At 39.0% G+C, this 72,089-nt stretch overlaps 2 protein-coding genes across 3 annotated transcripts in view; one reads left to right on the forward strand and one right to left on the reverse strand.

Moving 5' to 3' along the window:
* Nucleotides 1–25,284: 25,284 nt before the first annotated feature.
* On the reverse strand, nt 25,285–37,154 carry DBR1 (debranching RNA lariats 1). Its single transcript, XM_077756650.1, has 8 exons — nt 36,867–37,154; nt 36,128–36,252; nt 34,342–34,422; nt 31,892–31,977; nt 30,163–30,387; nt 27,497–27,577; nt 27,101–27,246; nt 25,285–26,169 (listed from the first exon to the last, which is right to left on the reverse strand). The coding sequence occupies exons 1-8, from the start codon at nt 37,061–37,063 to the stop codon at nt 25,476–25,478; spliced, it is 1,635 nt and encodes a 544-aa protein (XP_077612776.1). The 5' UTR covers nt 37,064–37,154; the 3' UTR covers nt 25,285–25,475.
* Nucleotides 37,155–46,156: 9,002 nt separating this feature from the next.
* Nucleotides 46,157–72,089, forward strand: part of ARMC8 (armadillo repeat containing 8) — a 106,260-nt gene continuing 80,327 nt past the window's right edge. Inside the window, exon 1 of one of the 2 annotated variants that reach the window (XM_077756667.1) lies at nt 46,157–46,442. In XM_077756667.1, coding sequence (XP_077612793.1) covers nt 46,398–46,442 — 45 coding nt within the window. In that variant the 5' untranslated portion in view covers nt 46,157–46,397. The remainder of the gene's footprint in view (nt 46,443–72,089) is intronic. The other variant, XM_077756668.1, reaches the window with a different exon arrangement.

The raw sequence follows: 72,089 nt of genomic DNA on the forward strand, positions 1-72,089 counted from the left end.
AAGATAAAGAAAAAAAAACTTTGTTAATAATTTCTTATCAAGAGCAGGCCAACAATCCAAGAAAACTTAGTCTTTTTAACAGAAAGACCAAATTCCAAACTTGTACTTGTAGTATGTATGTGTTTATGTATTTATTTATGCTAGTGTACTTTAAAAAAATCTTTTTAATGTTTATTTATTTTTTGAGATACAGAGCATGAGCCAAGGAGGAGCAGACAGAGAGGGAGACCCAGAATCCGAAGCAGGCTCCAGGCTCTGAGCTGTCAGCACAGAGCCCAATGTGGGGCTCAAACTCATGAACTGTGAGCTCATGACCTGAGCTGAAGTCAGACACTTAACGGACTGAGCCAGGCGCCCCAATGCTAGTGTACTTTTAAAATTCATTCATTCCAATCTTAGTCAGTCCTGACCACGTACAAAATTATTTTCCGAAGATTCTCCTCAAACCTTTTATAATTTTCTTTTTTTTCATTTTGATTTGTCCTAAGTTTTCCTTCTCTAAACAACCAGACTCATTTCAGAGAAAAATTACTTTTCTTCCTCTACAAAAATGTATCCTCATTTCTAATGCCTTTCTTAAAAGTCTCCCATTTCCCTACGTTCAGAGTTGCTTTCATATCATTGTCAAGTCTCCATCACATTTATCAGAATTTTAATTCTTAAAACCCTTAGCCCCCAGTGAAAACTAAGTCTCTTAGTCCTCTTTTATAAAACAAATCTAATCACAAAATGGCATTAATTAGTCATTTTCCATTTTCTAATTAGAACGCAGTCAGTTTTATCCAAAGATACCCAAAACAGCAGCAATAAGTAAACCGAATGAAGCCCAGAGTACCTCTCTGAACACTGGTCTCTCTCAAACGTTGGGTGCTTCACTGATTGAATCAAACGGCTTTCTAACTTCTGGTTGTTTAGTCTTCTAACTGGCTTTCTCTAACTGTGTGCCCAATTAATTGAAACATGTCAAAGGATCCCATTTGGGCCTTCTGAGACTCAGGTTATCCTTAGTTAAAATTTCCCATACTTTAAGTAAGCACCTGCCAGTAGAGGTTCCATGCATGTTGTACATACAGCCTGCTGGAGTTTCATCAGACACTTCTGCTAGGCTTGCAGTCACCTGAAAGCACCCTTTGGCCCGAAGGAGAAAGTGTCCCTTCTCTTGGGAGCTGAGTGAATCAGTCTCTCATATTTCTAGCCAGAAAATTTACTCAAACCTTATATTAATAACATCAGTTAGTATAATGTCAAATTAAAACACCAACCTCTCTACTCTGACCCCTCTAGGTTACTCCTGCCTAGAGAACATTAGTTCAATATCTCAAATAAACGGCGCAGATAAAATTCAGGCCCATCAACTTCAGGTGTGGAGGTCCGGACTTCATAACTCACCCAATACACCTGCGAGGTGCTGAGAATTTGGAGAGGTCTGTGCTGGTACAGGGCCAAGTTCCAGGAGACCTCCAGGCAACCACGAGAGTTGCTCTGATATCCTGCTGACTATGCCAAAAAATATTGACGCAAATTGAACAAACCTTTTAGAAATTCTAGAAGAAGAGAAAGAGTTTTATGTGAGCCCAAATTAGGACAGCTGCCCAGGACACACAATCTTCACAAAGATAGGGCTCTGGCGCAGGCACAGTTGGGATAGGATCATTAAAAAGCTACAAATCATTAGACTCTACTATATGCAGGACTGTATGACTTTAATCTTATGGGAACCAGGGAGGGGTTTTTTTCTTCTTCTTATCTTTATGTTTGGAATGCTCCTTTTTGATTATTTTTTAAACAAATCAGACGTACAATGTGTGCTCAGGGCAGAAATGAAGCCCATATGCTGAGGTTTTGCCAAGTCATTTTGACCTTGGTAAATGTCAAATATGAAATATATAAGTATTTATATAAAAGTATTTATATAAAAGTATAGCTTCTCTGGGAGCCTTGGGAGCAGGGCCTACAAACATCAAAAGTTGAAAATTTCCTTTATCACCTTCCATCCAGGAACTTGCAATTAGCCAATACCTGAGGTCTTAGCAATGACAACAAGTTTTTCCTGCTAGGCTCTCTGATAAATCACCACCTCCCCATCCAATTCAACAACTAGGGGAAGTAAATCATTGGTGAAAGACCAACACCAAACACAAGAAGTTCTGGAAGCTCACCCCTTTACTAAGTTCCCCCAAATACAGAGAGTTGGGGAACATAAGGAGTTTTTGCAGTCTACCAGGTGCCCCACACACTAATCCTGCCTGTTTGTGGATCTATCAGGAGGGTTATAAGGCAACCATTTCACCTGGAAGAAATATACAGTGTAACCCTGGAACCAGCCAATCCTGCGCCTGGGCAGGCCGCTTCAACTGAAATCATGGGCAGAGACTTTGGAAGCTTTCTTCACCAGACAAGCCTATAAGCTGATTCTAACTTGGCAAACACAAGGTTTGATTAAAAGAAAAGGAAAGCCATCACCACAAATAAGCAATGGACAAACCCCAGGAGTCTAAGGACCTGGAGATCTGGAATAGGAATTGATTCCCCAGTTTCAGTTAAGTCAGTTCGGGAAGAATGTTTTTGCCCTGCAGTTCCCTTATGGTGTGTGAACTTCCTGGCAGTCTCGAGATCAGCTTTATCACCCTCCACTGATGTGGCAGTCCCCGCATCCCCCAAGATCCTGTCCCTCTCCTGCAGTCTGTTAACCAATGCCCCTGACATGGGCACTTAGCAATCCTCTTTGGAGCCATCCTTTGCTGAGGGAGTCACTATCTTTAGTCCAGAACCTTCTCTCACCCATGAACAGGTATCCTCAGTTCCCCCTGGATGCTCTGGTGTGAACAGGGAGGTCCTCTCCAGAGCAGGCTTTGGATCCTGGCTCAAGTCTTACATCTAGGAAGGTAAAGCTGTCCCACTCATCTATGACTTCTGGTTTCCTATGTGTCTGAGGCTCCCCAGGACAGCTCTTTAGGTCTCCATGCACACCTCTTCCTTTGGAACTGAATTTATTCTCCAGACCTTAGGGATTCTAGGTTCAGGGTGGCTTGGCCTGTTTCCAGAGTTCCCTAGCATTGGATAGATTGGTTTTCTTACAGAGGGGAGGGGAGAGCAGAGCTCCTGCTCCCCACTCTGGAGTAAGCAGAGGGCTGCATTTTGGGGAAGTGATACATTTCTAGCGTCTGCATCTCAGGTAGTCAAATACCCGAGTGCCTTCTGACTGCTTGCACAGTGACCAAAATCACTGAACAACTGGTTGAGGCAGAGAGTAGCAAAGTAGCTGGTGGTCTTTGTCACAAGAATGAAACTGAGACTTGGTAATGCACTGAAACCCTAAGCACAAAAAGTAGGACCTGTCTGAGCAAGAACCAAGTAGAGAGTATGATAGACAGAGCACTGAGCTTGGAGTCAAGCCTCTACCTGCCCCAGGCTTAGGACACCACGAAGTCTCAACTCTGCCTGGAGCCTCATCTCCCTTGTGCAGGTGTGGAAAATAAAGGACCCCAGGCTCGTGGTGAAGATGAAAGAGCTCTCTGTAAGGCAAAGAAGCAGCTTGCACTTTCCACCATGGTAAAAAAGAGAAAAATAGGGGCGCCTGGGTGGCTTAGTCGGTTAAGGGTCCGACTTTTGCTTAGGTCATGATCTCGCGGTTCGTGGGTTTGAGCCCCGCATCGGGCTCTGTGCTGACCGCCAGCTCAGAGCCTGGAGCCCGTTTCAGTCTGTGACTCCCTCTCTCTCTGACCCTCCCCTGCTCACACTGTTTCTCTCTCTCTCCTAGAAATAAATAAAACATAAAAAAAAAAAAGGAGAGAGAGAGAAAAATAGAACACTATTACTATAAATGGTATTTGGACTCCCTGATGATAAACATTACATAGTTAGTCTCAGATGAATGAAATCTATTTCTCAGGAAACCTTTAAGAAGGAAATCATCAGCCTTGTGTGAGAGAGGAGAAGGCACGTGCAGTCTGTCACTGGGACCTAGGACCTTTTAGAGCCACAGCCTGAGGACCTTTCTAAGTCTTTCTGAGGAGGCCTCCTGTCACCTGGGCCACTCTATCAGAAACTTCGTAGGGCCCCCAGATCCTTCCCTTCAATCTTCTCTCTTCCTTTTTGAGCAAACATGCCTTCCCTTCCTCCTGTTCCCCTTTCTGCCCCGTCTGGACTGTGCCATGCTACCCTTCTGTGCCTGTGGTCAGATACACCACCTGCAGCTCCCAGATAGACTCCACAGATCCCTAGAGGCTCCAAGGATGGACTTCAGGAAGCCCTGAAGCCTGGAGCCATAGCTCATGTCAGTGGCTCTACCCTGGATGCTACTTATCCATAGCTTCACCTACATGTCACCTAAGGCCTGTCTCTGTTCTTTGACCCTCTGTGACATAACCTCTGTTCAAAATCCCTCCAAATACCTTCATCACACAATCTCAGGCCTTCTCCAGCCAGCCAAGCAACCCCTGGGACCCTAGTGTAGATATCTGAGTAGACACGTACAAAGGGCCACTTATCTTTGAGGCGTGGATGGATCTGAACACACTGGCGACAGCCACATGTGCATCCAGATAGCGTCTACTTTCCCAGGAGTTTCTGCCACTTGTGAGAGATTTTTTTCAGTTTCTCCATTGCAATGGAAGCCAGACTTGGTCAGTCCCATGGACTATGAAGCCTGGTATTTGCTGCTAAGTAATAAGACCTTAGGAAATATGGACTGGTGTAGACCCAAATAAATGAGCAGGGTGGGGGGAAAAAACAACAACTCTGAATCCAATGTTCTTTGTATTTTACAATGTTGTAATTTGGATGTTTGGAACCAGCACATGCACACAAAAAAAGTAGTACAAAGAAAAAACCCCACAGAACTGTAGCAGAACTTTCCCCAGCTCTCTAATCTTATGGATAACTTCTGATAACTTCAACTGTAAATAGTTCAATGTTTGGGCCTACACTCCCTCTGCCATAAAGGACTCACTGTATTGAGAAGGAAAAGTTAAAGGTATTTTTAACAATCAATGTTTGTTGAATTGAATTACACATAAAAAGCACACTTCTCGATTCTGTAGCTTCTTTGAACTCTGATTTACTCTAAGAAGGAAATATTCAAGCCAACAATACTTGTCCTATTTACTTTGGAACTTCCGGCACCACAGTTCCGGTTTTTAACTTATTTGTCAAGCAAGGGAAACTGATAAATGTGTTAAAGCATTCAGCTCTCAAGAGGACAAAACCAATACACACGGTCCTATCTTATCGACACTGCTAATTCCTTTCACCACTGTGGTGAGGCTGGAACAAAGACTGGAGTGTTGGGCTTACATGAATAGTGAGGAGATCACTGGACAGAGGCAGTTCACGGCAAAGTGAGAAATAATCCAAAGCCCACCTCCTGGGAACCCACGAGAGAACAATTGAAGCACATTAAGGAGTGACGTTATCAACATTAAATCTTGAAAAAAAATTCATTAAAAATAAGTGAGTTTGTGCCAGAGTAAGTCCCTTTCATTCCATCACGATATTTCAAACCATTCTGCATTTTTAAAATTGTTTTAATGTCTTTTTATTTATTTCTGAGAGAGAGAGAGAGAGAGACACCGGGAACAGGGGAGGGTCAGAGAGAGGGAGACACAGAATCTGAAACAGGCTCCAGGCTCTGAGCTGTCAGCACAGAGATCGACATGGGGCTTGAACCCACAAGCAGTGAGATCATGACCTGAGCTGAAGTCCGACGCTTAACCGACTGAGCCACCCAGGTGCCCCCAAGCCATTCTGCATTTTTAAGAAAACTGTACTAGCTTTGTGTTTCTGGAGATTATGCTTTTTTTTCTCTAAGGTTTTTTTCTCAGTTAAGCATGCTTCTGTTTACAAAACCTTACACAGTCATCAAGAATGTGTTTCTGGGCTTGTTCAGGAAATTACTGTATTTGCACATGTAATTTCCCCCTTTCTAAAACATATTTGCAAGTAAAAGAAAGGCTAGGGATAAAGGCAGGAAATGAGAGAAAATAATTGTTCTCAGTGAAACTGTGTGCCCCAGACACCAGAATTTCACGCTAAAGAACAGAGTCCGCAAGGCGCCTGCAGAGATCAGTGGACCAATCTGAGAGTGGAGGACTGAAAGCATTTTGCTATTACACTCTGTAAGTCAGTATTTTGTTTCTTCTTCCTATAATGAATAGGGAACAGTTTGGAGCCTCCTATGCCCAGTGTCCACATGGCATGGGAACTCTATGAAGACTGAGTGGCCATGAGAATCAGCGTTTCCCAATATGGCTGAAAGAAACTGTTCTGGATGAAATGTTTGTGCCCCCCACCCACCATCTCTAAAATTCACATGTTACAGACTTAATCCTCCTGTGATGATATTTGGAGGTGGGGCCGTTCAGAGGGGATTAGGTTTAAATGAGGTTAAGAAGTTGGCATCCTCTAAGAAGAGGAAGATGAGAGATCTCTCTCTCTCTCTCTCTCTCTCTCCATGAGCACACACCCAGGAAAAGCCACATGAGGACGTGGCAAAAGGGCAAGATATACGTAAACCAGGAAGAGGATCCTCAACAGGAACTCACCTGCACCTTGGTCTTGGATTTCCCAGCCTCCAGAACTGTGAACAGTAAATGTCTTCTAGTTAAGTCACCAGTGCCTAGTATTTTGCTATAGCAGCTTAACTGACTGAAGACACAAACCTCAGAGTCAGCTTCTCTCTGATTCCCTTCCATATATTTTCATGAGGATCTGCTTTTGAGCCAGAAGTGAGGTTGGAACTTCTCTTAAGATTTGAAGAATTGAAACCAGGCCCCCAGTGGGGAAAGGACAACTTCATTTGCAACAGAAACCCATAAAGGGTGAAATTGTCCTTGCCGGAGAACTCTCTGCCTTCTCTTCCTTTTGTTCTTGCACACAGCTCTTTTTGGTTTTTTTAAACTTACTTTCTTTCTTTCTTTCTTTCTTTCTTTCTTTCTTTCTTTCTTTCTTTCTTTCTTTCTTTCTTTCTTTCTTTCTTTCTTTCTTTCTTTCTTTCTTTCTTTCTTTTGAGAGAGAGAGAGAGAGAGAGACAGAGTGGGGAGAGACAGAAGGACAAAGAGAGAATCCCAAACATGGGGCTTGATCCCAGGAACTGTGAGGTCATGATCTGAGCCAAAATCAAGAATCAGGTGCTTAATGGACTGAGCCACCCAGGTGTTCCCACACACCTCTTGTTTGAACTCTTGTTATGCCTTCTCTCTTTAAATGGAAACCCCCTGGTCTCCCTTTTCCTAACTTACTAACTAACTAACTCAAGTTAGGAAAGTAAAGAGTTATTCTTAACTCTTCCCTTGCTCACCCTTTCCTGTACAAGCTATGTCAGTCCTCCAAGGAGCAGATACCAGGACAAGATTAATTGTAAAAGAATGTTATTAGTGGAGATGCCCGCGTGAGAGAAAATAGGAAGGGAGCTGTGTGAGGCTGGAAAGCTGGAAAATCCCAGTGGGAGTCTGAGAAACTTGGGTGGATGTGTCCTAGACTGATGGCTGTCCTTGTCTTTGGCAGGTTCACCAGTGTCATCAGGGAATCCTCAGAGCAGCCAGCCATTAGAGGAGAGTGGTGTCTCCCAGGAATGGGTCTACTTCAGGATTCTTGCGACATCAGTCACTGGAAGCCCGTGGGAAGAGTGGCCTGGGCATGACTCAGCAGTGTATTTCACAGAGCAGTAGCCGGGCCTTTGGTCAGTTAGGCTTCCTCTGGTTAAAGGTCCGTAAGACACATCCTTGTGGCTGCCACAGTGCACCCCTTGAGCTGCACAGATCTACTTCTCCACAGAGTTTCGGGAAGAAATGCTTCCATAGTCCCCATGGGCCTCTCTCCCTGTGGGCGGAGGGGTGGGGAACTAATAAGAAAGAGGCTAGAGAGATGAACCACAGCCCTAGTCACTGTAGTTGACCTCAGGGCTATAACTTGTCCACTCCCTCACCCAACATCCTTTCTGAATTCCCTTCACCCTCAAAGGTCTTCTTGCCACATGTTGATAGCTTAGCTACTTGGCCAATTCATGACCCTGTAGTGTCTGAATCCTTGATAGTCATACCCTTTCTCAGTTCAAGGTTGCAGCACATATCTGTTCACAGTTACAATGGGCAAAAGAGGATCAGGAGGCCACAAAGTGGATCTCCTAGTTTCCATACATACCATATTCCTTCCTGCTGCTGGTGTGTAAAAGCAGCCTGACCTCCACCTGTTGGAGGGTCAGGGTCAATTATCTCCACCAGCATAACTGTTCCTTTTAAGTTGCTGGTCCCTGGGTACAGGAAGCCCAGGGCTTTGCAGCAGTTTGTAATTCAATGACACCCTTGCAGTATCACCTGACAAGAATCTGTTCTCTTTGTGATCAGAACCTCTAACACTGAAGAGCCCAAAGTTGTATTGACAGCACAAAATCCTCTGACAGGTCATTAGGAGTGGTGGTTGGTGGAGCCACTCCTATATAAACCTCTTGATTCCTAGATCCGTGGATTCTTCCTCTAGAGAACAGAGAAGCATATACTGGTCTCTGATTGATATAATTATACTGTGTTTTGAAAGATGCCACCTCATTCTTTCTGTGTTTTTCAAAACTAACATTTCAGCTGTGGCTTTAGAAGGCTGTTCCACAAATCTCCCTCTGGATGGTGCAATATATAATACAACCAATAGATCCCATGGTGATGGACCCACTCCTACACCTCCCTCACTGTAAAGTGAGTCCCCTGGTCAAAAAGTGTGCTATATGAGATTCCATGCTTGTGGATGAGGCATTCCATAACCCCAGATAGTGCTATGACTGAAGATTTGCAGCCAAGAAAGCCAAACTCCTATTTGGAATAGTCATTCCTGTGGGGATGAACCATTGGCTCTTCCAATGTGAGGGGCCTGATATAATCAACCAACGGGGCACCAAACAGCCAGTTGATCTCTTCAAGAAATAGTGCCATATCAGGGACTCAGTCCTTGATCCCTGTTGCTGACAAGCTGAACAGAGATAGCAGTAGCTAGATCCATTTTGGGAAGTGGGGGTTGATGCTGTTGGACCAATATAGAACCTCTAGCTTTGCCACCATAGTCATGTGGCATTCCATTCATGTGCCCAGCATGCCAGTACGGGGCTAGTGACCAATCACTAGACTGTCAGCAGTTCACCAGTGTTCCTGTGGGGTATCTCACTGCTGCTTTAGTTTGCACTTCTCTGATAACTAATGAGTTGGGAATCCCTTCCCATAGGTTAGCTATTTGTTATCCTCTTCTGTAAATTACTTTTTCATGTGCTTTGCTCATTTTTCTGTAGGGTACTCTGCCTTTTTCTTGTAAAATCTACAAATTCCTTATAGACATCAGTCTGACATTGGTTTTAAGCACTGCAACTATCTTTTCCTAATATGTCATCTGGATTATTTTATCTTTGGTATCTTCCACCTAACAAAGATTCTTGTTTTGATGCAATAAATACAACAGTTTTTCTGTTGGATGATTTGTGTTTGGGAGATCCTATCAAAGAGGACCCTCCTCATTCCTTAGTCACAAAGATATTCTCCTCCATTTTTTTTTCTTATTCTCCTTCTAACTTCATAGCTCATGTTAAGGTTATTCATCCATGTCTTTGTTCATAGTGAGATGAGAAGAATGACTTTTCTTTTTCTCTTTATAGTGAACTAGTTTCCCAACATCATCTACAACACTGTTCATGCTTTTTTTGGTGTTGTCATATTGGCACTATCATATAGCAAGTTACCATATGTATACCCCCATATAACTGTCTCTGAGTTTTCTCTTTTGTTCCAGGGGTCTACTATTTTGTTTCTATGTCTGTACTTCTTAAATTCCATTGGCTTTTTAAGTAGGTCTTAATTGGTGGTAGGTATTGAAGGACCACTCCCTTCTCTGATTTCCCCACATGCCTTTGGAGCAGCTGCACTCATAGGGCAGAACAACCAGAGAAGTAATAGCAAAATGCTTGTCCCTAGAATAATATGATAGAGATGGAGAGATAAAAAACAGGTCAAAAGTTGTGGCTGGATGGAACATATTCTTGGGAAAAATTTAAAAGGAAAAGGAGGAGAAGGAAGAGGATATGGAGAAAAAGAAAGGTAAGGCCACAGCTTTCCAGGGGAAACATTGAAGAAGAACTTAAATTATTTAGGAGGAAAAAACACAAACTATTAGTGGAAATGATAGTCCAAAAGAAATTCATGATGGAGCAAGAACATAAATGTTTTGAGAAATTTCAGCAGGATTCTGGAAAAATGGCAACAGCAGGTAATTTTTGAATCTCTCCAAATGCCCATGTAAAAGAGAAAGAACAACTAAATAGTAAAACCAATCCCACAGGTAACATTTACAACACAACTAGGTGAGAAGGTATCCCCATAAATCTCAAAATACAAGTGGATGGCAACAGTCCACAAGAACCCCAAGAACTCCACGATATCAGCCTCTGCCCTGGAGAAAGCAGAGAGAAGCAACCAGGTCCGAGAGCAAGAGAAACTCAAAGCATCCAACAGACATTTGCTGGAATGTATGGCAGCAGCGAGACTGGGAGGGCTTCGTGTAGTGGGTGAGGGCAAGGGACCCATCGTAAAACTTAAAAGGCCTGGAATAGCCTGAGCCTCTGAGAGCTCTGGAAATTGAACAACCATGCCTCCTTTCCAAAACAGAGCCTCACACTGAGGACATGCCAAGAGGAAAGGAAATAAAATTGTACAGGGTAAGGAATTCCACTTCCAGAAAGGCAGAATACCAGAATGCCTGTTTCTTACCTGAAACAAAAAATACACAAAATACACAAACTAAAATAGTCAAAAATACACAAAATGCACAAAAACACATAAACAAAAATAGATAAAATATATGAAACAATGGTTTTCAAGGCACCGTGCAGTGAGCAATGGACAGCAATCCCCAAAAAATGGGAAACAGGCAAGGTGAGCCCTCTGGTTGCCTCTGCTTCCTGTCGCAGGAGGATTTCAAGGACTCAGTGCAGGAAATGAAGAGCCCAGGCGGAACCCACAGACTTCTTGCATTGCAAAGACAAGCTGAGATTCTAGGTAGTTTGAGGTATAAGCAAAGTTTGAGGGTGCTGGAGAGAAGAGAACTTCACAGAGTAAAAACGCTAGAGACCTACAGAGTCATCCTTGAGAATTAAAGAGAGTGTGTGTGGAAATAATCTGAGGTTAGAGAAAAAACACTAGCAGGAATTAGAGGAAATATATCGGGGGGTCACACGGGACAAGAAATAGTCAGCCTGACTGGTGACTCATAGGATATTGGGTAGAGAACTCATAAGTCTCTTGTCTCAGTATTGGGAGAAAAAAAAAATTAGCTCTTACACTGACACATCCCTAATACTGCCTAACAAATCTTAAAAGCAAAACCTAAAAGTATCAAGTAACCTAAATGAGTCCCAGAACAAAGTCCAAGAATATTTACCGGAAAACCAAAATATCTAGCACCCAATAAAGTAAAATCCACAATGTCTCACATCTGATAAAAAAATTACCAGGCATGCAAAGGAGCAGGAAAAGACAACCAATAATGAAAAGGAGAAGAAACTCAATCAATTGAAACCAACCCAGAACTGGCATATGTTAAATTAGCAAACAAAGATATTAAAACAATTACTTTTAAAATATTATGTGTGTTCAAGAAAGTTAAGAAGAGATGTGGAAGGATTAAAAAGACCCCGGTGAAACCTCCAGAGATGAAACTACAATGTCAGAGATGAAAAATATATTGATGGGATTAATGACAGATCTGGCATTGCACAAGAAAAGAATGTCCTTGACATACCAACAGAAATATTGAAGACACAATGACAGAAACTAGCTGAAATAAAGCACAGAGAGAAAAAAAGAATCTTTAAAAATGAACAGAAGATCAAGTGAGCCATGCAATAACTCCAAGCACCTAATATATGTGTAATTGAAGTCCCCCAGAGGACAGATAATGAAGACAGAGAAAAGAGTTGGAAAAATAGTAATAGCCAAAATGTTTCCAGATTTGATGGAAATGATAAAGCCACAGATTCAAAAGCTCAGCTAACCCCAAGCACGGAAACGTGAAGAAACCTATACCAAGGCCCATCATAACCAAATTGCTCAGATCCAGGATAAGAAGAAAAGACTAAAGGCAGTCAGGGGCGGGGGGGACCTCATTACATAGAGGAACAAAGATAAGAATGATCCCAATTTCTTGTCAGTAACAATGTGAAAAAGAAGCAGTAAAGTAACATGTTAAAGTACTCAGTACCAAGGGCACCTGATAGCTCAGTCAGTGAGCATCTGAACCTTGGTTTCGGCTCAGGTCATGATATCATGGTTTGTGAGGTTAAGTCCCACTTTGGGCTCCGTGCTGCTGGTGCAGAGTCTGTTTGGGAGTCTCTCCTCTCTCTCTCTGCTTCTCTCTTCTCTCAAAATAAATAAAATTGAAAAAAAAGAATTTAAAATAAATAAATAAAAATACTCAACCACAAAATGAAAACAAAAACAAGCACCTTTAAGCCTAGAATTGTATCCCCAGTGAAAATATCTTTCAAGATTGAAGGCAAAATAAAGTGTGTGTGTGTGTGTGTGTGTGTGTGTTGTGTGTGTGTGTGTGTTTTGGCTATACAAAAGCTGAAAAAATTAATCACCTGAGGGCCTGGACTACAAGAAATGTTAAATGAGATCCTTGAGGCAAAAGACGGCTATACCAGGAAATATGGATCTGTACAAGAGAATGAAGAATACCCAAAATAGTAACAAGAGAGGAGCCTCTGGCTGGCTCACCCTGAAGAGCTTGTCATTCTTGATCTCAGGGTCTTAAGTTCAAGGCCCACGTTTGGTGCAGAGACTACTAAAAATATAAATAAACTTTAAAAAATACATACATTAATGTATTTTAAAAACGGTAATGACATGGATAAATATACAAGTACTTTTTCTTATTATTTTGATCCCTTTAAAATATGTCACTGTTGAAATAAAAATCAAAATAATATAGTGTGGAGTTTGTAGCATACACAAAAATAAAGTGAATGGTGGAATAGCATAAGGGCCGAAGAGGAAGCAAGGGGAGCATATGGTTGTACAGTCTTACACCATATGTGCAGTGGTATACTACTGCCTGAAGGTACGCTGTTAGTACTTATAAGACTGTTGGTTCACAACCCGCTGGGGAGCATTCCAGGTGTAATATGAAATTGGTCCCCAAATGCAGAGGGTAAGGCGAGAGCTGAGGAAGAGCCATTCCAGGTTGTTATGTGGCAGCTTTGATAAGCAAAGGGAACTTACGTACAAGGCTTACCTCGGGCTGCAGCAAGGCCAGCGGATCCTGGAATCTGCCTGCCACGTACTAAAAATTTATATGGAGACAGCCCTTACTTGGCTATAGTGACTTATGCTGTACAGGTATTCTCAACACCATATCATTATCTCAAATCTATGTCCTTAAAGCAGCCACTGGGTGTGGGAAAAGCAAGCAGAACCCACATTCCATGGACATGGGAGGAGGTGAAGAACTTCCAATCACCTGGGTCCAATTTACAGTTCAACCGGCAGTCAGGTCTTTTTGATGAGCTTTCCCAACAAAGATGTATAACAGAAACACTAAAGCATCCTCTAAAATAACACAACAAAGTTTATGGATAATGAGTCAACAGAGGAGTTAAAATCAAATCATTAAAAATGCTCAATTCATCTAAAAGAAGCCACAAAAGGAAGATAAGGGGGACAAAATACAGATGGGGAAATAGAGAAAAATTGTAAGCTGAGAGACTTAAAATTAACCACATTAATAATAAAAACCAAACTGGGAAGAAAATCACACATATGCAAAAATGACTATTCTGAGTATTTGTATTACTCTGAGATTTGTGTGTGTGCATTAGAGGTTAAAGTAAATAGGAGAGTTTGATTCTATTGTACCTTAGGTCCTTGAAATCAAGATTTCCAGTATAAAAGATAGTAGATATCAATGTTATATAAAAGAAGAAAAGTAAAACAGCCTGTTTTCCTGAATTTTAATTGGAAATATCAGTATGAACTCATGAAGTGTTTTGGGGTGTGTGTGTGTGTATTTATGTGTCTGTGTGTGTATATTTTTCCTAGCTCTGTCCATTGAAGAGGCCCAGAAACAATGGCCAATCCAGTAGCAATTAGCAATCCTTCTACCCATGTTATGGTTTTGAAATATCATGTCTCACTAAGAGGAACAAGGACTATTTTTGGAAAATGGTTCACTCCATGCCTGGGGCAGAAAAAAAGTATAATCAAGAATATATTCTCACACTAGATAAAGGAAGCTACGAGGGTCATGTGAAAATGATTCAGAAACCAATGTGAAGGGGTTTCTACTGAACAAAACTAGAACACCCTTAGCTATAAAAGGCCAAAGTGCAACTGATTGGAACTCTTCAAATATGTTAAACCCATAGGTTTGTAATGATCTAAAAAGATAAAAACTGATTAGCCAGTTTTGGTTTGTAATAGGAATTCGATTTACTATCTGACAATTTGCAAGGGAAAGAATCAAATATTTACCCTACATTTCCCACAGAAAATTGCACTATTGGTTATTGACTATAAAAATAGAATTCTTATAAAAATACTCCATCTCACAAAGGTATATACAGTATTTCAACTAATAAATGAGTTATTGAACTAAAATATCATTATTTTGGGGGCACCTGGGTGTCTCAGTCAGTTGAGCATCTGACTCTTGATTTCAGCTCAAGTCATGATCTCACAGTTCGTGAGACTGAGCCCCACGTCGGGTTCCGCGTACTGATGGCATGGAGCCTGCTTGGGATTCTCTCTTTCTTCGTCTCCCTCTGCTCCCTCTCTGCACATACACCCCCTCCTCAAAATAAATTAAAAACTTAAAAAGAAAAGAATATCATTATTTTGCAACCCGCAATAAGCTAATCATTCTAGAGCCTGGGCATCAAAAGCTATTAATATTACAAAAAGAAAGAAAACTAGACTTTGTGTGTCTCCTGACGAAGGAACATAGCACCACCTATGGTCTTTTCAGAGGGATTTTATCTAAGTCTGATACAGCATCTGGCTCCAGCTGCCAGTTTGCAAGAAAAACAGAGGATGGAGGAATGTGTTCAACTGCACCAAGGGCAAAATCTAAACTATGGAAAGCTCCATATCAAAAGTCCTGAGGTCATCATCTGAAAAGGTGTAAAGAAAAGAAAAAAAAATGGAAGGTTGTCCTGAAGATTAAAAGGTCCTTTAAAGACATTGTAATTTTCTGGATGGATAAGACTAAACTGTAGAGTCTAGTGTGGCCCACAAGTGAAAAGCTATAAAGAAACACAAGAAAGTGATTGCTAGTAACAAGACAGGATAATGGATACTTCTGGAGGAAGAGAGAGTGTGAAGATCAGACTGGGGCATATGAATGACTTTCTGGGGTAAGCAGCAACTTTCTAACCTGGGTGACCTGGGTGGTAATTATGGGTGTGTTCATTTTACGATAATTTAATAATCATACATTTGTCTTGGAGGTGTTCTGATGCTGTGTTTTATTTTACAATTTTATTTTATAAAAATACCTAAAGATGCAGTGATTATAGACTCCTTAATAGTCTGACAGAGACAGTCAAATAACAAAGTTATAAATCACCTACTAAGTAAAAACCCCTAAAAATCAGTAAGAAATTAAACTTCAATCCCATAAAAATCAGGCAAGAGCCAAGACCAGGCAGTCCATGGTAAAAGAAATACAAATAGGTTTAAATATTTGAAGACACTCAATCTTATATATAAGATGATTAAGGCTGTTCTGGGATATTTTTCATATTGCAGATGAGCAAATGACTATAAAGTTTAGTAACATAAGACGTTGGGAAAAGTGTGGAAAGCAATCACTCTAACTTCCTGTGGGGCACATAAATTTGTATAATTCAGCAGGGGACAGTTTACCTATACTTGTTGAAATAATAAACCGATATACCCTGTGTCCAGCAATTTTATCACCAGGAATTGATCCTGGAGATCTAGTTGCACATGAGCTAAATGACTTATATTTTCATTTTCATTGTTTTTACTTTCAAAGGATTGTAAATAATCTAACGTCCACCAGAAGGGACTGGTTTAATATTAAGATACATTTAAACAATGGAATAATATGCATCCATTAAAAAACAAGGGAGATTTTTACATATGGACGTGGAATCACCTCCAAGATATACATTAAGTTGGGGGGGGGAAGAGTAAATAAGAGAACGTGTGGATTCCCACTTTCTCAAAAAAGAGGAGAAAAAGAAAATCTACTGATAATGTTAGTTGACCCTAGGGAGGCGAATTGAGTGGCAAACAGAAACACGACAGAGATCTTTCAGTGGATGTACCTTGTGCTATTGGAATTGTGTACCATGTGACTATGTAAGCAATTAAAAAAAAATTAAATTTAAGGAAGAACAGTTGGGTATCCCAACAATGACTGATGAACACAGATTTATGAAGAGTTCAGAAGTTTACCTTTTTTTTAAATGTTTTATTCATTTCTGAGAGAGAGAGGGACAGCGTGAGCAGGGGAGGGTCAGAGAGAGAGGGAGACACAGAATCAGAAACAGACTCCAGGCTCTGAGCCAGCTGTTAGCACAGAGCCCGACGCAGGGCTCGAACCCACAAACCATGAGATCATGACCTGAGCTGAAGTCAGGCGCCCAAACAACCGAGCCACCCAGGCGCCCTGAGAGTTCGGAAGTTTAATACATTAATGAGGAATTCATGAAATCACTAGGAACTTCCCACTTTGGAGTCAATAAGCTGATCTACAGAGAAGTCCAATTGGACAAAGGAAAGCAACGGAAATGTTTTGGAATTCTTTGAGATATTTCAGTTGGGATATTAAAAATAAAGATGGAGGTCATATCAATATTTCACAACGCTTTTTCTTGTTACCATGCTTGTATATACTTTTAGGGACTGATTTTGAATCTTCTTCATAATAACACTACTATAATTTATACTAAAATTTAACTTTCCAGATTTGTTAAATTACCAGGATTGGGGTCTATGTTTTCTCCTAGGTGGCTTGTGGTTACTGGTACTAGTTGATGTGCAACAATCCCCATCTTTTTTTAATAGTTTATTGTCAAGTTTGCTTCCATATAACACCCAGTACTCATCCCAACAAGTGCTCTCCTCCATGCCCATCACCCACTTTCCCCTCTCCTCCACCCCCATCAGCCCTCAGTTTGTGCTCAGCATTCAAGAGTCTCTCATGGTTTGCCTCCCTCCCTCTCCCCAACTATTTTCCCCCTTCTTCTCCCCCATGGCCCTCTGTTAAGTTCCTCCTAATCCACCTATATGTGCAAACATATGGTATTTGTCCTTCTCTGCCTGACTTATTTCACTCAGCATAACACCCTCAGGGTCCATCCATGTTGCTACACGTGGCCAGATTTCATTCTTTCTCATTGCCATGTAGTATTCCATTGTATAGATAAACCACATCTTCTTGATCCATTCGTCAGTTGATGGACACTTAGGCTCTTTCTATGTTTTGGCTAAACAATCACCATCTTTACAATGTTAAGCTATCTCAACTAGAATCCTGGACTATTTTCTCATTTATTTTAATTTTTCCTCTATTGAAGTCTTGTGCATTTTTTGATAAATTAATTTCCAGAAACACATTTATTTTTGTTGTTGTTTTATTGTTCTTCTGTATTATTTTTTCTTACTGGTTATTACTATTTTAGAAAAATGCTACTGATTTTAAGGTTCTTTTTGTATCTGGCAGACTTTTGTTGGCCTTGTTTACTTCTATGAATCTTTTTATTTTGCTTTTTCCCTTTCTATATGAGTGATCTACAAATCAAATAATGTTACAAATAATGATGTTTCCTTTCCATCCTTTCTATCTCTTATTTTCTTATTTTATAGCTTTGACCAAGACCTCCGGTATTCTATTAAACAGTACCTGTAAATCAAATGTCCCTTTGATTTGCTCCTATAGTAGTATATTCCTCTCATTTATCACACTGCAATAGTTGGGATTTCTTCATTATTGATGTATTATTTTATAAATATTAATTTCCCTCATTGTACTATAAATTCCATGAAAGTTGAAATTATACCTGATTTTTCTCACCGTGTATCCCTGGCAAAGTGCCTGGGATGCATTTATCTCAATAAATATTTCTTGAATGAATAAATGAATGGCCTAAACTGATAAATATGAATGAAATGAAATCATAATAGATAAGGGCCATAATTTTCTTATCTTGCCTTTTCCTCCCCTATTCCAATTACAAACTCATTAACACTCAGGAGCGTACGTATCTGTCAGGGTATTTTGGTTGCAAGCACCAAAACTCTTGCTGGCTGAATTAAACAAGAGGAGAATTTACTGGAAGGAGATAAAGAGATGGGGATTAGAAGATGAAAGGAATCTTGAAACCCTATGCTTAGAAAAGAGCAACTCTGAGAGTGTAAAATAGATAATAGAAACTACTCAACAGTTTTGTCAGAGTGCTGCCACTGGAACTAGTGAGCACCAATGATTTTCATCTTTCTATCTCTCTGATTGAGGGGCATCTGGGGGGGTCAGCAGGTAGAGCTGACTTTGGATTTTGGATTTTGGCTCAGGTCAGATCCCAGGGTTGTGAGATAGTGTCCCACATCAGGTCCTGTACTGAGCATGCAGCCTGTTTAAGACTTTCTCTCTCTTTCCCTCTGCCCCTTTCCTCTTTTCTCTCACTCTCTCTAAACTAACTAAATAACTAAAGAAAGAAAGAAATTTTTAAAAATTTGTCTTTCTGATCAAGATTGAAATTCCAAGGAAGGAACATCCAATTAGCATAAGGAGAGTCACATGACTGCTTTTGGCTAGGTGAAGGCAGGACCGCAGTGTGGGAAGAGTGATTCCCAAAGAAATACTATTTTTACTACCAGAAAGAGGAATTGATGTTTGCAGGCCAAAAGTCAATGCCCTCCACAACTTATAAAATTTGGGCTCCCACCACTTTAAAGGTTCACTTGTGACATCAGCATTTCAAACAATAGAGTAAACTGAAAAGTGATGAAAAGAGTCAGGGAGAGAGAGGCTGGGTGAAGGGGTTCCAAATGGGAGCAAGACATCTCTGAGTTTAACTTTTTACATAGTTTTGATTTTTGAAACAAGTTTTATCAATTCAGAACTAAAAGGGAAAAAAAAAGAAGGCAAGGAAGCAAATTTTTATTATAGAAAATATAATGTTCTTTACCTTGTTTTTAACTTAATGTTACCTGAAATTCATATATATCATTTATTCAAGTGAGGTTTTATATTATGTTTTAACAGCTGATATGGCTAGTATCATCTATTGCCCTTTTGTGGGATACCTATCTGTTCTAAATTATTTATCTGCATGAACATTAAAAGAAACTTGTCAAGCTCCAGGAAAAGAAACAAAAAACAAAACATGTATTGATATTTTGATTGGGGTCATGTTAAATTTATGAAATAACTTAGGAAGAACTGGCATCTTTAAAATGTTGGGTATGGGGCGCCTGGGTGGCTTAGTCGGTTAAGCGTCCGATTTTCACTTAGGTCATGATCTCGCGGTTCGTGGGTTCGAGCCCCGCGTCGGGCTCTGTGCTGACTGCCAGCTCAGAGCCTGGAGCCTGTTTCAGTCTGTGACTCCCTCTCTCTCTGACCCTCCCCTGCTCACGCTGTCTCTCTCTCTCTCCTAGAAATAAATAAAACATTTAAAAAAAAATGTTGGGTTTATCTATCCAAGAATAAGAGAGGTTTCCATTAGTTCAAGTCTAATTTTGCACTTTTTGGGTGTATTTTAAGGTTGTCCTCATTACAGGCTTTGTACATTTCTTATTATTTCATTTTGGTATTGTTTGCATCACACCAGTCACTGGCAATTGTGTATGTGAAAGCTATTGCTTTGTAGGTCAATTTTTATCTTATTACTTTGCTGTATTAGTTTTGATTTTCTTGTTTTCCACTTAAACACTCAGTTCCTCTCTATATAGCTGTCTCTTCCTTTGCAATCTTGATTTCCCTAATATTTTTTGGTAAATTTGTATTTTGACAGGGAGAGAGAACACGCACACAAGTAGGGGAGGGGCAGAGAGGGGGAGAGAACCCCAAGCAGACTTCTTGCTGTCAGCATGGGACCTGAAAGTGGGGCTCGAGCTCAAGAACCAGGAGATTGTGACCTGAGTCAAGATAGAGTCAGGCACTTAACCTACTGAGCCACCCAGGTGCTCCTTTTCTCTAATTGTTTTGCTCTTTTAACCAATACAAAGTTAAAATGTAAAAGAAGGTAGTGGGGATCCCGTCTTTTTCCTTGATTCTGCTTACTTTTCTTTGATGAGAATGCTTATAGTGTTTCCCTATTAAACAAGATGCTCGATTTTACTTTTTACAAAATCAAAAATGGGGGTGACTTCTGCAGCAATATTTCTATGTGACATTGGTCTGTGGGGTTTTTTTGTGCAACGCTTACCAGATTTAAGTATCACTGTCATACTTGCTTCATAAAAAGAAAACTAAACTTTCCTTTATTTTTCTACATTTTGGAAGTTTACCTAACATTAGGGATTATCTGGCCTTTAAAAGATTTTATACTTTCCTCCTGAGATCATCTGGAACTGCTTTTTTGTGGGAGTTAATCCTTTGATAACTTGCTCAATTCCTTTTGCGGAATTTTTTTTCCACTTCCCACCTCTAGTAGGAATTTCATTAAATTCTATTTTCTTAGGAAAGTAATCATTTATCAAATTTATTTGTATGAAGTTATGAGGGTAATGCTATATTTACTTGAATATCCTGTGTTAGTGGTTATTTATCCCTTTTATTTATTTTTTGGTATTTGTACTTTCTTGATTAAACAAGCTAGAGGACATTTTCTTTTAATAATTTAAGAATCATCATTTATGAACTCTGTTATTTTACATCTAATTACTTTCTGCTTTTATCTTTATTAAAGAATTTCTAGGGGGAAAAACCTCAATGTCAGAACTATGGGATTCAATTAAATCAGTGATGAGGAAAATCCTTCATTGTAAGTAATGAAAACTTAAGTAAATATTCAACTTAAAAAGGTAAACAGAATGGATGGCAATAAAGATAAAAGTGCTCCATGTTCTTCCAGTCACATGCTGACAAGATGGAAGCCAGTTGCTATAGCATTTTCCTAGATTAATGGGCCCTAGATCTGGACTGCTGTGGAATGATGATAGCCTAGAATAGTCTGGATTCATGACTCCTGATCCAAAGTGCATGGCAACCATCTAATCAGGTGATCCAGGCATTTAACAGAGACAGGATGGAGGTATAGTTTTTCCATGTGGATCTTTAAAAATACTTTAGTACTGGGATGCCTGGGTGGCTCAGCCATATAAGTGTCCAGCTCTTGGTTTCAGCTCAGGTCATGATCTCACAGTTCATGAGCTCTGTAGGACTCTCTATACTCCCAGCACGGAGCCTGCTTGGGATTCTCTCTCTCCCTTTCTGTCCCTCCCTAAGCTTGCATGCATGTGCACTCTTTCAGAATAAACAAACATAAAAAAAAAACTCTACTACTAATAATCCACACAATACAGCACGAGGGACAGCATTTGTGCAATTCAATCCCTGCTAGTAATTAATACTAAGCTGAACTGTGTCAAAAATGACCTGTACAGTTACTACAGTCATCTTCAAGTTAAAGCTAAAGATAAAATATGCCAAAATCAAGTTATGTTAATCTCAGTAATTAAATGTAAAATTTTATGTTTACCAATATCCGTATTTAAAGTAACTTATTTCCTGAAACCTGACCTACCATCTTCAATTTCAACTGTATTTGACAGACATTAAGAGCAGACCAGGGAAAATATTTATAATAAATAAAATGAAAGCATACAAAATCATACATGCAGTAATGACTTTGCAAAACAAAATATAAAGATGCCATATTTTATACACAAAAATATTCACAGTTGTAGTAACTCCTTAAAGTTAGAAACCCCAGTCTTACTCATCTTTATGGTGCCATTTTACAGAAAAGTGTCTGGTAGAGAATAGGTATTCAGTGAGTGTTTCCTGAAAATAATGAAAGTGAATAATATACGTCTTCAAAAAAAAGGGTACTCAATCAAGTAAATATATAAAATTTTAATATTTTTATCTGAAATATATAAAGGACTAAAGACAAAGTCAATACCTAACTAAAATTCTCTCCTGTAACTTCATTATTACAAAGTTAAGTCTTGAGTGTCAAAAATCCAACTCTAAAAATATGATCTCAAAAATCACATATCTACATATAATACTAAAAAAATTGTCTTATGCAGCATCATCATCGTCCACTGCAGCATAGATGGCTTGATTTCTCCTTTTAATTTTCTTTCTCTGTTCGGGTTCGTGTTCATCACNATCAATTCAGAACTAAAAGGGAAAAAAAAAGAAGGCAAGGAAGCAAATTTTTATTATAGAAAATATAATGTTCTTTACCTTGTTTTTAACTTAATGTTACCTGAAATTCATATATATCATTTATTCAAGTGAGGTTTTATATTATGTTTTAACAGCTGATATGGCTAGTATCATCTATTGCCCTTTTGTGGGATACCTATCTGTTCTAAATTATTTATCTGCATGAACATTAAAAGAAACTTGTCAAGCTCCAGGAAAAGAAACAAAAAACAAAACATGTATTGATATTTTGATTGGGGTCATGTTAAATTTATGAAATAACTTAGGAAGAACTGGCATCTTTAAAATGTTGGGTATGGGGCGCCTGGGTGGCTTAGTCGGTTAAGCGTCCGATTTTCACTTAGGTCATGATCTCGCGGTTCGTGGGTTCGAGCCCCGCGTCGGGCTCTGTGCTGACTGCCAGCTCAGAGCCTGGAGCCTGTTTCAGTCTGTGACTCCCTCTCTCTCTGACCCTCCCCTGCTCACGCTGTCTCTCTCTCTCTCCTAGAAATAAATAAAACATTTAAAAAAAAATGTTGGGTTTATCTATCCAAGAATAAGAGAGGTTTCCATTAGTTCAAGTCTAATTTTGCACTTTTTGGGTGTATTTTAAGGTTGTCCTCATTACAGGCTTTGTACATTTCTTATTATTTCATTTTGGTATTGTTTGCATCACACCAGTCACTGGCAATTGTGTATGTGAAAGCTATTGCTTTGTAGGTCAATTTTTATCTTATTACTTTGCTGTATTAGTTTTGATTTTCTTGTTTTCCACTTAAACACTCAGTTCCTCTCTATATAGCTGTCTCTTCCTTTGCAATCTTGATTTCCCTAATATTTTTTGGTAAATTTGTATTTTGACAGGGAGAGAGAACACGCACACAAGTAGGGGAGGGGCAGAGAGGGGGAGAGAACCCCAAGCAGACTTCTTGCTGTCAGCATGGGACCTGAAAGTGGGGCTCGAGCTCAAGAACCAGGAGATTGTGACCTGAGTCAAGATAGAGTCAGGCACTTAACCTACTGAGCCACCCAGGTGCTCCTTTTCTCTAATTGTTTTGCTCTTTTAACCAATACAAAGTTAAAATGTAAAAGAAGGTAGTGGGGATCCCGTCTTTTTCCTTGATTCTGCTTACTTTTCTTTGATGAGAATGCTTATAGTGTTTCCCTATTAAACAAGATGCTCGATTTTACTTTTTACAAAATCAAAAATGGGGGTGACTTCTGCAGCAATATTTCTATGTGACATTGGTCTGTGGGGTTTTTTTGTGCAACGCTTACCAGATTTAAGTATCACTGTCATACTTGCTTCATAAAAAGAAAACTAAACTTTCCTTTATTTTTCTACATTTTGGAAGTTTACCTAACATTAGGGATTATCTGGCCTTTAAAAGATTTTATACTTTCCTCCTGAGATCATCTGGAACTGCTTTTTTGTGGGAGTTAATCCTTTGATAACTTGCTCAATTCCTTTTGCGGAATTTTTTTTCCACTTCCCACCTCTAGTAGGAATTTCATTAAATTCTATTTTCTTAGGAAAGTAATCATTTATCAAATTTATTTGTATGAAGTTATGAGGGTAATGCTATATTTACTTGAATATCCTGTGTTAGTGGTTATTTATCCCTTTTATTTATTTTTTGGTATTTGTACTTTCTTGATTAAACAAGCTAGAGGACATTTTCTTTTAATAATTTAAGAATCATCATTTATGAACTCTGTTATTTTACATCTAATTACTTTCTGCTTTTATCTTTATTAAAGAATTTCTAGGGGGAAAAACCTCAATGTCAGAACTATGGGATTCAATTAAATCAGTGATGAGGAAAATCCTTCATTGTAAGTAATGAAAACTTAAGTAAATATTCAACTTAAAAAGGTAAACAGAATGGATGGCAATAAAGATAAAAGTGCTCCATGTTCTTCCAGTCACATGCTGACAAGATGGAAGCCAGTTGCTATAGCATTTTCCTAGATTAATGGGCCCTAGATCTGGACTGCTGTGGAATGATGATAGCCTAGAATAGTCTGGATTCATGACTCCTGATCCAAAGTGCATGGCAACCATCTAATCAGGTGATCCAGGCATTTAACAGAGACAGGATGGAGGTATAGTTTTTCCATGTGGATCTTTAAAAATACTTTAGTACTGGGATGCCTGGGTGGCTCAGCCATATAAGTGTCCAGCTCTTGGTTTCAGCTCAGGTCATGATCTCACAGTTCATGAGCTCTGTAGGACTCTCTATACTCCCAGCACGGAGCCTGCTTGGGATTCTCTCTCTCCCTTTCTGTCCCTCCCTAAGCTTGCATGCATGTGCACTCTTTCAGAATAAACAAACATAAAAAAAAAACTCTACTACTAATAATCCACACAATACAGCACGAGGGACAGCATTTGTGCAATTCAATCCCTGCTAGTAATTAATACTAAGCTGAACTGTGTCAAAAATGACCTGTACAGTTACTACAGTCATCTTCAAGTTAAAGCTAAAGATAAAATATGCCAAAATCAAGTTATGTTAATCTCAGTAATTAAATGTAAAATTTTATGTTTACCAATATCCGTATTTAAAGTAACTTATTTCCTGAAACCTGACCTACCATCTTCAATTTCAACTGTATTTGACAGACATTAAGAGCAGACCAGGGAAAATATTTATAATAAATAAAATGAAAGCATACAAAATCATACATGCAGTAATGACTTTGCAAAACAAAATATAAAGATGCCATATTTTATACACAAAAATATTCACAGTTGTAGTAACTCCTTAAAGTTAGAAACCCCAGTCTTACTCATCTTTATGGTGCCATTTTACAGAAAAGTGTCTGGTAGAGAATAGGTATTCAGTGAGTGTTTCCTGAAAATAATGAAAGTGAATAATATACGTCTTCAAAAAAAAGGGTACTCAATCAAGTAAATATATAAAATTTTAATATTTTTATCTGAAATATATAAAGGACTAAAGACAAAGTCAATACCTAACTAAAATTCTCTCCTGTAACTTCATTATTACAAAGTTAAGTCTTGAGTGTCAAAAATCCAACTCTAAAAATATGATCTCAAAAATCACATATCTACATATAATACTAAAAAAATTGTCTTATGCAGCATCATCATCGTCCACTGCAGCATAGATGGCTTGATTTCTCCTTTTAATTTTCTTTCTCTGTTCGGGTTCGTGTTCATCACTCAGCCTCTTCAGGGGCAACTCGGTTAAGTCCTTTCCGTCCTCCGACTCCCGAGCCTCACCAGGCTTCCCCTCTCTGCCATCTGGGGAACCCAATGTATCATCAGAAGATACAGTCATGGAAGCTGGCAAGATCCTGACATCAGAGAAGCTTGTGGAGAAGTCAGAAGCTGGATCAGAAGAAGGTTCTACAGAGGGTGTATTCATGTCACTGTGTGTACTCACAATACTGTCCTCATCCTCCTCCTCTTCATCTAACATGATTTCATCTGGATTAATAGAGGACAGGGCAGACGTGTCTGTGTTATATTCACTACGGTCTTCTCCAGAGTCATTACTCTCCAGGTCATCCTGTTCTTCGTATTCACCACACAAGTGATGTTCTTCCTTAGCCTTCTGCAGCCTGACGTTTATGTCAGTGATGCCAAGTTGGGCACAAAATTCAGTAGTTTGAGGATTGATCCTATGCACCAACTGCATTTGTGTCTGCGGCTTGCTAGGGTCATAACAAGCAGCTGTTATGCTAAAGTTACATGGAACTTTGAGGTCATGATTCAGTATTTCCAATACTTTGTTCATAGCTTCTTCTGTTGCACTGTAATCCCACCTACAAAAGTACAAAACAATACCTGTTTACATTTTATCAGCCTCAGACAACAAATGTTAAGATCTATGGACTTGAGGTGCAAGGACAAAATCTAAACCACATATAAAAATTCTGTTTAATAAAATTATAGTTAATTGACCAAAGGACCATTTTGAAATAAAAACAATAGAAAAAGCTATTCTTGGGGTGCCTGGGTGGCTCAGTCAGTTAAGCATCCAACTTTTTTTTTTTTTAATGTTTTTTAATTATTTCTGAGAGAGAGAGAGTGAGTGAGCGAGCGAGCGAGCAGGAAAGGGTCAGAGAGAGAGGGAGACACAGAATCCAAGCAGGCTCCAGGCTCTGAGCTGTCAGCACAGAGCCCGATGTAGGGCTCGAACCCACGAACTGTGAGCTCATGACCTGAGCCAAAGTCGGACACTTAACTGACTGAGCCACCCAGGCACCCCAAGCATACAACTCTTGATTTTAGCTCCAGTGACAATCTCATGGTTTGTGAGTTTGACTCTCATGTAATTGGGCTCTGCGCTGCCAGCACAGAGCCTTCTTGGGATTCTCTCTTTCTCTCTGCCCATCCCCCATGCATGCATGCATGCTTTCTTGCTCTCTCAAAATAATAAATTTTTTAAAAAAGAAAAAGGCCATTCTTAACTCACACTTTAAAATTAGTATAAATTAATGTGTGAACTAAATCACGACCATAGTATAGCTTTACACATGCTTATTTAAGCGCTTATTTCAGATGGTACTCAATAGCCCATTTTCTTATATCCCTTAGTTGGAAAATCTGCAGTTTTCCATAGCAGTCAGTAACCCTTGAATTATTCTGACACTCATAACAATAATTCCCTTGATTTAAGGGGAAAAAAAGGCGGAGGGGACAAAAATTGTGCCTGCACCAGAGAGAACAAACCTGGAATAATGTCAGACTTACCTTGTATGCAGGCCATTATTTTCAGGCATATTCCACAGGCGCCCAGTCACATTAATAAGATCATCAGTAGCCCTAAGAACAGTGAGCCACTCAATATCATACTCTAAGTACTCAGGAGCACTGGGGTCATGCTCTATTTCTATTACCTACAGAAAGAAATCGGTAATTGTAAGAAATACATTTCTATTTTGAATACTCTAAGAATTTCAATATAACAATAAAATTTAAAAGGAATTTAATTTAGTAGCTTAAAAACACAAAGATAACTTAAATATTCCCAATTCTAGGAATACATAAGTTATAAAGAGCACAAATAAATTCTGAGCCAAAAAATTAATGTTTTTCATCATTGGAAGAGCAAAACTGTATTGCACAGTTATTTCATTTTCTTCTTACCTGAAGAAAGTCTCTATGTGGTAAGCATTTGTCCAAGGCTAAAAATTTGGTTGCTTTGGCCGTCTGTTCTTTATCCTTGGCCTAGAAATATGAAACGTTAATTTTAAAAAGAATATTAAAAAAAATTTTTTTAAATTTATTTTTGAAGAGAGAGAGACAGAGTGTGATCAGGGAAGGGGCAGAGAGAGAGGGAGACACAGAATCCGAATCAGGCTCCAGACTCTGAGCTGCCGGCACAGAGCCCTACGTGGGGTCGAACCCATGAGCCATGAGATCATGACCTGAGCTGAAGTTGCCCACTTAACTGACTGAGCCACCCAGGTGCCCCTAGAAAGAATGTTAAACCATCACAGTAATTCATACACAGAATAGGATGGAAACAATCTTTATTAAACATACCCCCAAGTTGTGTGTCAAAGTAGTAACTGTCACTTTTCCAAAATAAGTTAGTTCTGCAACCACCTGTGTAATGATGGGCAAGGCACTTAAACTCTCTGGGCTTCAACTTCCTTACAAAAGTCAAAGCAGACACTAATGCTGACAATAATGCTAATGCTAAATCCAAGTATATAATGGAAAGTTTAACAATAACAGAAGAGCTGAAAAGTAATTTGGCAGAGCTAAAACTATACAATTTTTAGAAGAAACTACAGGGAAAAATCTTTATAAACTTGGGTTAGGCAAAGATTTCTTAGACACAACATCAAAAGTAGATGAGATACATTCACAGAATGAAATATTATTCAACAATAAAAATGAGAGAAATACTAATACCTGCTACACAAATGAACCGCAACAACAAGCAAAGGAAAGAAACCACATGCCAATGAGTATAGACTTTAATCCCACTTATATAAATGTTCAGAAAAGGCAAATCCACAGAGACACAGACAGATTAGTGGATGCCTGGGCCTGAGGGTGAGAACAAGGACTGACAGCAAACAGGCACGAGAGATCCTTTCGGGGCCTGGAAATGTTCTAAAACCGGATGATGTGCTGTTTGCTCTAGAAACCTCTGGGACTCTGGAAATACACTAAAAATCACTGCGTTGTACACTTAAATAGGTGAAGTTTATGACATGTAAATTATATTCCAATTAAGCTATTTTGTAAAAACTGAATCAGCAGAAAGAAGCATAGACACGGCGTGATGGACCACAATATGAAGGTCGTACTGGATGAAGTACAAAAGAGACTCACTGAGAACACTAAGGCACACGGAGGAAAAAGGACAGGAAGCAGCTATGGGGCGCCCTGCTGTGGGCCAGGTTTCTATCAGTGGTGGTGATGGATTGAGAGGCGGAAGACACAGAGACTGTAGGCAGATCTTGGCAGTGGGGCAGTTCTGAGGAAAGGTCATCTTTGGTGTTGGTAAAGAAGCTGCAAGAGAACACTGGCAAAGTCAGAGAAAGTTGAGGAGCTAATTAAAAGGGACTGAATATATTAATTCAGAGATATAAGTGCCCGAGGTTGACAAGAGAAGATGGAATGGGGAGAAAAGAACCAAAGCTGATGCTCCAGTAAAAATCCAGGCGTGTCAAAAGCCCTAGGAGATGGAAGAGAATAACACAGATATAGAAAAGGTGACTGATCTGAATGGATGACTTGGACATTAAAAGAGGATCATCACCTTGGCAGCAGCCCAAAGGAAGAGAACAAGAGTAACCTTGCCTCTTTCTCCCAGTGAAACTGGGAAGTGAGGATAAGTCCACAACAGAAAGAGCCTACAGGAATGTTTCCAAACAGAATTTTCCAATCTGTACTTGAAGAGCATCATTAAAGAGTACTTTCACCACAGAAAAGAGTTTGGTCAAGTTCAGAAAACACCTATTTCCATAAAAGCCTAATGTGAAGTATATATTTATTCTCTACCTTCCACAAAGCCCCACTCACCCATGCAGTTTCCCCAGGGAAAATTCTGGGAGTCCCCCTCTGTCACCAAATCCTGATGAGTCTGCCTCCAAAATCTCTCTGGAACCTGTATGCTCTGTGCTCCTTCTTTGCAGCAGGTTAGAACCTCATCTTTTGCTTAAATGGCCTCCTCTGCCTCCCATTTTACCTTACTATAATCCTTACACAAAAAAGCTACCTAACTAATCTTTCTAAAATGAAAATCTGGTTTCACTACTCCCCAGCTTTCCCTGTTACCTTCTGGTTAAAACCCAAACTCCAGAACATGGCCCAGAAGGCAGTTAGGATGTCCTTCCAGCCTCCTCTCTCCCTCTGCCTCAGCCACACGGACTGTTATAGCCCCCCACTCGCCATGCATTCAGACCTCTAGCCTCTGCACACATTGGGCTCCCGACCTACATTGCCTTCATATCCTACTGCTTCCAGGCACAATCGATCCCTTTGGAAAACCTTCTCAAGCTCTTCATCTCTCTGTCCACATCCCCATTTCACCAGAGTCTGGCGTAGGTGCTCCCACAGCACCCTGGCACTTTTAATCACAAACTTATTATGATTACTCATTACTAATAGTAATGTTTATTACTATTTTATAACTGACTGCTTGTTTCTCCTCACCCCCCAGGGATATGGAGTTAACTTGCAAAAGCGAAGTTATCTTTGACCTCCATCTCTAAATTTACGACTGTGCCAATAGGGCCTTAGCCCACAGATATTTGCTAAGTGTTGGTCAAATCAAAGAATATTCTGGTTTCTACCTGATGCTGCATCAAGGCTGCAAACTTCACATGAAGGTGTGCGGAAAACCAGTAGGTAGGTTTTAAGTGCTCTAAAAGCTCTGAGGCAGCAGGACTTCCCAATGTGTTATTTTCCACTTCTTGTCGGAAAAAAGATTTAGTCTTAAGAAGTTGCTTCTTATTTCCATAATGATATATGCTTCTTGGCCAATCGTGAGATAAGAATATGTCCATAGGCTGCTTCAGCTTTAAGAGAAAAAGAAAGCCCAAAAACAGATTAGCCAAAAGCAATCCCCTACAATTTCTCCCCACTGCCACACAATCGTTTAACCACTTAGACCTTTACATTTCTATGTAATTCATTCTAAGGAAACCTTATTTAAGAAGGTCACAAAAACACTACAAAACACTAAATTCCTCACTCATCTAAGCAAGAAGAAAAAACTTTCTCTCTACCTCACAAATCATCCTTATTTTCCATGGCAAAGCATACTTTGATCAGACTGCCAACTAGCCACGGTCTTTAGTATACGGTTTCTAAAATATGTAATAACCATTATTCTTGTCACTTAGTAAAGGAACTATTTTAAGATACAGAGACACAGGTTTCATGAGATCGCTAATGTAAACAATACAGTAAAACCCAAAGATATATTCTTTTTTTTCTAATGGACTCATATAGCATACACCTAAAAAATGCTGTTTGCTACATAAATTATACTAGAGATATTCAATGTGGCTGGTGTCTTCATGGGGAGGCCACAAAATATACTTCCTACTTTACTCATCCCCAGCACCTTTAAGTAGTCTGCAACAAAACTTGGAAAACTAAAATAACTTAAGTGTTCAAGACAATATAAAAGATAGATATGACTAATCACTGAATAACTGATTCGGGCAGTAAGTGCCATGAAAATTCAGAGAAGGGTGATGGCTTTCAACTAGAATACTGGTATCTAAGCTAGGTCATCAAACACTGGTAGAACTAAGATGGGTGAAAGCGAAAAATGATTGAAGGTAGGGAACTGTTATGAGTAGGATATTAAAGAAATGCTGAGTAGGACATTAAAGAAATGCCCACAAGCATCCTTACACTCCCGCAGAGACTGTAGGGCCTGGTGCGGAGGGTCTGACAACTTCAGGCAGCTTTCACCACTTAACTCCTTGGGAATTCCCCAGGAGGCGACTTACCTATCTGAGTCTTAATCTCTCATCCTTAATGTGACAAAGTTAGACTAAAACTCAACTTCAAAGAATTGCGTGGCAATTATATGAAATGTCATGTGCAATAACTGCCTAGCCCAGTGTCAGGCATTTAATGGGTTCTCACACAAAAACCTAGTTTCACCTACTCTCTAGTTAAGCCAGTGTTCCAATATCACTTTCATAATTTTACCATATTCTCTATCTTCTTTACCACAATTTATTCCCTATTTAATACCACTATTTAAAATGAAATACTCTATATTTTCTTTAAAGTCTGACTTTATTCCAACATATATTCTTTAGTAATATACAAAGTCAGAGATTAAAGTTCTATTTTATTTTTACTTCCTAAAATAAACTCATAACATTAGAATTAAAAAATGTTTATCTGTGAACCTCCTAAAAGCAACTCAAGATCCAAACTTTAGAAATAGTAAAGTAATAAGCTCTTCTTGGAAGTAGTATACTAAAATGATCAAAATACATTTTGGTACAGAGTGACTTTAACATTTTTCAAGTCTGCTGTAATGTAGTTTTTACATACCTGTTTTAATTTATAGACTTCAATATTCCTCACATGGTATATACTCCTTATTGTAGCTGGATTATAAGGGGGGCACTCAAAATGACCTTGAATTAAAGAAGAGAAATAAGCTATATTCAACTCCCTTAAATATGGTAAATACAAATAATATACACACACTTCTCCAAAACTGAGGTCTGTCATTAATACTTTGGCTCTTAAAAATTTTATGAGAATGCTGCTCTTAAAATGTTGGTATTAAAAAAAATGTTGGATGGGGCGCCTGGGTGGCTTAGTCGGTTAAGCGTCCGACTTTCGCTTAGGTCATGATCTCGCGGTTCGTGGGTTCGAGNGGTATTTTCTGCTAATGAGTGATCAGTAACTATAACCCTAAATAATTGAGGGGCTTGTAATTTTTTTAAATTAAATTATATTTAATTTGGAATACATTTATTCATATAGTTTAAGATTTAAAAGATATCATCAGAAAGGAATAAAAATTGACCAGTGATGCCCAGGGCTGGGGTGGGAGCAGGGATTAACTACAAAACTTTTGGAAATACTAGAAATGTTTTAAATCTGGATGGCTGCACAACCCTACATAAATTTACTAACACCACTGCATTGTATACTTAGAATATGGTATGGAAGTTTTACCTCAAAAAAGCTGATAAAACAATAGGAGGCAGGGACCCTCCTATTCCTGATCTCCAGACACTATTAACCCTACCTAGAGGCAGCTCATGTTAATCAGTATTTAGTATTTTATTCCAGAGATATCATCTATGCATATAACACACAAACTTCTTCATCCTTTTTTTTTTTTAACACAAATAGGAGTATAGTTGAAACATGTTCAGCACCTTGTTTTTTTCAGTTATCTTGGAATTCTTTGTGTATCAATTACACATAGAGCTGCTTTCTTTTTAAAAAAAAAAAACAGCTTCATAGCACTGCACTGTATAGTTTTATCATGGTAGAGTTATGTTAATTAGGATTAATTAGTTCCTACCTTTTGCTATTAGAAACAAGACTGAAATAAATAAATGTGTACAGATCATCTTGCATTTGTGGAATCTATCTGTACACTAAATTCCTGGAAGTAGAACTCCGGGTCAGAGCACTTTTGTAATTTCCACAGATTACCAGCTGCCCTCCAAAGAGTGGAGGACAGTTTGCACCTACACCTGCCATGAAGGAGACACCTATTTTTGCACTCCCACGCCAATAGTTTAGAATCATGGGGAGCAGGGCAGCAGGGAACAGATCTGTGTTTAATAGTTACATGGAGGATGTAAATTTTAGCTGCCAACTTAATTCATACAATTTTGAAATCAATATGAACTCAAACTATTCCTTTAACTTGTTCATAGCAGCACTCTCAAGAATAGCCAAAACATGGAAAGAGCCTAAGTGTCCATCAGCTGATGCATGGATCAAAAAGATGTGATTTATCTATACATGGCAATGAGAAAGGATGAAATCTGGCCATGTGTAGCAACATGGATGGACCTTGAGGGTGTTATGCTGAGNATACTTCTATAACAGATACTATTCACAATTTAAAATGAATGTATCAACATAAATTTCAAAAACATATTAAACAATGAAGCAAGCTGCAAAAGATACATGCAAAATGATACATTCATATCAAATTTAAAGCATGCTATATTGGGGGCGCCTGGGTGGCTCAGTCGGTTAAGCGTCCAACTTCAGCTCAGGTCATGATCTCACAATTCGTGGGTTCGAGCCCCGTGTTGGGCTCTGTGCTGACAGTCAGCTCAGAGCTTGGAGCCTGTTTCAGATTGTGTCTCCCTCTCTCTCTGACCCTCCCCTGCTCACGCTATCTCTCTCTCTCTCTTAGAAATAAATAAAACATTAAAAAAATAATAAATCAATAAATAAAACGTGCCATATTGTACACTGTTTAAAGCTGTTACATATCTGGTAATGACATAATCAAGTGAATGACAAACACCAAATTCAGAAGAGTGACTGCCTGGGAAGGGAAGGGAAAGATAAAAGAAGAACAGGACTGAAGACAGATAAACAATGAGCTCTGACTGAATCTGTACTGTTTTATTTCTTTAAAATCCTCACTGGGGTACCTGGGTGGCTCAGTGCATTAAGTGTCAGACTCTGGATTTTAGCTCAGGTTATGATCTCATGGTTGTGATATCGAGCCCATATGGATCCTGCTTGAGATTCTCTCTCTCCCTGTCCTGTCCCTCTGTTCTTCCCCTGCTCACTCATTCTCTCATGCTCTCAAAAAATAAATAAAATAAAATACAATAAAATCCTAATTAAAAATCTGTTCTGGCGTTCTCAACATTTTCATATGTATAAAATATTTCATTAAAAAAAGTAGTTCAGAAAAAAAAAAACAATGAAAAAGTAAAACTATATATTATGCTTAAGTTAGTCTGAGACATGAAAGTTCTAAAATTTGAAAACAATTCTGAGAACAATACCTTTTCGATAGTCATGAGACTTAAAGATACCAGAGATTCCACCAATCCTTACGCCTCGGTATTTTACCACACCAGCCAAACCTGGAAAAGTATGCAGTTAAATAAAATTATCATAGGCAGAAGCAATCTTTACAAATTAAAAGAACAGTTTAAAGGTGTAGAACTCCATGCAGTCCTAAAATTATCTGAAAATTAAATACCATAATGAAGTTACTCTTTTACATAGCAATCTGCCAACAATGTAAGAGGCAGATGAGAGATGAAAGGCCTAGAAGCAGATCAGGGAAGAGACTAAGCAGAAAGGAACAGATGAGATGAGGTATGTTAAGAGAAAAAGAGACATAATTTGATGCTTAATCAAATATTACAGTGGGTTTGGGGGGGAGAATAAGGAAAAATGTCCTATGATGGATTTATAGGTTATACATCTGAAAGTCAACAGGTATAAAGTATAAATAACCTGTACTTATATTTTCTATATTTTATTTCTGACTGATCATCTTCAAGCATAATTTGACAATATTGCAGCTGTTAAAAGATCAATCAGTAATGAAGTAGCTAAATTATATTTCTGGAGTTATGATGTCATCATTAGAGCTGAAAACATTTAAATAAGGAGAAGAAAGGACTATATAATCTAACAGGACTAAAACTGAATCTCAATCTAATCTGGTTGTAAATTAAACACAGATTGCACATAATGCAGAGGATAAAAGGAACACGTTAAATAATATAAGAATTCCAATTAGCTAAATTCAGAATGCAGGAAATTCTACACGACAAAGTTCCCATTTTCTTCAACAAATAAAGAGCATGGGGTAAGAGAGAAAAGGGAGACTTATAGCCTAAGAGATTTCAGAATCATCACAATCAAATGAAATGTGCAGACCTTGTCTGGATTCTACTTGAACAAGTCAAACAAAGTAAAACAAACATCTTTGTGATAATCACAGAAATCTGAATCTTAAATTAACTATAAGCAATAACTAATGAGAAATTAAAGTTACTTAAGTTTAGAGGGGAGTGAGATTGAAATAAGGATGGCAGAATGATAATAGTTGTTGAAGCTGTTTAATATGTACAGAGATTCATTATACTATATTCTTCTGTGTGTTTAACAATTTCCATCATAATGTTTAAGTTTTTTCAATCAGCAGAGTAAGAAAAAATAAAGGAATTGCAAATAGTGTGTAAGGCCTTTGCAATTATGTTTATTATGTCATATTATCCATACTGCTTAAAATACTAGAAGCAGCAGGGCGCCTGGGTGGCTTAGTCAGTTAAGCGTCCGACTTCGGCTCAGGTCATGATCTCACGGTTTGTGGGTTCGAGCCCGGCAACGGGCTCTGTGCTGACAGCTAGCTCAGACCCTGGAGCCTGCTTCAGATTCTGTATCTCCCTCTCTCTCTGACCCTCCCCTGTTCACACTATCACAGAAATAAATAAAACATTTAAAAATAAATAAAAATACTAGAAGAAATATGGACATATTTTTTGAGCTGGCTGTCAGCACAGAGCCGGTCGCCGGGCTCAAACCCACAACATGAGATCATGACTTGAGCCGAAGTCAGATGCTTAACTGACTGAAACACCGAGGCACCCCAGGGACATATTTTTATGATTACCTACTTAAATTAACTATTTTAATTAAAGTTTCATGATTAACTATTTAAATTAAGAGACATTCTGCAAACACTGTACATCTTGAGATGCTGCCCAACTGTTATATAAATCCTAACAGGCTCTTCCATTACAAACAAAGCAAGAAATTACCCAGAACACATACCTAAATAATAAATGTTTGGCGCTACCCAGCCACCATAGGGTAACTCTTGCAAATGATTTGAGGCTTCATGGTTTCCCCCAATGAAGATTGTGAGAACTGGGGCCTTTTTCTCTCCAGAGTAATACCTACAACACAAGAGTAAAGTTGTCAGTTGGCATAGCAGAAATCAGAACAAAGAAAAGTAATTAGACATGCTTATACAGTCGGACATAGCAGAAAAGCAAAATTAGGCCCAAAGGAAAAATGTGAGCTCACTATAAAAAATTCGAAAGGTCTAAGTGAATTGCCTATACTTATTCTCAAAAATGAAGGTCTGCCACGTTGGGTTTAAAGCCAGTGTACGCTCAATGAGGTCAAGAACTTTGTTAGTTCTTAACCTTAGCTTCTAGAACGCGCATAGAGCAGGCGTCCAATAAAAACTCTAGCATCGGTAAATAAACTAGTCCCAGAGTCCTATCAAGTGCAAGGTAGATTACCCTGTCAGCTTCTTCCTCCAGGTTTTCCCCTCAGGCTTCGATCCCTTCCGAAACAGATAGGACAGGTGAAAGGAGAAGAGAAAAGTGACATTTAACGAAGCACCAGTTCCTAGACACGGCGTGAACAAAGAAGATAACTAAGGGAGACAGCTAGTCAGTGGCACGGGGGAATTCGAATCCAGTCCGGGTTCTCTCCCACTCACTCACTGCTGGCTAGCCACGCCTCGCACCCCTGGGTCTAAGGTCCGGGCCTCGCTGCTCACCTGTAGAAGGTCTGCATGTGGCGGTACTTGGGCGGCACAGCCATGCAACGCAGGTCGGCCTCATTGCGCACCGCCTGGAAGTCGCCGCAGCACAGCAGAAGGTCTATCGGCCCAGGGACGCGCCTCTCCGCCAGCGCCAGCGTCTCATAGATCTTGTCCAGCTCGCCGTGGCAGCAGCCGGCCACAGCCACCCGCATCCTGCCAGCCGGAGGCGGGGAGCGCTGCCCGCAAGCCCCTAAACCAGACCCAGCCTAGGCCGTAGAGCAAAGAGCAGACAGCTCGCTCAGCTCCCGCCAACACTAACTGAGCCCACGCCTCGCAGAGACGCCTGAAATAGAATCCACTTCCGGCTTCCAAATCTCGCGAGAGAGGGATCGGGAAGCTCAAAAATTAAAGGATTTAAGAGAGCTTTCAAATTGACTCCAGCCTGTCTTCGTGGGTGTTTCAGTTCCAGCAGCCTGACAGATGATAAAAATGAAAACCAGAATAGTTTTTTTTAACCCATAAGTAGTAGTTTAGTTTGTTAAAATTAAGCCAAACTAAACAAGAGACACGGTGCGATTGGCTAATTCCTAAGACAAACCTCTCAAAGCAAATATAATAGTCTGAACGCGAATGAGAAATTAAAAGATTTTTTTAAAAAACACATCAAACTAAAAGTAAATTGTAAATGAAACTTCAAAACTTACTGAGGATTTTTAAATTATACCACCGAAGGGTTTCTAAAATTATCAGTTATTTTTTCAAAGGGGCGGGGGACTCTATTTTCCTACCAAATAGGTGTTTACATAACTAGACTGCGCGCTCGATGAACGCCGAAGAATGTCTCGAAAACATCCAGGAGAGAAAGGAACGAAACTGACAATTGAAAAATGAGTGGCCACGACAGAAACAAGCAAATCAGTAAAACACTTCTGGCAAATTTAATCAAGAAAATTAATCTAATCAGGATAATAGAGTGGGGCTGTTGGCTGCCTCAGTCAGCGGGTGGAGCGCGACTTTTGATCTTGACGTTGGGAGTTCTAGCCCCAAGTGGAGTGTAGACAATGGAAACATGCTAAAAAGAACATAATTTGGGGTGAGACTCAGCATGTATTCATTTAAACTTCTTAAGGGCAACCAGACCTTGGTTTCTTTCTTTTTATTTTTTTAATGTTTACTTACTGGGGGNCTGAAGCAGGCTCCAGGCTCTGAGCTGGACGTAGAGCTGGACGCAAGGGTTGAACTCACAGACCCCGAGATCATGACCTGAGCTGAAGTTGGAAGCTTAACCAACTGAGCCACCCAGGCACCCCTAGACCTTGACTTCTAATTACCATTCTCCTCTAAAAGAAATCAAGTCTGCCTGTTGAAGTGATTGATTCTAGGGCAAAGAAAGTACAAAATGAGCACGGATCATCTTGTGCAAGAAAGCAAGGACGTGTTCAAAGAATTTCAGACATCACAAGACACCAGTTGAAGGTTTTGCCATTGGCCAAATCTGAAACAATGTCAGTATGAAAATGCAAAATCATAGTAACAGACTTTAGGCCACTGAATAAGGTAGGAATCTATTACAGTTGACCCTTTAACAATGCATGGGTTAGGGGCAGAGACTCCTGCACAGTGAAAAGCCCATGTATAACTTTTGACTCCCCCAAAACTTAACTACTAACAGCCTACTGTTGACTAGAAGACTTACTGATAACATAAACAGTTAATTAACACATATTTTATGTTTTACATATATTGCATAGTATATTCTTACAATAAAGTAGGCTAGAGAAAACATTATTAAGAAAAGCATAAGGAAGAGAAAACACACAGTACTGTACTGTGAAAAAAATCCGTGTATAAGTGGACTGGCACAGTTCAAACCCATGTTGTTCAAAAGTCAACTGTATTCTTTACTGATATAAATAAGTAATTGGGGAAAGTGGGATTTTACGTAACAATGCATTACATTATTCTCATTATCCTTTTAAGCAAGAATCTTCAATGAATGCTAAAACCACTGGTTAAAACTTCAGAGAGCAAGAGGATACTTACATGGTTTCAATGTATCTATGATTTGAGGCTCCTTATATAGTCTGAAAGTATGTTTCCAAATGATACTTATTATAATACAAAGAAAAATAGAAATCTGGCAAACACCACTTTAAGAGAATTATCAAAGTTAATCTCATTAGGAATGAACATCATGTGCCTCGTGATATGACATATATTATTTCTGTGATAGTACTGCCAAAATGCATAACCTGAATCTAATCTTGAAAAATAGCAGATGGGGTGCCTGGGTGGTTCAGTCAGTTGAGTGTCCAACTTTGGCTCAGGTCATAATCTAATGGTTCATGGATTCAAGCCCTGTGTCAGGCTCTGTGGTAACAGCTTGGATGGAGCCGGAAGCCTGCTTCAGTTTCTGTGTCTCCCTCTCTCTCTGCCCCTTCCCTGCTCATGCTTTCTCTCAAAAATAAACATTAAAGAAAAATGGCAGATTGAAATTGAGAAAGACAATTGAAAAATAACTGGTTTGTCTTTTTAAAAAATATGCTTATGAAATAAAGGACAAACTGAGAAAGATTAAAACTTAAAGGAGACTGAAGATTCATGAATATGGTTCTATAAAAAATATTAGTAGGGCAACTGGCAAAATATAAATATGGTCTGTAAACTCAGTAGGTTTGCATCAGAATTTTCTGATTTTGATAATTTTACTGTGCCTATGAATTCTTTGTTTTTAGAAAACATATTATAGAGATATGGATATATTATAGATATATTTAGGGATAAAGGAACATCATTTCTGCCACTTACATCTATAATATCTATTGTGTATAATAGATATATAATTTACACATATACTGTATTATATCTATATCATCTATATCTATCTATCCTTGCCTCAGTCTCTGTATCTTTAGTTTTCACCCATCCATGTATGGCAGGGGCTAGAATTAAGAAACTACATTTCTTAGACTCCCTTGCCAGCTGGGGTCTGGATTCCATTTTGCAAGTGAGAAACATTTGAGTGCAATTAGAAGGTTCAAGAAAGGTAAAAACTGTTTCTATTGTCTTTTGGCTTTAGCCATGGTAGTGGTAGCTCAGCACCTCAAGCTCCTTCAGTGGTGGTGAACTTCCTACTGTTGATCTCAAGTAAAATATGCTTCCTGCCCCCACCCCTATTTGTACTTTTAGCCCTTCCAAGAACATTGTGATCTTTTTCCTTAAAACACCTAGAATCGGTTCTATTTTCCTATGTGTTACACCAGCCAAGGTGTCATTCAAGTAAAAGGCAACAAACAGATGTTTTCAACCATAAAAGAACTGCAAGGAAACAATACCATCGGGGCCCTTTTTGAAGAAAACAGTGGCTTGAAAATGAAACCAGACAAATAAGAGTTGGATAAAAATAAAGAAAACAGGAAGAACCATGTTTAAATGATGGATGATTAAAAATAAAGCAGCTTGAGGGGATAGGAAATGCTGAGGTGGGGAGTAGGGTACTTCATGAGTGTAGTACAGCTCTGGAAGACCACGTTGACAAGGTGACATTGAGTAGAAAACTTCATGAAGCAAGGGAGTGAGCTATGGAGATATCTGGGCAATGAGTTCTCAAGTTGTTTATAAAAAAAATTATATGTTTATTTATTTTTGAGAGAGAGAGAGAGAGAGTGTGTGTGTGAGCGAGCTGGGGAGGGGCAGATAGAGGGAGACACAGAATCCAAAGCAGGCTCTCTGGGTTCATAGCTCAGAGCCCGATGTGGGGCTCAAACCCACAAACCACAAGATCATGACCTGAGCTGAAGTCAGGCGCTTAACCGACTGAACCACCCAGGTGCCTCTCAAGTCTGTTTATAAATAAAATGTGACAAACATCAAGAAAAACATCCATCCTTGCTATCTCTATCTTGTAATTGAACCAGATGATTATGGCACCTACCACCACCTGGTGGCAGCACACTTTATTAGAAAACTGAGAAGGGAGCATGTCTGTGGTGGTAAAACTAAACTGAAGAGAGTCAAACATCACAAAAAAATAAAAGTTCTGTGGTGTTTCTAGCCTCTAAAACTTAAAATTTGTCAGACATTTCATTGGATTTCCTGATTTCATTAAAAAAACACTAAGCAATATCTCTTGTTTACAAGTTTGATAACTTCCAGATTCCATTCCTGTATTGTACATGGTGAAAAGATCAGATTTACTTTACTTGTTACCTTCATGTCTTCATCTTCAAACTTATTTGCCTAATGTGGTCACCATCATTCAGGGTGGAGGTGTCTTTTTGTTACCCATAAATATTTATTTATTTATTTATTTATTTATCAGACAGAGAGAGAGAAAGAGAGAGAGCAGATGAGCAGGGAAGGGGGAGTGTGCTGTCAGCAGAACCCTATTAGGGGTTCAATTTCATAAACTGTGAGATCATGACCCTATCAGAAATCAAGAGTTAGATGCTCAATGGATTAAGCCACTCAGGTGCCCTGAACTAAATACATTGTTTAAAAAATTATTCTCTAAATGAGTCCCTGTTTCATTATTAAAGAAAAATAATTGCTTAATCCATAGCTACTCAATTTTTTACACTTAAATTCTTCACTGTGTATTTATTTCCTGAGAACAAGGGCATTCTCTTCATAACAACAGTACAATTCTCAAAGTCAGAACATTAGCAATGATATGTCATCTACAGATTTTGTTCACATTTTGCCAACTTTCCCATTAATACCCTTTGTAGCAAGAGGGGGAAATGTGTTTGGGTTTTTTTTCCTCGTCCAGAATTTAATCCCAGGTGCAACCACAAGTTGTATTTAGTTGTCATGTCACTTTAATCTTCTTTAATCTAGAACAACTCTTCAGCTTTTCTTTGTCTTTCCAGACTATTTTAAAAGATGTGGGTGTGTTGTTTTGTGGAATGTCTCTCATTTAGGGTCTGTCTGACGATTCCTCCTGATTACGCTCATGCATTTTTGGCAGGAATACCATGGAAGTGATGTTGTATCCTTACTAGTGCATCTGATCATGGTGTTTATTTATCCCATTAGTGATGATACTAATTTTGATCACTTGAATAAACTGATGTCTACCATGTTTCTTTACTATCGAGCAATTTGTGGGAAGATATTTTGAGACTGAATAAACATCCTGTTTTTTATTATATTTTCACCGATTAGTTTAAGCACCCATTGATGATTCTCGCTTCAAAACAATTTTAACTCATATGGCTGTCCTGTGGTAGCTTTCAAATTCCACCATTTTTCCTATATTTGTCAGCTGGAATTCTAGAACCTTAATTTGGTTATAAAAACATTTTCTTGTTTTACTGCTGTTTCTAATAAAAGACTTTCAACCTCTTACTATTGCTGCTTTATGCATAGGCATATTTTACACCCTCCAAACACCTGATAAATATCTGTTGCTTTATTTCCCACTGCAAAGTCCTTGTATATTTTGCTTAATTAGCTGGTTTCTTAGGCGAGTGCTTATTAGTCCCATGTAGGAAAGGCCTGTCAGGTCCCAGGGGGCTGTGAGAGCTCTGTAAAGATTTTGAAACAGAGAAGTCGGGGCCCAAATTGATTCAGCCTCTTACTCCCTGAGCAATCGTAGGCAAATTATTCGAACATCTCAGAGTCTCACTTTCATTCCTGTCTGCTTCAAGGTAGGAATCAGGTGTTTACTTTGAAACCGTAGGACAATGTGTGTCCAAGTAAGCCAATAGCTTCGTGACGGTTAAACTGAACTACATCTCTTCTGCACCACCATTACTACATTTTCTCTCTTTTTACATTATTTATTTATTTATTTTTGAGAGAGAGAGAGCCAGCATGCACACACACACGAACAGGGGAGGGGCAGAGGGAGAGGGAGACACAGAATCCAAAGCAGGCTGCAAACCTAGAAGTCAACACAGAGCCTGACATGGGCTTGAACACAAACTGTGAGATCATGATCTGAGCTGAAGTCGGACCCTCGACCAACTGAGTCACCCGGGTGCCCTAGTATATTTTATCTCTTTGATCTAATTAAAGAATCTCTGTTTTCAAATTCTTCTTAAAGATTCTTCTAAATTCATTTTGAGGCCCCTCACTTTTTGGTTTGCATCTATCTTGCTACACTTAATGCTTTCCTCTTTTTGCAAAGGTTGGTTTCTACTTTCAAAAACATGGCTTTCTCTAGCCTGGTGGTCGCATTTAGATATTTATAAGTCCTTTTCAGATTTCTTTCTCTGGTTACTTACCTTTTTTTTGTACTTCTATTTTTCTTTATTAAATTCACACTTTGTTGTCATTATTTTTCTGAAATTAATTATGCTCTAAGAGCTATGGGAGAATGAGGAAAATTTTATTCCTGTTTGCAGGGAAGTCAGTGCAGATATTTCCCTCTCCTCACCACAGTGCCAAAGTTACCTATTTTGTTGTTGCTGTTACATGGAAGCTAAGTCAAAATTTCGTATTACTCCTCAATTTCTTCTCATTAATTGGCTTTGATGAGTATACCTAAGGTTATTTAGCAGCACAGTTTGGACTAGAAATGATATTCCTGATCCCCAAGCTTAGAAGTTTGCTCATCAGTGCTTCCTTCCCATAAAATTGCCATGTCAGTCTTCTGGAAAACAACAGGAAATCTTGAGTAGCAGAGGTGTTGAGTGTTTTGAATCACACTCCCTAACTCCTCTCCACTTTGATTTTAGCCACAGCTGTAGTGATGGTTCTGCTGCAAGCTCAGATTGATGCTGTCTGTATCTCACCCCAAAAGCAACCCTACGGATTCTGCTTTTCTATATCAGGTTAAGGAAGACCTCTCTGTTCTGTGCAAGTACAATCCAGGACGAGTAAGAGCTCAGGGAAACCCTCAACCAATACAGGATGGGAGTGGTGGATAAATGCTCCAACCTCAAGAGAGAAATCCAGAGGAGCATTCTGTATGTTTTTCAGAGCTCCTCAAGGACTAAGCAGTGACTTTAATAGTAGATCCTTATATTGACCTTTACTTCTTTCTTTTCTTATTCTCCCTGACCCATCAATCTGTTCTCTGGAAACACTTTCCAAATAAACTACCTGTACCCAAATCACTGTCTCAGGATTTGCCTTTTGGGGTGTCCAAACTAAGTAAAAATTCATTCAATAAGCATTTACTAAGTGACTATTCTATGCTAGGTAGTGAGATAAAAGACCTAAGTGGATAAAATTCTTAATACCTGCCTCAAGTGCATGATGGGGAGACAAATAAGTAAACAAATACAAAATACTGTTGGAGATGCTAAGTTAGTGGCAAGTACAGTGATGCATAAAAGCATGGAGGAGGGGTCACCTAACATCCCTGAGGGAGTGGCTTCCTGGAGGATGTATTACTTGAGTTAATAGATGACATATGAATAAAATACAGCTATCACAACTTTATACGATACAAGTATCAGTTGAAAATTCAGTTGATACTTCTGTATGCTCTGTGCAAGGGTTATGCTTCTGCTCTGCTGTGGTATGTAGTATATAACATGATTTCAGGTGGTAGATGGACATTTATACTTTTTTGTAGTTATTATGTTAATAAGTACTAGAATAAAATAAGGAGCACAAAAATTTGATTTTACGGAGTATTATGATTGAGGATGAAGCTAAAACTAATAAATTGAATCTGACCTTGAAGAAAAATATTGAGTGAAAAATAACATCTGGGTGCAGATTGACAAAGATTGCATGGGTGGTATGCAGATTACTGGTATGCAGAATTACTGAAATATTGCAAAAGGAAAAAAATTTTTAAATGAAATTCCTGCTTTCCAGAAACTCAACAGTTTCTTTGGGAACACGAAGCATGAGCAAGGATCAGTAGGGCTACAATAAATTTGGAAACCAAACACAGGTTTCCCCCCATCCAAAATTCAAGTGTACAACATATTAAAACTTTCTAATCAAAATGCATAAAGAAGCAATTACCATTAATTTATATGGAAACATTTTTGAGCATTCGCAGACCTGAAAAACAGCCTCTCTTAGGCATTTCTGATATCTTAGGACATATCTTGCTAACAGACACACAAAATAAATGGAGATAAAGCACAAATGCTCACTGACACAGTTTAAAGTTATGGGCTTTGATACTGAGATGCTCAGTGTAGTTCCTGGGGGAAAGAGGTTGGGTATGCCACTCTCCGCTACTGTCTGGGGTTGCAAGCTGCCTTTATAATAAGGTCCTCCTGCAAAAACAAACTCTCGCTTCTATTTTCTTTTACTATCTTTTTTCATAAAAGTGAAAATTCTCTTTGGATTTCTTTGGTTAGCAAAAGTAGGTTCTAATGTAGAGTTTTTCAGAAAGCAAAGTGGCTGAAGGGGAAGTTTCTAAAAAAGGGGGATACCTATACAGGACGAAGATTGGAAAACAGTGAGGAGCAAAGTGAAAAGGCTAGACGTTACAAGATCAGTCGGAAGGCTATTGCTTTAGTTCAGGGGAGAAGCAGTAATAGCCTGAATTAGGGAGTGGCTATAAAAAGGGAAAAAAGAAAAGTAATGAAAAAGGCCCCTTGCAACCATTCTATGAAAACCTTACTGGTTACAGGCAGCAGGAAGGTGAGACGTGTCCAGTCAAGTCCAGGGCAGTTTTGTACACACACACACACACACACACACACACACACACGGAGTGGGAAAGCTGAACTAATCAGAAAATATAATTAGAAGTATTTTTTTTTTTTGGCTTCAGTTATCAGAGAATTTTAGTGTTAATTCTTCAGATATTTGCCCCCACTTTTGACTCAGAGGCTGGGAAATACTAACACATATATAATACTTTCTACATTCTAGGCATGTTCTAAAGAGCTTTAGCTCTCCGACCTCGTGACCGTTATTTTACTGAAGAGAGAGCTGAAGCATAGGGAGGTTAAGTAACTTGCTGGAGGTAATGCAGCTGATAAGTGAAGTAGCAAAGATTAAACCCAGGCGTTCTGGTTCTAGAGTATCTATCTGTTCTTAACACTACACCAGAATAAACGGGTGGGATAGATTACGCTGAAGACCTGGTTCTGAGACCACAGTCCCTCAATCTGTAAAATGGCGATAATAAAAACGCTAGAAGTCTGTTGTAAAGGAGCGAGATAATGAATGTGAATATGAACTTCAAGCTGCGTACGTGACTACACACGGTAGTTTATCAGAATACGAATACGGGAGCTCTCACATCGTAACGAATCAACCGGTGAAGTTTGCAGCGCCAGATGGAGGCCCCGCCCCTATGGCTCCGCCCACCGCGAGCGGCAGGTGGGGCTGGCAGATCTTCTTTGCGCATGCGGAAACTGCTGCCCGCTCCCACCTCTAATCCAGGCGGAGAGTAGCTGCTGTTTCTGAGAGGACGATTCGAGGGGAGGCCCCTGGCGCCGTTTTCTTTGCCTCTCCCTTCCGCAGGCCCTGGCTGTACTTTAGCTGTGCCTAGAGCGTGGCACGTTCTCGTCTACCTACCTGAGTTTCTGCAGAAGGCGCCTGTCGTTGGCCCAATAGTTCCCTGTCGAAAGTGCCGGCCCCCGCGCCGGCACCGGCCGCAGCCGGGTGGGAAGGCTCAAGATGGCGTGCCTGTTGGAGACCCCAATCCGCATGAGCGTCCTCTCGGTGAGTGACCGCCGCAGCTGTTCGCCAGCTCGAGAGCTCGGGCCAGCCTGCAGCATTCACCCCAAACGCCGAGTGCCTCCTGGACACCACCCCTTGGGGTGGCTTCCGGCTCAGCTTTGGGCCGCGGAGAGAGAGGGTGGGCGGGCGGAGTAGACCGGACCCCGACCGAGCCAGAAACGTTTCTAACTCCGGGAGCTCCCACCGGTGCCGTTTCTCAGGTGGCCTCTGGCGGACAGGGTGGTTGGGCGTACGGGCAGCCGGCCCAGTGGCGCGGCTTATGTCTTTGCCAGGTGCTTCACTGAGCCTTTCTCTCAGCTTGCCGCTTCTCTGGGGCCGAGCGCTCTACCCTGTAACGCGCCGGGCTTGACGCTGGCCTGGGAACGAGCGCCCATTCAGCCCCCCATGGCTTTGGCTGAAAGAGGTCCAGGCACCTTGGCCCCCACAACCTGAGAGCGGCCAGGTCAGGTCTGTTTGGCTTCTGTCGCGTCCCGGCACGGGCTAGAACTGCTTGCTTTTTGGCAATGGGAATTTCATACCAGCTGCAACATATTCTGGCGTATGTAGTTTAAGCCCCTATTCTCCGCTCTGCTTTGGAGGTCGAAGCTCAGACTCTAAAGGAATCGGTGTCTCGCGTTACTTTTTCCTTAAAGGGGAGTCAAACGTTGGGGAAAAAAATAATAAAACTTTACTACTATTGGGAGAAGGGAACATATTGATCTGCTAGGAAGTAATACCTAGTTGTTTGGGTTGGTTTTTTTTTTCCCCCAAGTTAAAATCCAAAATACAACTTTCGCCTTTCACTGTGTTGCTCTTGAGAACCAGGACCCGGAGTGAAAGTTACTGAGAGATAACTTCGAAGAGTTTTACCATTTAGAGCTGTCCAACTCAGAATAGTCACTTTACCAATGGTCCGTTGGCTGTTGTTGGAAATTGGCAAAGAATGATTGGCCGTCTTTTAGACTGGTGGAAGCTGTCCGATATTGAGGGTGGTTGGATTACAGATTACCTGACTTCTCAGGCTACTAGAATCTGTGACTCCAACTGGTTTCTTCACTCTTCTCTGACTTGTCCTAAGGAAGCACTCGCCTTTCTGGAAGCACTTAGGACATTTGCTATAGTGAGGGTTAGAACATTGTGGCATACTCTACCTCGATAACTTGGTGGAAGGCTGTAACCAAATTTGCCCCCTGACTAATTTTGGCAGTCTTTTTGCTTATTTTATACGGCAGCTGGGGAAACACTGTTCATCTAAGCCATTGAATAAGATTAGCCTATTATTCTACCTCTGTAATACCCAGGAATATTTTGTGGGAGAGCAAGTGAATGACTTTTCCCTCATTATGTTTTTTTTTTCTTTTTTAAGTATTCATATATTTGAACCAAATTGATTTATTTGGTGCTTGTGTGGCTCAGTTGGTTAAGCATCTGACTTCCGCTCGGGTAATGATCTCGCAGTTGGTGAGTTCAATCCCCCGTCAGGCTCTCTCCTTTCAGTGAGCCCACTTCAGATCCTGTCTCTCTCTGCCCCTTCCCTGCTCTCTCTGTCTCAGAAATAAATAGGCCTAAGGCAATTTTAAAAAAATATTTATTTTGAAAGAGAGAGCATGCACACTCAAGCAGGGGCAAGGCAGAGAGAGAGTGAGAGAGAAAATTCCAAGCAGGCTCCATGCTATTGGCGCAGAGCCCGCTGAGGAGCTCCAAGTCCACCAACTGTGAGATATGAGCCAAAATTAAGAGTTGGGAGCTTAACCCACTGAACGTACCACCAGGCAGCCCTCCCTCATTATTATTTTTCTAAGTATGCCTCTCAACTGCCCTTAATTCCCTTTAATTATCTTTTCTATCCTTCACCTGAAGCTTCTTTACTTTTTGTACACTGTCAACTTGTGTAGTGCGTACATGGAAATTTTACATTTGTTTTACTCCTTCAGTAAATATTTCCTGTTTAATTTGTTTAAAATGTTTATTTATGGGACGCCTGGGTGGCTCAGTTGGTTGAGCGGCTGACTTCGGCTCAGGTCACAATCTTACCGTTCATGGGTTCAAGCCCCGCGTTGGGCTCTGTGCTCACAGCTAGCTCAGAGCCTGGAGCCTGCTTCAGATTCTGTCTCCCTCTCTCTGCCCCTCCCCCACTCACGCTGTCTCTCTCTCTCTCTCTCTCTCAAAAATAAAAAACATTAAAAAATATTTTAAAAAATGTTTATTTTTGAGACAGAGATAGCATGAGTGGGGGAAGGGCAGAGAGAGAGGGAGACAATTCCAAGCAGACTCCATGCTGTAAGGGTAGAGCCCATTGTGGGCCTGAAATCCACCAACTGTGTGATCATGACCTGATCTGAAGTCAGATGCCCAACTGACAGCCACCCAGGCACCCCTATGCAGAAACTTCTTGAAGAGTATTCCCTACTCTTAGTGGGGAGTTGCTTTAGCTTTAATCTCACTGGGGGCTTATTATTTACTTTTAAAGTTTTTCATAGTTCCAGAGTCTCGTTGGACTCTGTTCATCAGTTATAGAGCCTTAGGAAATCAAACACCACTATGGCACCACCTTTTGAAAAAGAGTGTAGGTAGAACAGGACTTACTAATCAGTAATTATCTTGACAATAATTGATTCCTTTAATAGGCTGCTTACTGTGCACCAGTTATGTACAACACTTTGTAGTATATACTTCTAGGGAATGCAAGGATGAGATCAGATGCACCCTCAGGGATCTCACAGTCCAAATGACTCCATAGCTTGATAAAAATAATTCAAGCAAGGGACAATTCAGTGGCCTTAAGGGTTTCATTCATACCTTTATACCTTCTCCCCTATGAGAGATCTCATTCACTCTTATAACCTTAACTGTGATCAACTCACATATTACATTGCCAACCTTGACTTTTCTCCACCTGTTGTCACATTTTCATTTGTGTCAATGTTACCTAAGACTTCTAACAAAGCACAGTCCCTTCTAAGACATTTAATTATGACTTTTCATTTCTGTTAATAATACTTTGATCACTCACTGTTTAACCTCTTGAATCATCTTTGGCCCTTCCTCCATCCGTTCCCCTATAGTTAATCAGTCCTTAAGTTCTGTTGGCTCTTAGCTTTTCACACATCTGACTGTCCCCATGGCCACCCTGTTGTATCATTTTGTGCCTGCCATTAACACAGTGTCCTCAAAAGGATTCTTACTGCCTCTTAAGTCTTACCCTCTCAGTTCAAGTCCATTCTCCACAGTAATTTTCATATGGAAGACATTGGACACACTGCTTTCCTGTTTTAGTTCTTTAGTGGGTTCCTGTTGCTGAAAGGCTGATAATCATATTCAGCTTTGAGTGTAAGAGTCTTTATCCTCTGCATGAACCTTCTGTCCCATATAAACTGGCTTTCTCAAATTGAAGTGATCTTGGGTTCTTCCAAACCCAGTAACTCGTATTGTCTGCCTGCTTGTTTGTACATATGAATTATAGCCTTGTATGGATTTATTTATGTAATATATTTTTTAAAGTTGTTTTTAAAAATTTTTTAAATGTTTGTTTATTTTTGAGAGAGACAGAGCATGAGCAGGGTAAGGGGAGAGAGAGAGAAACACAGATCCAAGCTCTGTGTGACAGCTCAGAGCCTGACATGGGGCTCAGACTCACAAACCTGCACTGAAGTCAGGCGCTTAACTGACTGAGCCACCCAGGCACCTCTTTATTCGTGTAGTATATTTTGAGCTTCTGTCATTTGCTAGGTATGGCATTGGGTTTGGAAATACAGTGGTGAGCTGCAGACCTCTCTGCCCTCAGGAAAATTTATCCTAATGGGGGAAAATAGATATCAAATCATTACACAGTTCTTTGATTGTGAATGGTGATAGGTGTTATGAATGAAAAACAGGGTGCTGTATGGGCATGGGGTAGGAGAACCTGATCTGTTGTAGAGGACAATGAGGAGAGGTCAGGAGGATTTCCCTGAAGAAGTGACAATGAACTGAAAGTTCAAGAATGGTTAAGAATGAACTAGAAAAACCAGAGTAGTCCAGGCAAAGGCCCTGGAGTTTTTAATAATTGTTCTGTCTTCTTAGTAAATTAATTCAGAGTTAAGTGCTTGACGTTTTATTTTTCTTAAGACCACTGCTATTTATAGAACTATGTCTTGCATATAATGGGTATTCAGTGCTGTTTGTACAGAGCCCGATGCGGGGCTTGAACTCATGAATTGGAGAGATCATGACCTGAACAATCAGGAGTCAGATGCTTAACCAAATGAGCCACCCAGATGCCCCTATCTTTTCATCCTCTTAACCGTAGGTTAAAAAAAATGAACTTTGATCTCAACTTTTCACACCTTATACAGAAATGAATTCAAAATGGGTCATAGATTGTAAAACATAATTAATTTTGTTTTAAAATAAAACATAATTACCATTAATTATAAAACATAGTATGAAACTTTTAAAATAAGCAAGAGCATATCTGCAAAATCTTGGGCTTGTTGAAGAAGTCTTAGATATAACACCAAACACACAACATATTTAAAAATTTTTTTAAATTAAAAATTGAGTCCAATTAGTAATTGGACTTAACCAAAACGAAAATTTATGCTTTGTGAAAGACTCTGTTAAGAGGATGATTGCATTTTATTTTGGTTACTTCATAATGATTTGAGAGAGGAAAGGTAATAGAATGCTATTGAATAACATTGTAGGCTAGTATAGACAACTAAGGCATCTATTAATTTTAATTGTCTTGTTCACAATGTTTTCCTAGTGACATTATGCCTTTTGACAAACAGCTGGTAGGGGCGCCTGGGTGGCTCAGTCGGTTAAGCATGCGACTTCGACTCAGGTCATGATCTCATGGTTCATGGGTTCGTGCCCTGTGTCAGGCTCTGTGCTGACAGCTCAGAGCCTGCAGCCTATTTTGGATTCTGTGTTTTCCTCTCTGACCCTCCCCTGCTCACGCTGTCTGTCTGTCTGTCTGTCTGTCTCTCTCTCTCTCTCTCTCTCAGAAATAAGTAAAACATTAAAAAAAAAAAAAAAAAAGACAACTGGTAGAACTGTACAGGGTATCTCAAGTCTGAGTATTCCCTGATTTGGTTCTGTTCTTGATAATTACAAACATTTGTTGGCATTAAGCTGCATATTGATTTGTTCTTTTACATGAACAGCTGACAATAGGAAAGATTTTTATGTGAAGGTAAGCCTGGCTATGCTATAGGCATGAATTTGTTTTTAGTAACAAATGCAAAGTAAAATCTGGTCAGCATATTTTAAAGTTTGGCATTAATTCACTCCACAAAGCACCAGAAAGCTCAGAGTATGTCAGAAGTTGGTCAGTCCTAAAAGGAATTTAACAGTATGAACTTCCAAATCTTGAGTGGCAATGTGTGAAGAATGGAGATGCTCATTTGTTTGTTTCTGGACATCTTGTCTCTTTAAAAAAAGATTGCCACCTGAATTCAGTGAGTGCTTAAGAAGTCTTTTAGGCTTTACCAAGAGTTAGAACACCTTTGTGTAGGATCTTTCTATTTCACTTGGAGATCTAGCCTTCCTGTCTCCTCCCATTCTCATTAAGAATTTTAAAATAGTGCCAAGAGCCAGGAATTTCAGTGATTTTGACTTGTATCTTTTTTATTTCTGATTTGGCAATTGCTTTGCAGTACCATCTGTCATGTTGGCTTCTGGATAAAGACATGGAGTTGTTGACAAAGGAAAAGTCCTGTTACCTTCTGGAAAACAGAAAACATCAACCTTCACTGAACAGTGGTGCTGTGATCCCCGGGACTATTTAGATAGGAGTGAAAAGAATTTCAAATAAGAGCTGTTTTGCAGAAAAAGCCCCCACTTGTCATTTTGCTAAAGGAAAAACTGTTTTGTCTTCCTTCTATAAAATTGGAAGACTAACAAGTTAGCTACATTCTCCAGTATATTCATAATACAGTTATTGGAGGAGGGGGAATGATAAGAGAGCATTATGCTGCCTCATGAAAATGAAAAGTTGTGGTCCGGTAGGCAGAATTTCCAGCATATAGGGTCTATTAATATTTTGTGGTCCTTACCACCTGCAAAATTATTCTAGAATACATGATTCTTTTGCTTCAGGAGTGTTTTAAGAACTCATTAGGCTTTCAGAAAGTTGTTGGTGACCAATTAGGTAAGGGAAATGAGGAAAAGAATCATGAGTATAATCAAACATGATTGACAGGACTTTGACCTTTACAACTAGGTAGTATTATCCAGTGAGGATAAGAAGAGGAACATGTTAGGGGAGTAAGGAGGAAAAATAAGTTTCATTTTAGACCTGCTGAGTTTGCAGTATTTTCTGGACCTCCCTTTAGAGGTGTCCAGTAGGCAGTTGGATATTCTGGAGTGCTTTCCATACCATCAAGCAATTCTCCAGTTCTCTGTGGACACCAGCTGGGTGTTTTACAATTTAACTCAATTCTGACACTACCTACCTAAAGATAGTGTCAATCTCACAGGTAAAAGACTCAGTCCTACAAGACTGTCCCACTTGAGACACTAGTTGCAAGTCCAGGTTCTTCTGTGCTTCTGACCTATCAGCTATAAATCAGATGTTTTCATGACGCCCTCCTTTTTAAAAAATTCTTTTTTTGGGAGACAGAGTGTGAGCAGGGGAGGGGGCAGAGAAAGAGGGAGACATAGAATTTGAAGCAGGCTTCAGTTTCCAAGTTGTCAGCACAGAGCCCAACATTGGGCTTGAACCCACAAACCACAAGATCATGACCTGAGCTGAAGTCAGACGCTTAACACACTGAGCCACCCAGGCACCTCAGCCCTCCTTGGTTTTGATCATTTGTTAGAATGGTTCACAAAGCTCAGGAAAATACTAACTTACGTTTGCCAGTTTATTAAAAAGGATACAGTTGAACAGCCAGAAGATGAGGCACATGGGGCCAGAGGCATCCCAAATGCAATACCTTCTGCCTGCATGGAATTGGATTGTGCCACTTTCCTGTACGTGGATGCATTCACCAGCCCAGAATCTCATCAAATTTTTTCAAGAATTTTTATAGAGCTTTAATCTCCAGCACCCCTCACCCCCCATCACTCCACCGCTACCATTTTTCCCCTTCCCAGAGATACTCGGTAGGACTGGAAGTTCCAGCCCTCTAATCACATGGTGTCTCTGGTTACCAGTCTCATCCTGAGGCTCTCTTGGGGTCCTAACCTACTCATTTATTAGCATACATTTAGGTATGCTCAAACGGGGATCCGTATGAATAACCAAAGACACTCTTACGACTTAGGGAATCCCAAGGATTTTAGTAGCTTTGCGCCAGGAACTTGGACAAAGACCATATATATTTGTTATATCACAAACATAAAAATCTAGTGCTTAAACCTGGGGTGATCATTATTTGGGAGTTATTACCATATTGATCAGTGGTTCTTAACCTTTTAAGGATAGGAGTCTCAACACCCTCTTCCTCAGAAAAACATGCATCTGGCTAAAGAATCACATAATTTCAAGTGGTTCGTGATTCCCTGAAGCTCACACATCAATTTTGAGTTAATATTTCCTTTTTTTTTTTCTGTTCTCAAAGTCACAAACATATATAGGAAAATTTAAAGGTCATTTCTATTCATTTTTTAATGGTAAAAACTGTAATGATAATGTTTTAAAACTCATAAGGTATCTTGTGGGGACTTGGCTCGGAAGAACCATAATGTTTTGCCCAGAGTATGCCAGTGGTTTTCTACAAGGTGTACCATCTCCACAGAAAGGGTTTTGTATAGCAGATAGAGTAACAGGCCTGGAAGAAAAGGGTAGGTGAGCTGGAGACCCATACTACGACAAACTAAGGCTCTTGAGGGTCTGGGCATAGGCAAAGTGGGATAGACAGGGGTACAAGTGGCCCATGATCCTGGCCTGTTTGTCACAGGCCACTGTGTGGATGATGGGTCAGACAGATCCTTAGTGGTACTATATAATAGAAAGGCTAATGCACCAATTGTTGTTAAGTGGTGGGCTGAGTCTGAGTCAAGCACCATGGATAGCTCCGAGGCACGGTTCTATGTCTCTAAAACTCTGAAGCAAATAAGCCCTTTATAATCAGGAGACCGCTAGCATGTGTGGAAAGTAACACTTATAAGGTGTACCATCAAAGATGGTACCCAGGATTTCTTTGTCATTACATTTCAATCTTGAATAATTTGCACTAGTCTTATGATTCAGGACACTGCACCCATGACTGAATAGTCTTATTCTTTTAGGTCAAGATTGAGAAGCATTTTAATACATTCTAGTGGATTTCCTGGGCTGTTTTATCATCTTGGGAGGCATCTAAATGAACCTCAGCCAACCCAGAGAGTATCTCAATGTTTGTAAAACTCCTCATAACTGTTGTCATTCCTATGCCCCAGAAATGGTTTTTGCCTCCTTCGACTTCCAGATTATGCTGTTTGTACCATAGATCTTTACTCCCTTTTTTTACTCTGTCTGGAACGACCTCCTCTTGGCCTTCAGTCTTCAGGCATTCCCATATACTTTGAAGAGTAAGTGAATAGAGCTTAATAGTTAGAAGGAACCTTGAAGATCATCCAGACCAAAATAAGTCCTTGTGATTTGACCATACTTTGAAAGGATAAACATTACAGTACCTGATTAGAAAGAAGCATGAATGCTAAATTGCTTCCAGTTCTTCTGGCCACCAAAGCATGTTTATAGCAATTGTTGATATTATACAAGAGCTATAATAATATTTTATTACATTAAAAACTCACTACAGGAAAAATAAAGGCTACTCTTCATATCCCCTTTAATCTAACTGTGCTCTGGTTTTTAAATTATGAAAAAAATCCCTTTTTGTGTGAGTGTAAAATTACGGAGTCTTTGTGGAAGAAATCTGCAGATAATCTTCATTCTTACCATTTTTTTTTAATTGGGGAAACTGAGAACTAGAGAGGCAGACTTGCCCACTGTTGTATGCTATTATATAAAGTATCAGAGCCAAATTTCTAAAGAAATTTTTTCTATTTAAGAAAAAAATAAAAAACTGTGTGTACAGCCTTACATTTTAAAATTTTATTTTCAAACTCTGAGCCTGGACTATTTATCTTAAAGTGTTTTCTTAACATGTAAAGTCCTATTTTCAGTCTTATTTAGTGAGAGTTCAGGGTTGCCTCTTATCCAAGTAGATTAAGTTAAACATTATGTATTTAAGTATTTTCATGTTGGAATTTGTGAAATTAAACAGATTATATTCTAGGAGTCTTAGTTGTCATGTTACATTCTATACAGATAGGACCGAGCTAAACTGAAGTGCCATTTTATAAACCTTACAAAGTTGCTAGGTAGGAGGGATTAAGAAAAGTAGGGCTTTGCTAATCTGGGGAGAGAGAATGCTGCCAATCTCTAGAAACCCCAAAGTATGAATCCCATGATAAAAAAAAAAAAGATAAAAATAGTTGCAAAAATACTATATGACAGGTGTGAAAGAATTTGGATGAGAATCTTATTGGGTTCTAATAGGGCCAGAAGTTTACCGGAATTCAAATATTAAAACAAAAACAAAACACCAAAATATTTGGTTTTAAATAGTACGTGGCATTTTTTTCCGAATTTTTCTTTGTTTTGGAGACAAATGGGAATTTTGGGATACATGGGAAGGGGATGATAGCTATCTGCAAGGAAAAGATCAGTCTTTGTTGATGATTTTGTTTCCTTTTTTTTTTTTTTTATTGTCCCAGATGGTCAGATTTTTTTTTTGCCCTCAAATTTAGGAAAGAATTGTTTAGTTTTTTTAAAAAAATTTTTAATGTTTATTTTTGAGAGAGAGTGTGAGCAGGGCAGGGGCAGAAAGATAGGGAGATACAGAATCTGAAGTAGGCTCCAGACTCTGAGCTGTCAGCACAGACCCCGATGTGGGGCTCAGACTCGCAAACCGTGAGATAATGAGATGAGCTGAAGTCAGATGCTTAACCGACTAAGCCACCCAGGCGCCCCAAGAATTATTTAATTTTTAATGTGACTTTCTGAAATGAACAATTTTTGGTAAAGTTCCTAACAAGACCAAATACAACCTTTTCCTTATTTATACGGGAGTTGCACTTTTGGGGAAATGATTGTAGTATAAAATACAGAACATATTTTGTGTTTATATGCAAAATGGAGTTAGATTCTAGACTCAGTTTTTTTTGTTTTTTTTTTTTTAACACGTTACTTACTTTGATAGAGTAAGGGAGAGAACAGGGTAGAGGCAGACAGAGAGGAAGAGAGAATCCAAAGCAGATTCTACGATGTCAGTACAGAGCCCAATGTGGTTCTGGAACTCTTGAAGTAGGAGATCATGAACTGAGCTGAAATCAAGAGTCGGCCTCTTAAATGAGCCTCCAGGGACCCCTCAAATAATTAATGTTTAAAATTTTGTTTGGCCTACAGGACTACATAGTGGGAAATCTTTTGGATGTGGGCCCATTGTCCCATGCATTGCAGAACATCCAGCCAGCATCTTGAGTCGTTGCCCACTAGGTGTCAGTGGCATTTGTTGTCATTTTGACAGCTAAAATCACTTACGTGGATTTATAAACTATAGTGAATAGTGCTGTTACTGTTTATAATTGCTGAGAGCATGGGACTTTGTGAGTGATGGGTATATCTGCCTCTTTTTCTCCTGCCCTTTTTCCTCCCCCCTGCTTGTGAGAGTGTACAGTATAAAGACCTGGAAATAAAATGTGCTATTAAACGTTTTCCCCTATATTGTGTGCAGTCCTTTAATATTCTGTATCCCTTTTTATTATATTCATTGCTTTTTATCTTTCTCCCCTTGCTGAAGTGTAAACTCTGCAAAGGTGGGCTTGGGGAGGTGTTTCTTTGTTTATTGCTTAGAACAAAAGTGCCTGCATAGTTTATATATTTGTTGACTGTCTGAATTAAAGGGTGCAAATTCAGCTTTGTTTTGGATTCCCAAGGGTATACTATGTCATAATACTAAATTGCGTTTCTTGAACCACCACATTCTCTTGTGCGTGTATTGTGCTCTCCACCTAGAGTCCTTGTCTTTTTTTCCTCCCTTTTTCACCTAGCAAAGTAATACTAGTTTTTCAGATTAACCATCCTCACTGCTTAGAGATCACCTCCCATTCCACCCCTAACTTCAGCACTTCAGTTAATTACGTCTTCAGCTTTATCTTATATTTACTTATTGCACTGATCCTGTGTTATAAGGAACACTTGTAAGTTAGGTATATGTTTCCTTTCTGTGCTGTGAATGCCTTGAGGGTAAGGGACTCTGTCCTGTTACCAACATAATGCAGGGCAAACTGAAGATTTCACATGTTGGATTTCAGCCTGAAATAGGTTTTAAAAGGAATCTTTATGTAGAGTTCAAACATCTTATATTTTTAGTTGTGTTTCTTTCATCTCTCCTCCAAACCAAGATTTATCCTTACAGTGCTGAATGATGAATGTTATGAACAGTTTTATCTTGAAGTTCCTAGGAGTTTGTGGGGTAATTGAGATGTTAAATTTTGATTGGCAGTTACTAAGAGTTTTGTTTTGTTGGCAGTTACAACTTTAAACATTCATTTCTTAGGGGTCAGAACTTTCCTTTGAGAATTGTTACATTTTAATTTCTAAAGATCACATGGTTTAAGTGAGAAAATAGTTAAGAACGTGTTTTGTAAACTGTAACATACTAAACAAATAACAGATATTATAAAAATATTTATCTCCACTTTTCTTTTGGGTTGGTTGTTTGGGAGAAAGAACACTATAATTACTTCTTGAACTATTTATCCATTTTCTTCACTGTTTTGTTCTCTTTGAGTCCATGGTAACACCTAAAGTTATCATGGAAGTTACAGAAACGCACAAATTATTACTTTTACACATCTTTAGTGGTTTTTTAAAATCTCAAGTGATGAAAGTTTAGATTTTTAAGTTTAGCACTCAGATGTATAGTTATTTCTTGCTGACCACTTAGCATGCTCTGGGAAAAAGGCATCAGTGAAAAAAATATATTTTGGGGGGAAAAAAAGAAAAAAGTTATCTTTGTCTGAATAGTTAGGCTTTAACCATGAATAAAAATAACCAAGAGAATTATTAGTACACTTGTTAAAGCAATTATCTTTTTTATATGAAAGTAGAACGTACCTGAAATCCATATTTGTGTGGTACTTTTACATGGAGATTTCCTGTATGTTATTTCATTTGTTTCACACTCTGAGATGTGTGGTAATGTCACCATTTTATAATTGAAGGATTGGTCTCAAACTTTTATTTTGCCCAAGTCACAAAACTAGTAAGTAGTAGAATGAGGACTCAAGCCAAGTCTTCAAATGCCAGATCATTTGTTCTTTCTGCCACACATTACTTAAGTATGTTAAAAACAAAGAACATTATATTTTAATGAAATGTACATACAGCAAGACTTTAATGAAGTAAATAAAATAGCTTGATATTTTCTTATTAACACCATTATTCTTCATTGTGTAATATGCTCATTATTTTACTTCAGTTTGTAAAACAGCAATTGAACACTATTATTTCTCTTAATTTTTAAGTTAAATCCCATATGTGGCAAGTCTGGAATGTAGTAATTTGACATTCAAAACCCTTCCTTTTTTTCCCCAAGTGGTAGAGATTTGTTTATATTCATTTATGGTGGTATAATTGGCATAACATATTAATATTAGTTTCTGGTATACAACATAGCGTTTTGACATTTTGATGCACTATGAAATGGTCACTACAATATGTCTAGTTACCATCTGTCACCTTACAAAACTAATAGAATGTTATTGACTCTATTTCCCTGATCCATACTGTATATTACATCCCGTGACATATATTTTTTTACTGAAACTATGTATTTATTGATTCCTCTTAGCCATTTGGTCCTTTGCCTCCCTCTCATTAATCTATGTTCTGTATCTATGAGTCTTGGTTTTATTTTGTTTTTTCAGATTCCACTCTGAAAACATGTAGTATTTGTCTTTCTCTGACTTCTCTCACTTAGCATAATACCTTCAAGGCCCATCTATGTTGTCATAAATGCCATGATTTCATTCTCAATTAAGGCTGAATAGTATTCCATAGTATATGTAGTTGATCCTTGAACAACATGAAGGTTGGAACACTGAACTACCATGCAGTCAAAAATCCACATTAACTTTTGACTCCCCATAAACTTAACTACTACTAGCCTAGTTTTGACTGGAAGACTTACTGATAACATAAACAGCCAAATATCACATGTATATATTATATACTGTATTCTTACAATAAAGTAAGCTAGAGAAAAGAAAATATTAAGACAACCGTAAAAAAAATACATTTATAGTACTTAAAAAAATCTGCACATAAGTGGACCCATGAAGTTCAAACTTTTGTTGTTTAAGGGTCAGTTATATATACTACATCTTCTTTATCCATTTCTATATTAATGGATGCTTAGGTTTTTTTTTTATACCTTGGCTATTGTAAATAATGCTGCAGTGCACATAGGGGTGCACATATCTTTCTGAATTAGAGTTTATATTTTCTTCAGCTAGATACCTAATAGTGGAATTGCTATATTATGCGGTAGCTTTAATTTTACTTTCTTGGGGAACCTTTATACTATTATCCATTGTGGCTGCCCCAGTTGACATACCCAACGGTACACAAGGATTCCCTCTTCTCCACATCCTTGCCATCATTTATTATTTCTTGCTTTTATTCTAGCCATTCTGATAGCTCTAAGGTGGTATCTCATTTTAGTTTTGATTTTCAGTTCTCTGATGATTAGTGATTTTGACTATCTTTTCATATGTCTGTTGGCCATTGTGTGCCTTCTTAGAAAAATACCTATTCAGATTCTCTGCCCATTTTTTAATTTGATTCTTTTTGTTATGGGGTTGTATGAGTTCTTTGTATATATTGAATATTAATCGCTGGTAGAATATGTGATTTGTAAATATCTTCTCTCATTTAATAGGTTGCCTTTTTGTTTTGTTGATGGTTTCTTTTACTGTGTAGAAGCTTTTTAGGATGATGTATTCACATTTGTTAATTGTTGCTTTTGTTTCTTTTGCCTTTGGAGTAAGATACAAAAAACATGGCTAAGACCATTGTCAAGGAGCATAACCATCTATGTTTTCTTCTAGGAATTTTATGGTTTTGGGTTGTACATTTGAGTTTTTAATCTATTTGGAGTTGTTTTTATGTATAGAGTAAAATAGTGGTTCATTTTTTTAATAGTGATCCATTTTTATTATTTTGTATTGTAGCTGTTCAGTTTTCCCAACATAATTTTTTTTTTTAGAAATAGTTTATTGTCAAATTAGTTTCCACATAACACTCAGTGCTCATCCCCACAAGTGTCCTCCTCCATGCCCATCCCCCCTCCCCCCCACATCCATCAGTCCTCAGTTTTTGTCAGCATTCAAGAGTCTCTCATGGTTTGCCTCTCTCCCTTTCCCCCACCATTTCCGCCCTTCTTCTCCCCCTTGTTCCTCCGTCAAGTTCCTCCTAATCCTCCTATACGTGCAAACATATGATATTTGTCCTTCTCTGCCTGACTTATTTCGCTCAGCATAACACCCTCAAGGTCCATCCACGTTGCTACACATGGCCAGATTTCATTGTTTCTCATTGCCGTGTAGTATTCCATGGTATAGATAAACCACATCTTCTTGATCCATTCATCTGTTGATGGACACTTAGGCTCTTTCCATGTTTTAGCTATTGTGGAGAGTGCTGCTATGAACATTGGGGTCCATGTGCTCCTATGCCTCAGCATTTCTGTATCCCTTGGGTAAATTCCTAGCAGTGCTATTGCTGGGTCGTAGGGGAGTTCTATTGTTAGTTTCCTTAGGAACCTCCACACTCCAACATAATTTTTTGAAGAGACTGTCCTTTCCCATGGTATATTTTTGACTGCTTTGTTAGAAATTAATTGACCACATATAATTGGGTTTATTTCTGGGCTCTCTTCTATTCTGTTGATATGTGTCTGTTTTTGTGTATTACAATATTGTTTTATTATTAAAGCTTTGTAGTGTAATTTGAAACCAGGGAGCATGATACCTCTTAGTCCTCCCACCCCCAGGTTGTTTTGGCTCTTTGGGGGTCTTTTGTGGTTCCATACAAATTTTAGAATTATTTGTTCTAGTTCTATGAAAAATGTCATTGGAATTTTGAGAGATTGAATTGAATATGTAGATTGCTTTGGTAGTATGGGTATTTTAACAATATTGGTTTTTCCACTTGAGCACAGAATACTTTTCTATTTATTTGTGTCTTCAGTTTCTTTCATATATGTCTTAAAGTTTTCATTCTTTTTTGATGTGATTATGACTGGGATTGTTTTCTTGACTTTTCTTTCTGATAGTTCATTATTAGTTTTTATTACTTTTTTATCCTGCAAGTTTACTGAAATCATTTATTACTTTTAATAGTTTCTTTGGTGGAATATATGGGTTTTCTATATATAGTATCATATTGCCTGCAAGTAGTGACAGTTTTAATATTTCATTTCCAATATTATGCCTTTTATTTCTGTTTCTTGCCTAATTGCCATGACTAGGATTTTCAGTACCATGTTGAATAAAAGTGGAAAGAGTGGGCTCTTCGTTCTCTTTCTGGTCTTAGTGGAAAAGTTTTCATCTTTTCACCATTGAGTATGATCTTAGCTATGGGTTTGTCATGTATGGCTTTAGTATTTCAAAGCATGTTTCCTCTATACCCACTTTGTAAGAGTTTTTGTCGTCGTTGTTGTTTTTTAAATAAATGGATATTGAATTTTGTCAAATGCTTTTTCTGCATATATTGAGATGATTATGTAATTTTTATCTTTAATTTTGTTAATATGAATAACATTAATTGTTTGATGGATGTTAAACCATCCTTGCATCTCTGGAGTAAATCCCACTTGATCATGATATATGATCTATTGTAGAGTTTGGTTTCATATATTTTGTTGAGGATTATTATATCTATGTATCAGGGGTGTTGGCCTGTAATTTTCTTTTTTTTGTGGTATCCTTATCTGGATTTGGTATTAGGGTAATGCCGGCCTCATAAGATGAGTTTGGAAGCTTTTCCTCCTTTTGAATTTTTTGAAAGAGTTTGAGAAGGATTATATTAAATCTTTGAATTAAATCTTCTAGAATTCACCAGTTATGTTCTCTGGTCATGGACTTTTGATTGTTGGGAGGTTTTTGATTACTAATTGAATGTTCTTACTAGTAATCAGTCTATTCTGATTTTCTTTTTCTTCATGATTCAGTTATGGAAGATTTTACATATCTAGAAGTTTATCCATTTCTTCTGTATTTAATTTGTTGGCATATAATTATTCATAGTAGTCTCATGATTTCATGTTTCTGTGGAATCAGTTGTAACTTTGCTTCTTTCATTTCTAATTTTGAGTTTGTCTTTTTTTTCTTGGTGTGTCCAACTAAAAGTGTGTCCATTTTGTTTACCTTTTTGAAGAACCGTTTGTTAATTTCATTGACCTTTTCAATTGTCTTTTAGTCTTTGTTTTATTTATTTTCACTCTGATAGTTATTTTTTCCTTCCTTTTGCTAACTTTGGGCTTTGATCTTTTTTTAGTTACTTTAGTGTAAAGTTGAATTATTTGAGATTTCTCTTGTTTCTTGAGGTAGACTTGTATTGTTATGAACTTACCTCTTAGAGCTGCTTTTGCTGCATATCATTGCTTTTGATATGTTGTATTCCTATTTACATTTGTCTCTAGGTATTTCTTATTTCTTCTATGGCCCAGTAGTTGTTAAGTGACACATTTAATCTCCATGTATTTGTAGTTCTCCCAGTTTTTTTTTTTTTTTTTTTTCTTGTAATGGATTTCTTGTTTCATACCATTGTGGTCAGAAAGATGCTTTACAAATAATTTCAGTCTTCCTGATATTGAGACTTATAGCCTAACATGTAGAATGTTCCATGTGCACTTGAATGTATAATCTGCTGCTTTGGGATGGAATGCTCTGTATATGTCTGTTAAATCCATCTGGTCCAGTATGTCATATAAGACCAATGTTTTCTTACTGATTTTCTGTATCGATGATCAGTCCATTGATGTAATTGGAGGTGTTAAAATCCCCTACTTTTATTGTATTGCTGTCAGTTTCTCTATTTATGTCTATCTATATTGATGTATTTATATCTATTTATATTTGATGTATTTACTTTGGAGCTTCTCTGTTGGGTGAATATATATTTATAAATGGTGTATCTTCTTGTTGGATTGGCCTCTTATAATTTTGTAGTGCTCCTTTTTGTCCCTTATTATAGTCTCTGTTTTGAAGTCTGTTTCGTCTGATAGGAGAATGGCTACACTGGTTTTCTTTTTGTTCCATTTGCATGGAATATCTTTTTCCATTCCTTCAACTTTCAGTTTTTGTCCTTCTGGTTTGAGTCTTTTGTAGGCAATGTATAGATGTGTCCTTTAAAAAAAATTGATATAGCCACTTTATGTCTTTTGGTTGGAGAATTTAGTCCATTTACACTTAAAGTAATTATTGGTAGTTATGTATTTCTTGTCATTTTGTTCATTGTTTTCTGGCAGTGTTTGTAGTTCTTCTCTGTTCCTTGTTTCTTTTTCTTTTTTCCCTTGTGGTTTGATGACTTTCTTTAGTGTTATGTTTAGATCCCTTTCTTACTTTGTGTATTTAATAAAAATTTTTTAATGTTTATTTTGGAGAGGAGAGAGCACAAGTAGGGGAGACTCAGAGAAAGAGGAAGAGAGAGGATCCAAAGCAGGCTCTGCACTGACAGCATAGAGCCCGATGCAGGGCTCAAACTCAAAAAATGCAAGATCACAGCCTGAGCCAAAACTAGACACTCCACTGACTAAGCCACCCAGGTGCCCCTTTATTTTATTTACTGTAAGTTTTTGCTTTGTGGTTAATGCGAGGTTCAAAATATTTTCTTGAGTATGTAATAATCTATTTTAAGTTGATAGCAACTTAAATTTGAGTACATTACAAAACTATATTTTTATTTTCTCCCACCTCACATTTTATGCTTTTGATGTCACTTTACATCTTTTTATTTTATGTCTCTTGACTAATTATTGTAGTTTTAGTTAATTTTACCATGTCTGTCTTTTAACCATCTTAGTAGCTTTATAAGTGATTTACTACCATTACTATATTATTTACCTTTTTCAGTAAGTATTTTTACTTTTGTATGGTTTCTTGTTCTTAATTAGTGTCATTTCTTTTTAGCTTAAAGAAGCTCTTTAATTTCTTATAAAGATGGTTTAATAGTGATGAACTCTTTTAGCTTTTGTTTGTCTGGAAAACTCTCCTTCAAATCTGAATGGTAATCTTGCTGGGTATTCTTTGTTGGAGGTGTTTATCCTTTTAGCACTTTGAAATTTTTTTTTTTAATGTTTTATTTATGTCTAGGAGAGAGAGAGAGAGAGAGAGACAGCAGGGGAGGGTNTAGCACTTTGAATATGTCAAGCCACTCTCTTCTGGCTTACAAAGTTTCTGCTGTGAAATTTGCTGATGGCCTATGGGATTTCTCTTGAACATAACAATTTGTTTTTCTCCTGCTGCTTTTAAGATTCTTTTTTGGGGGGCCACTTGTGTGGCTCAGTTGGTTGAACATCTGACTCTTGATTGCAGTTCAGGTCATGATCTCACAGCTGTGGAATCAAGCCCCACATTGGGCTCAGAGGTTTGAGATTCTCTCTCTCCCTCCACCCCTCCCCTGCTTATGCTCCTTCTGTCTCTCAAAAAAAAGGGAAAAAGATTCTCTCTTTATTTTTAACATTTGATATTTTAATTATAATTTGTCTTAGTGTGGCTCTCTTTGGGTTCATTTTCTTTGGAACTCTCTAGGCTTTCTGGACCTGGATGTCTGTTGCCTTCTTTAGGGGCGTTTTCAGCCATTATTTCTTCAGATAAGTTTCCTGCCCCTGTATCTTTATTTTCTTCTTCTTGGACTTCTTATGATGCAAATGTTATTCTATTTGATGTTGTTCCATCTTTTCATCTTTTAAAATTATTTTTTCTTTTTGCTCCTCTGTTTGAGTGAGTTCCATTAATTTTTCTTCCAGCTTACTGATCTGTACTTCTACTTCATCCAGTCTGCTGTTGTACCTCTCCAGTGTATTTTTCAGTTCAGTTATTATATTCTTTAGCCCTTTGACATTTCTTCAGTGCTTTGTCTTTGTTGAAGTTCACTGTGTTCATCTGTTCTTCCAAGTTCCATGAGCATTTTTATGACCATTATTTTGAATTCCTTATCCAGGTGGATTCCTTGTCTCCATATTCAGGCCTTGTTCTCTGGTTTTGTCTTCTTTTGTTTGGAACATATTTCTCTGTTTCCTCATTTTGTTGGACTGTCTGCATTTGTTTATATCAGGCAAAACAGCTACCTTTCTCAGTCTTGAAGGAGTGGTTTTATGTAGGTTCTGATCCTTCTTCAACCTTGACTAGCTCTTGGTTGTCTCTTATACTTTTGCGATTGTTTAAACTGCATGATTTGTTCTTGATATGCCTGTTACTGAGGATGTGCCAAGATCTGTCAGCAGTGCAAGAGAAGGAATGTATTTTAGCACCTAGTATCAGGCTGTTTGGAAGCCAGACCTACAGGCAGCAGCAGCAGCTTTTCAAGTGTGGAAACATATGCAGTCCTGTGGGCTGCAGTTGTAATTCCTGTGGGCCTCCAAACGATAGGATCTAAGGTTTCCCTAGGGTAACAGTTGCAAGAGTCTGGGCTCCAGACAAGTGTATAAACTCTTTACTGGGAACTTTTGCTGAACCATGGCAAGGCCAAGGTGGTGAACAAGTATGATGTCTCCCTGGGAGTGCCTTTTTTAGCCTCTCGTTTGTGGGACATTTGATGCCTAGGCTGAAGCGCTAGGCCAAGCAAATAGGCTTTTTTCACAGGACGCAGGAGGTTGTGTTTCAGTCTTCTTACTGTCTCTGCAGTGCCCTGGGGGTGCTGGCCTGCCAGGAGCTCTCTTTCCAGTTGTATAGTCCTATGCAGCTCTGAAAAGCCAACCTTCTTGTTCATCAGGGCCAGACAAGAGATGTTCCTCTGTGTGGATTGTGTGTGTCTGCTGTGGTGGGTGGGGCAGACTCACAGGCTTCAGAGAGGCAGCAGAAAAATGTCTTGTCTGTGATTACCCATAGGCTTCAGCAGTGCTGTGAGAAAGTGCCTTGTCTGTATCTTATTCAGAAGGGTGATTAGAAAATGTTTTAGTTTGCCTTTTCAGGATTGTCTGACCAGTTTTCTGAGCAATCTGTTTTTTCTCTTATGTGCTACTAAAGAAGAATTAAAGGTAGGATGATCATATAGCCTACTTTGTTTCCAGCACTCTTCATTTAAGTTTGTTACTTTGTGACAACGATTAACAATGCTTTCACTCTTTAGGGGCGCCTGGGTGGCTTAGTCGGTTAAGCGTCCGACTTTCGCTTAGGTCATGATCTCATGGTTCGTGGGTTCGAGCCCTGCGTCGGGCTCTGTGCTGACTGCCAGCTCAGAGCCTGGAGCCTGTTTCGGAGTCTGTGACTCCTCTCTCTGACCCTCTCCTGCTCACGCTGTCTCTCTCTCTCTCTCTCCTAGAAATAAATAAAACATTAAAAAAAATTAAAAACCAATGCTTTCACTCTTTAGAATTATCCTATTTTGGATGAAAATTTTGAAGGTGTATTAGTTATGTATTATATTGTGTAACAAATTACCCTGAAGCTTAGCTGCTTAAAACCATGTTTATCTCAGAGTTTCTGTAGGTCAGGAATTCGGGTGTGACTTAGTCAGTGAGTGCCTCTGCCCCAAAGTTTCTTGAGTGGTTGCAGTCAGGGTGTTAGGAGGAGCCATGTTTTACCTGAAGGCTCAAATGAGGGAGAATCTATTTCCAAGCTTATTCATATGGTTATTGGCAGGATTTAGTTCCATGTGGGCATTTGGACTGAGGGCTTCAGTTCCTTGCTGGCTGATGGCTAGGGGCTTCCTGCAGTTCCATTCCATGTGAGCTATGGAGAGCATAGCACAGCATGACAGCTGGCCTTACACACATACACACCCCCAACTCTGAAATGACATCCTTTCATCTCCACTGCATTGTTTGCTAGAATCAAGTTACTAAGACCAGTCTTCACTCAGGGGGAGACATTTCACAGGGCTTTAATACCAGGAACCTAGGTATCATTGGGGGCCATCTTAGAGGCTGCCTGTCATAATTGGTCACCCTAATAAAAGTGAAATTGCTTTCCTTAATATTTCTCCATAATAGAATGCAACTTATTACCTATTTCTGTTTTTGTTTTCCTGCAAAAAGGAATTTGCTTCAGGCTTCTCTTTTTCTTTTTAATGATCATTTCCTGTTTGGACACACAAAGTAGATTCAACTCTTCTTAGAATTACCTCTAATTCACAAATTTGGCATATACAGACTTTCTGCTAAAGGGACCCATGTACATTTTTATGTAATATAATTTCAGGGAGTGCTAGTAAGCATAAAATGCCATAGGTTTTTGATATATACATGGGTAATGGCTTTATTGCAGCTTTGAATGTGTAAAATGAGTTCAGATCCAGGTTTTAAGGAGTTGCTAGGTCATTTGTTTGAAGCCTAGGGCCAAAAGGTGGAGGTCACAGTCCCACCCTGGCGAGCTTTGCTCTCCTTTATGGGCACAGACTGTATCTTGAGCTTTAGCTGGATGCTTGGCACATTGTCAGTCGGTTGGAGGAACAGAGGATTCACTATGTGTACAGCTACTGGAAGCGACAGAAAGCGATTGAAAAGGGCATTGGTGTTATGAAGTGAAGGTGAAGTCCCATCTTGAAAGGACAGGACATCAGAAACCCACCTAATCTTCTTATCTCTGTGGGCAGGAGGGAAAAAAGAACCCCAGTGCTTCTCCTGTTTCTGGAGTAAATAAGGAGTGCCCAGATCAAACTGTCCCTCCCCACTCTGTTGTTGGCAAGAGTGAAGAAGAGCCCCAGAGTTCTTTCCACTCCTGCCCAATATCATAGCCACACTTCTGTTTTCTTTGAGATCATCGGGATCTACTTTTTTTTAATGTTTTGTTTATTTCTGAGAGAGAGAGAGAAAGACCACGTGAGCAGGGGAGGGTCAGAGAGAGAAGGAGACACAGAATCTGAAGCAGGCTCTGAGCTGGCAGTCAGCACAGAGCCTGACGCGGGGCTCGAACCCACGAACTGTGACATCATGACCTGAGCTGAAGTCAGATGCTTGCTTAACCGACTAAGCCACCCAGGTGCCCCGGGATTAGCTCTTTATATTTGTTTACATTTACATTAACTAGCACAAAAAGTCCAGGTGTCTAGGGTCATTCCTCATGCCCATATAACTGTCTGTTTTACTTTTCTGTCCACATCCCTGCTCTTTCTCCTGCTGCTTCTCTGAACATTTCCTTTATCTTGTTTGTTTAGACTGAGCTGGGATTTCTTCTGATGACACTTTTTTCCAGCTTTCTTTTGTAAACTTCTTCAACTGGTGGCTCTTTTTCCTTCCATATCTCTGATATCGCTTGTATCCCCAGAGATGAAGATAAAACTTGCTCCTTATTGCTCTTTTCAGACCCCTGTCTTTCCCTTTTCTCTAAGTACTCCTGATCTGTATGTTCTCTGATTCTACCTTGTTGTGCATCTATAGGCTCATTCTCCTTCATTTCTTTAAGATTTAGCTCCTAGCTCATGGTCACTTTCTCTAGCACTATTTGTGTGGTAATTTACGGAAATTTTATTGCCTACATAGACAATTTTTCTTAAACTGTAGGCTTTCTTAAACTGTAGTACTTGTTCCCATGGTCATTTCCTAGACCTTGACTTGAAAACAAAGTTCTTCCGTAATCTGCATTTCAGATATCCTGGCCACCACCTTCTGTCTTTCCAAGCCACTCCTTCCACTGCCCCATTGTCAACAATCCTTGAGTCCATCTGTAACCTATAGTAGTCCTACTACTCTTTCACAGGTCTTCAGTAGATCCATCCTTGTAATCAGAACTTTGCATAAACCCTCAACTCAGCTGACCCCTTCCCCTAGCTCTGTCATCCTCATGTGGTGAAATTCCAAACCTGGTTAAATTCAACTCTCTTTTTCATGCCTACGTCCTACATTTTAATGTTTCTAGGGAGAAAAGCGCCATGCTGACCAGTCATACTTTAAATTCATAATCATGAACTTCGAGAGCTAGTGCTGCCTGGCAATCCTGGTGCATTTTCCTGGCCCATTCAGTGTCTTACTCTTTGTCCTTTCTTCAAACCATCCACCTCCCAACCACTCTCCCCATTTTTACTGTCAGAAAAATAGGAGTAATCAGAGACCGTGTCCACAAGCCATATCCATCTTTTTAATTCCCACTGGTTATTATACTTTCCATGTTCTACTTGGTCAGTAAATCCTGTTCCCTCTCAATAATTCATGAACATTGTTCCAAAAGTTCTCCCACTGTCTCATTGCAGCATGTTTTTTCTATTTAAAAAATTTCCAGGAGCTCCGGAGTGGTTGATTTGGTTGAATGTCCTACTTCAGCTCAAGTCATGATCTTACATGTGGGGTTTGAGCCCCACATTGAGCTCTGTGCTGACAACTTGGAGCCTGGAGCCTGCTTTGGATTCTGTGTCTCCCTCTGTCTCTCAAAAATAAACATTTAAAAAAAATGTTTAAATTAAAAAACATTTTCTATCATTGAATAAGTGTGCTCTAATTTATTCCATCTTTAAAGAAAATGATCTCCTGGGGTGCCTGTGTGGCTCAATTGGTTAAGTGTCTCACTTTGGCTTAGGTCATGATCTCATGGTTCGTGAATTCTAGCCCCGCGTTGGACTCTGTGCTGACAGCGCGGAGCCTGGAGCCTGTTTCAGATTCTGTGTCTCCCTCTCTGTCTCTCTTTCTGCCCCTCCCCCGCTTGCTCTGTTTCTCGCCCTCCCTTTCTCAAAAACAAATTAAAAACAAAAAATACAAAATGATCTCCTGACTCCACTTCTCCTTCTAGCTACTACTCTGTTTCTTCACTCACCTTTGCAAAATGAAACTCCTTGAAAGAGTTGTCTTTATTTACTTTCTCTAATTACTCTTTTCCCGTTTTCTTTTATGCCCTAGTCAAGCAGGCATTGGCTTCACCAGTCTGCTTATACTGCTGTTGTCAAGGTTGCTGATGACCTCCATATCTTTATATTAGGCTCTAGTCATCATCTTATGCTGTACTTTATTCATATTTGGCATATTTTATTACTTTCTCCTTGTCACATTCTCTCATTTGGGGAATTCTACTCGACCCAGGTGCTCTATCATTCATTCACACTTCTGGCCTTGCTTTATCTGTGGTAAAGTGAACTCCCTTAGTGAACTCATCCCATTCACAGGCTGACAATTTCCTGATTTGTATCTCTAGCCCACAACTCTCTTACATTCTAGATTCATATATCCAACTGCCAACTTGACATTCTCACTTGGATGGCTAATAAAATTCTCAAACCTAACATATTCAAAACTGAATCTTTGATCTTCTCACTCAAACCTGCATCACTCACAGTGTGACTCAGCTAATTAACTGATATCTGAAATCTTGCTGATACTCAGACAAAAGCTTTAAATATTATTGTTAGCTCTTCTTTCACACCCCATATCTATTCTGACAGCATGTCCAATTTGACAGACATTTCAACTTCAACATTTATCTGGAATCTAAGTAGATTTTACACCTTCAGAACTCGTGTCCTAGTCCGGGCTACCATCATCTCACTGAGATGAAAGCATTTCTGATATTGAAAGAGCCTCCCACCTAGCCTCCCAGCTTTTGTCCTCCATCCCCCTCCACACATTTGTCTGTTCCTAAGATTGCAACCAGAGTGATCCATTTATTTATTTGTTTGTTTATTTATTAATATTTATTTTTGAAAGAGCCCGAGTACGAATGGGGGAGGGGCAGAGAAAGAGGGAGATACAGAATCTGAACCAGGTTCCAGGCTCTGAGCTGTCAGCACAGACCCCGACTTGGGGCTCGAACCCACGAACCGTGAGATCATGACCTGAGCCAAAGTCAGATGCTTAACTGACTGAGCCACCTATGTGCCCCCAGAGTGATCCTTTTAAAACAAGTCAGTTTAGGGGTGCCTGGGTGGCTCAGTTGGTTGAGCGTCTGACTTGGGCTCAGGTCATGATTTCACGGTTTGTGGGTTCGAGCCCTGTGTTGGGCTCTGGGCTGACAGCTAGCTCAGAGCCTGGAGCCTATCTTCAGATTCTGTAACTCCCTCTCTTTCTGACCCTCCCCTGCTCATGCTGTCTCTATCCCTCTCTCAAAACTAAATAAAACATTAAAAATAAATAAATAAAATAAATAATAGATAAATAAAAACAAGTCGGTTTATGTCTCTCTTTTCCCAAAACACTAATGGCTTACCAATTCAGACCGTAAAAAAACAAAATCCTTATAATGACTAACAGGGCTCTACACCACCCCTATCCAGTGGAAAAATAATGCAAGCTACACATATAATTTTAAAGTATCTAGAAGCCATGCTGTAAAAGTATAAAGAAAAAATTCTTAATATATCTAACTTAAACCATTGTATTAAAATGTTATTTCAACATACAATCCATATAATTGAATTATCTTACTTTTTTATATCAAGTATTCAAAATCTGGTGTGTATTTTATACAATTTGGATGTGAAATTTTGATTGGCATTTAGGTTTCATAAAGTTTACAGTTGAACAA

This window comes from Crocuta crocuta, unplaced genomic scaffold (assembly GCF_008692635.1).
Source record: "Crocuta crocuta isolate KB4526 unplaced genomic scaffold, BGI_CrCroc_1.0 scaffold337, whole genome shotgun sequence".
NCBI classification, from domain to species: Eukaryota; Metazoa; Chordata; class Mammalia; order Carnivora; family Hyaenidae; genus Crocuta; species Crocuta crocuta.

What these genes read in the sequence shown, in the direction of transcription:
- DBR1 (XM_077756650.1), bottom strand. Translation starts at nt 37,063, where the DNA reads ATGCGGGTGGCTGTGGCCGGCTGCTGCCACGGCGAGCTGGACAAGATC. An exon ending in CACATGCAGACCTTCTACAG is followed by an intron (nt 36,253 to 36,866) that starts GTGAGCAGCGAG and finishes CTTGTGTTGTAG; the next exon opens with GTATTACTCTGGAGAGAAAA. An exon ending in AAGTCTATAAATTAAAACAG is followed by an intron (nt 30,388 to 31,891) that starts GTATGTAAAAAC and finishes TTTCTCTTAAAG; the next exon opens with CTGAAGCAGCCTATGGACAT.